Source organism: Nicotiana tomentosiformis, chromosome 1, assembly GCF_000390325.3.
Source record: "Nicotiana tomentosiformis chromosome 1, ASM39032v3, whole genome shotgun sequence".
Lineage (NCBI taxonomy): Eukaryota > Viridiplantae > Streptophyta > Magnoliopsida > Solanales > Solanaceae > Nicotiana > Nicotiana tomentosiformis.
Window position 1 is genome coordinate 4200958 of NC_090812.1, and position 72089 is coordinate 4273046.

The following is a 72089-nucleotide window of genomic DNA, read 5'->3' on the forward strand; positions in this document are numbered from 1 at the left end:
CCAATGCGCTGCTACTTTCACATGCTCATGAGCTGTCTTTTGTATTTTTTTAAAAAATTTATAAGTTTTCTTCCCATTTAAAAAACATATATATTCTATTTTTTATATTTTTCTTTGACCAGTTGATTTTTTTTATTTTCATATAATTTATTCTGTTTCTTTCTTTAAGTCACGAGTGAATGTTATTGGGATTCAAACTCAGGATTTATACTGCTTTTTATTTTTTACCTTTTTTTTAATTAGTTCTGTTTTTTTCTATTCAATGTCAGACTTCATGCTTGCCCTTCATAATATCTTTTCACAACAATAAGTTGTTAACGAACGTTATCCACTTTTTAATTATATTTCTAGAGTGAGATAAAAATCTTTGTCGTACTTTAAAAGATTACATATACTACATTTATTTTTTCTTAAATCACATTTTTGCATTCAAAAAATGTCTAAGAATTTTTGTGCAAATAAGATTTAATTTATTTGTTAGACATGTATACTAGACATCCAAATTGGGAACAAAAGAATGCTGCACAAAAAAAGATAGCAATAATTTAAAACATAATTTTGGTGCCTTTTAAGGATAATGAGCAAAGAACCTAAACAGATAAGAAATATCAATAACAATAATTATAATTTAGAACACATAAAACTCCTAATATCTACTTTCATTAGCAAATATTTAGTGGTATGGTAGATATGATTTTTTTACTCTTAACTAGAAATCTCGAATTTGAGCTCTTGAAATAGAAAATAGTCCTAGTAGGGAACGTCTACTAGTTTAATAAGCCTTACGCAATGTGATTTTGGATTAATCGAGTCGCAAAATAAATAATAAACGTCGGGCAGAAAACAAATAAATTTGCAAAAGAGAAAAAAAAGGGTGAGAACAAAAATCTTTTGAACCTTTTTCACTATAAGTTTTAGTTAAACTTTTAGGGGTAATAGTTCATATTTCTCAAAATTCCAGCTATCCTACTATTCCATTATCCTCTACCATGTATGTCTCGTACTATCGAGGCCTACAATACTTCTTTGTTTGCCCAAAAAAAGTCCTTTGGTTCCTCTCTTATCACAAATAGTAGATTCAACCATCCATCACTATCCTAAATATACCAGCTTTGATATTTTTTACCTTTAGCATGATTGATTACCCAATTAACTTCTTGACTCTATCCATAGGTAATCTGTTGATGCCTTGCCAGTTTAGCAGTTTGGTTCATAATCCTGCAGAGAACTTGCAGCTGAAGAACAGATGTGGGATGTAGTAATAAACTTAGAGTGTCCTCTATGCAAACACCGAACATCTGTTCTTCAGCTGCAAGTTCTCTGCAGGATTATGGACCAAAATGCTAAACTTGCAAGGCATCAACAGATTACCTATGGATAGAGTCAAGAAGTTAATTGGACAATCAATCATGCTAAAGGTAAAAAATGCCAAAGCTGGTATATTTAGGATGGTGATGACTCGTTGAATCTACTATTTGTGGTAAGAGAGGAACCAAAGGACTTTTTTGGGCAAACAAAGAAGTGTTGTAGGCTTCGATAGTACGGGATATACATGGTAGAGGATAATGGAATAGTAGGATAGCTGAAATTTTGAGAAATATGAATTATTACCCCTAGAATTTAAAAAATAATACTTTTTTATGAAAAACACTTCTCAAAATAAGTTGATTTTAAAAGTTTGGCCAAATATGCTATTAACCTTTTACGTATTTTTCTTCAAATAAGATATATGGTTTGCCTATTTTTATCGAATGCTAGAAAAAGACGGAATCTCTTTTTTATTTTTTAAATTTTAATAATGATATACGTCGTATAGTATCTTCATCATATAAATTTTCATTTTCCACCCAATATTGAGCTTATCTTTAGAATATTAAAAATGAATACTAGTTGGTTAAGGAAATGAAGTCACTTTCACCACCAACTTAGCTGTACTTGAAAATGATTTTCTCATTTACAACTACAGGATTGGATACAGCTGTATCCAAATTTCTAGTCATTTTCCAACCCTTCTTCTCCACTTCCTACAGGGCAAACAAAGAAATTACTAGAAAACAATGCACAAATAGGTCCCACCAATCTCAATTGTTTCTTTTGAAAAAAAAACAAAGGATTTTGACTTATATCTACCATAATTACTACGTATAAATGTTACTCAGTATTTGTTTCACTTATATCTATAGTTATACGTAATTAAATTCGAAATAATCTGATAAAAGTTATTACACTATCAATGTATATAAATTAAATTAAAATATTTATAATCTCTCTATAATGAATAAGTCCTTACATCACGACTCATGAGAGTTACTTTTTTTTATAAACAACATAATGACTAACCAACTATAAGTCGAATTACAATATAAGTTTGAATTTCAATAGCAATGGATCGCCTCTGTTTAATTAAATTTTTCCTACTCAAATGTTAACTAGGTAAAACAAAAAGAAATTGATCTTTTAGCTTAATTTTTTACTTTATAGTACTATTTGTTGCATGTGCTAAGACCCTTCCGCCTGTTTCGTTCTAAATAAATAAAACCCCATGTCTCCTTACTTTTCTCTCTCTTTCTTGTTAGATATAAAATACACATAATAGTGTTTCCACATATGCATATATAAAAAATACAGTAGGATATATATGTTTAAAAGTTGGCTCTTCTCGTGATCTGTGCACAGTCTACATGATACTAATTCTTGGGTTTTGGTGGGTTTACTTCAATCATTGCTATATATCCACCTATCTTTGAATCATTCACTTTATAATTGGGATCTACTAAATTAAGAAGAGAGAGAGATAGAGAGACAGAGACTCATTTTGGAGTTTTGGGTATTGATTTTGAAAGTGAAATTTTTTTGAATGACAAATTTATGAGGATTTTGCCAGGCTTTTGGAAGGATTTGAGTGGTAGCAGCTCAAAAAGTGGCTTTGGTTTTGCTATAAAAGAAGATAAAGCTTCATAGTAATATAAAGGTGGGTTCTTCTGGTTTGTTTTCTTCTCTTATTACAGTATTAATCTATAATCCGGTGTTTAGTTTTCATGTATTATGTGGTTTTGACTTTGGTTATGTCTTAACTTTGAGTAATTGTTAAGTTGGTTTACCTTTGTGTTCACTGTACAATTCTTGTTTGAACATGTTAAGCACAATTAATGGGTAAAAATTGTATCTTTAAAGGGTTTTTGTAATACTATTAGTTAGCTGGTTTTTCAGCAAAATGCTAGCTCAAGTGAATTTGCTATTGTTATTGGCAAACTTTTTATTGCTATATAGAATTGACTATGGTTTTTCTGAATTGTAACCTAGATATGATTGCTTGTGTAAAAGTTGAAAAGGAGTTTTAAGGCAAAGGTGGACTACAGTACATGCTCTGGAACAGCTTTAATAAACTTTTTCTAATGAAGAAAAGGCTTTTTATGAGCCTTGTTCAGCTATTTTACCTGGAAATGTCTTTCAATTTATTCTTAATCTTGATTGAAGCACATAAAACAGCATGATTCACTTATGCAAAACGGTTTCACCCTCATGGAAGAAGAAGACAGCTCAAAGATGGAACTGAATAATACAATTCACACGGATTATAATAGTCTGGCACTTTTACATATTATAGTGAAAAAGCTTCAAGAAGTGGTGCAATTTTGAGAGGGATGTAACATTTTTACAAACACTTACTATGTTGACATATATATTCGCATCGACATTTCATGGAGATGTTGATGTCCTATATCTCTAGTTCTAAAAGGATCACACTGTCTGTTTCTTCTAACATTGCACAAGTATGATAAGTAGTATCTGCTGAAAAATTGTGGACTTGATCCCTTAGGAAATGTTTGTATTACAGTATCGCTTGTGTAATAGATATATGTGCTTGATGATTACCAAACATTAAGTGTTAATACGGTACTTCCCAAACCACAGGGGATTGATATTGCTCATTTTGCATTCAACTTCTATTTACTATTTTGAAAAGTTCACCTAATAATGCTGGATCTGAAATAGCCGATTGTGGGGTTTGTCGAAACTTTCCTTTTAAAATTTGCAGCATATGCCAAGTAAATCTGTGACCTCATTAGTCGGCTGGTTGTAAAATGTTTCACAGTGTTATTCATTGAGATATCATAAAGAAATGCAACTGCTCATTCTTTTCTATTCTTCCTTGTAGTTATGAGGGTGAGTTTTAGTTTGTTTTTTCAATTTGGATGTGTATGGTTTGAACTCTGGATTAACTCAAGTTTGTGGAAAGCGTGGCCCTTCTCTTTTCTTTGTGAAAATTTCTTCATCCTATTTGATTGTAATTAAAATCTTGCGGTGCCTGGTCATATCAAAGGGTTCTATGCATTATTTCATCTTATTAGCCTTCTTAAGAAAAGGTTGAACTGGAAGCTCTTTTATTTATTTGAGTGAATAATAGGGAAACCTATTTTCTGCAATAGAATGTGAAATTTGTGATTTTCCTGTTTGGCTTTGTTAACTACTTTAAATGTCCTCGCCTGACTATCATTTGTGAACTGACAGGATTAATTAATAGACAGTGAGATCAAAGCATACTACAACATATGGCGGTGTTTTGACCAGAATGGATCCTCAGGCTTTCATTAGGCTGTCAATAGGGTCGCTGGGGTTGAGACTGTCTGGAACAACTACTTTGAACAGTACAAAATCAGGGATAAGTGCAATCTCTTCTCCCTGTGTGTGCGAGATCCGTCTTCGAGGTTTCCCTGTGCAGACATCATCTGTCCCCTATATTTCCTCACCTGAAGCTACCCCGGATATTCACAACGTTGCATCCAGCTTTTATCTTGAAGAATCTGATTTGAAAGCTTTACTGACACCTGGCTGTTTTTATGCGCCACATGCATGTCTAGAGATAGTTGTATTCACAGGACGCAAAGGTGGCCACTGTGGTGTTGGTATTAAGAGGCAGCAAGTTGGGACATTTAAGTTGGAAGTAGGTCCCGAGTGGGGTGAAGGAAAACCAGCCATTCTGTTTAATGGCTGGATAGGAATTGGCAAGAACAAGCTGGAGACTGGAAAACCTGGAGCAGAGCTTCATTTGAGAGTGAAGCTGGACCCTGATCCAAGATATGTTTTCCAGTTTGAAGATAAGACGAAACTAAGTCCTCAAATAGTCCAGCTTCAGGGAACCATCAAGCAACCTATTTTCAGTTGCGAGTTTAGTCAGGACAGGTAAAACATTGTTATGCTCTTTTACCCTTTCCTAGGGATGAGTAGCATATAAGTAGAATTGAAGGTCTACTGTTATGGTCTACTTTTTCCGGGACTCTTAACTTTTAAGTTGCTTCAGTTCTAATTCTAATAGTTGTGTGTTATGCTGAACTTTACAGGGTATCTCCGGTAGATCCATTAAATAATTTTTGGTCAAGTTCATTTGACGGTTCTGAACTAGAGGTAGAAAAAAGAGAGAGGAAGGGATGGAAGGTGAAGATACACGATCTCTCTGGGTCGGCTGTTGCAGCAGCCTTCATAACAACTCCGTTTGTGCCATCAACAGGTTGTGATTGGGTGGCCAAATCCAACCCAGGAGCTTGGTTGATTGTTCGTCCTGATATTTGCAGGCCCGAAAGTTGGCAGCCATGGGGAAAGCTTGAAGCATGGCGTGAACGTGGGATCAGAGATTCCATTTACTGTCGCTTCCATCTTCTATCGGAGGGGCAGGAATGTGGTGGTGATCTTCTCATGTCTGAGATCTTGATCAGTGCAGAGAAGGGTGGTGAGTTCTACATTGACACGGACAGACAGGTACAAGCAGCAGTGAGTCCACTGCCCAGTCCAAGAAGCAGCGGAGACTTTGCAGCACTAAGTCCTGTTGCAGGCGGTTTTGTCATGAGCTGTCGAGTGCAAGGGGAAGGGAAATGCAGCAAACCCCTAGTGCAACTTGCCATGCGACACATCACCTGTGTGGAAGATGCAGCCATTTTCATGGCGCTTGCTGCTGCAGTTGATCTAAGCATCGAGGCATGCAGGCCTTTTCGCAGAAAGCTACGGAGAAGTACTCGCCATTCCTGGTGATGTATGTATACACATAATGGGAGATATACTGATATCCAAGCCCATTCCTGTATTTCTCCTGATTGTTGTAACAACTTGATTTTTGCTGTGTAGTAACCAACTTAATCTATATTTACACTGGTTCAAGTGACCCCACGCCATCCAATGGCTGACACCCTCAGAACCCATTCTGTCTCGCCATCTGAATCAATTCTGAAAGAACAGCATCACAATTTTGGGGTTTTTTGACAAAAAAATTACTTTGCTTACATTGTTGATCAGATTGGGAAACTGACTTGCTCTTTTAGATGAGTCGATTCACATACTTCAACAAAGTATTAGGAAAGATGAAGTTCTAGATTCAAGTTTCACTGTTACACGTTAACAAATACTAATAGATTCACATAATTACAAAAACTAAATCTAAAAGGATTTTGTCGAAGGCAAAAGATGTGGGAAATTTTCCAAAGAATAAGAACTGTGGGTTAAAAGAGGATTATCACTATTCTAATAACATTTTACTATTTATTTATTATCATTATCCATGGTAAAATAATGATGAAAAATAATAAAATCTCGTTCCATTATTAGCCCGTACCATAGTGTTATATCTCTCCTAGGGATATTCGAAAATCGATTAAACCGATCGAGCCGTACCGCGCCGAACCGATTTATATGTTTCTTTAATTTAAAGAAACCGTAGGTTTTTTATAAATATATAACCACACCGATATTTAGGATAAGTTTTTTATTTTATAAAAATAAATCGAAAAATTTCAAGCCGTACCGAATAGATTTTACATGTGGAAAATATATTTATAAAGTAAGTTTGTAAAAATTGCATGGGGCGTCCTATTTGGTCGCCCCCATTTAACCTATACCCATATTTGTAAAATTATTTAACCTATACCCTAATTTTGACAACTTCAGATCCTGCGACCTATGCGCTCCTTTCTTCCTCCTCTTCTTTTCCTCTTCTTCTTCTTCTTTTCTCTCTCAAACATGTTATCCTGTAAGTTACACATGTTATCGTTTCTGAAAATTGGACAAAGCGACAAATCAAGAAGAAAGAAAGACTCGCCACTTCCTCTCAAACATTAATACATCCCAACACAAAGTACGTAAATAATAAAACAAGAGTTTATTGTCAAAACTCGAAGAAGCATCAACTGAAGTTTGGGACTGCAGGGACAAACTTCAGACATTACCAGGTTAAATTTTGTCTGAAGTTTGCAACTATCATGCCGGGAAAAATTATCTGAAGTTCAAATATAACAAGCTGATTTTGTTTGAAGTTTGCACTACAAACTGAAGAACTTCAGACTAATTTGTCTGAAGTTTGTACCCCAACACAAAGTACGTAAATAATAAAACAAGAGTTTATTGTCAAAACTCGAAGAAGCATCAACTGAAGTGTGGGACTGCAGGGCCAAACTTCAAACATTACCAAGTTAAATTTTGTCTGAAGTTTGCAACTATCGAAAAATTATCTGAAGTTCAAATATAACAAGCTGATTTTGTCTAAAGTTTGCACTACAAACTGAAGAATTTCAGACTAATTTGTCTGAAGTTTACACTACGAACTGAAGTTTTTTTGATTGCTTTTGCAAGTCAGGCCAAACTTCAGACGAAAATATCTGAAGTTTTACTTTGATAAGGTCACACTTCAGGCAAAAAATTCTGAAGTTCAAACTTCAGACATAAATTCTTGTTACTTCAGGCCCCGTATGTCTAAAGTTACCCGAAAAGTGGGTACACTTGCAATTATTTTTGTAAAGCGGGTATAAGTTAAATTGTGACCCAAAAACTAGGTATAGATGCAAATCCCTAAGTAAGTTTAAAAATAATAAAACATTAAATTTTTCTTTGGGCCTTGGAATTATGAAAACTCTTACAAGCCAACAAACAAGTAATTAAACTCAAACTGCTAATTCCTAAAACCTATTATGGTGCTTCTATTTAAACTAAGTTATTTCAAGTATCTTCATTAGCAAGACACAAAGTATTCTAACGATTATGAGTAGCAAACTACAATGGATTGAAAATGTTTCCTTTTATATAATTTAGATTTATCTTTTTGAATATTTAATCTTTTATAGACTTTATTCTTGAGTCCCAACCTGGTTAATATTTTTCCACTGGTGTGATTTATATTTTCTTTGCCTTTGCTTGGTTTCTTTTACGTTGTTGTAGAATAGTTAATGGATCTATACTCTAGCCATTTTATATTTTTTTTAATTTATCATCTTTTAAAAAGTAAAAATGTCTAGAGAGTTTTGCCAAGTCATAAAAGAACGTATCTTATTGCATTCTACCTCTAGCGGTGAATTTTACATGATATTTAAAAAAATATTGAAAACTAACCAAACCGCACCGATACCGAACAGAAACCGACATGATTGGAACAGTTTCGAAAAGTCTAATTTTAGTTATAGATAATTGAATAACCGAAAAATTGATATAGTACAAATTTTATAAAATAACCGGCCGAACCGAACCATTGACACCCCTATCTCTCCATAAAGAAACTTTCAACAGGGTATTTACTAGTATATATTGTTAAGTGAGGAAAGAATGTTTACATAAGGAACACACACACACACTAGGCTGTAACCAAAACAATCTAAGAGCGAAAGCGAGAGATTTATAGGATCTTAACATAAAACTCACGTCATTACAATGGATCATGGTACAATTAATTTTAGATAACGGACTTAGGTTCACTTTTACAATGAGGGAAATTGTCCTGATTTTACAGTCTTCCTAGAGCTTCTCTCTCTCTACAGATAATTTATACCTACAAGGCTACAACAACATTTTTACTAATGCTGATAAATGGTTATCCAAAAATTAATAACCATTCTATAGCACTACTACAATACTACCTGTCAAGGAAGTGTATAGTCTGTCAAAGTTGGTCGGCAATGGCCATTGATCTTGTGGGTACTTCCTAATGTTTTCTCTCCCATTTACCTTCCCGTCTGCCATCCCGTTCTCTCCGTTCCACAATTTGCCTAGACTTACTCCCCCGGGGACCATGCCTTTGAGACGACCCAAAGCCCATGGACGGTCCCTCAAGTGCTGATACTAAGTCTGCATCCCCAATACTTCCCGTGTCCCCCGAGTCTTTACTACCATCAAAGTTTTCTTCGTAGCTGCTACCACATTCGTCTGATCTGTCACGTGATTGCAAAATAGTTGGAAGTTGGCCAGAGAATTGCCTAGCCCCTGATAGAACCAGGGTAGGCATGGCCACCATTGATGAGCTCGTTGCAGTTTCGGGCTGTGTTATCCCCATGCTTGTTTTGGTCCCTTCATTACCTGCTTTTCCATTTTCCCTTTCACGGTATCTTTCTCGTGGCCTACTGCATTAGATTGAAAAACACATCAAGAGAGGATTCCTTGGATTTCAAAATTCAGCTGCACTGAACCACTGTATTTATCACTTGTCAAATGCGAAAGTTAATGCAATAGTGCGGCCAGGAACTGCATTCCCAGTTGACACCTAATGCTGATTGAGAGACAGACCAAGTTACTTGCTGCTTGATGTTGCAATTTTTTTTTTGTTGCTAAGCAACAGGATATTTTACTGCTTGATGTTGCAACCTTTTTGTTGCCAGGATAAAGCAGAATAGGACAAACATGATTCATTTACTCCCACTGCCACCATTTTGGTGGCTGTGATGTGAGATCTACAATAAACGGCCTCTGAATATACCATGATGTTGAGACCGTGACATCAGTTGCCACAAGCAGAAAATCCAATAATCATGAGGAACAAACACTAGAAAAGAATTGCTAGTTCAACTATCAGTCAAATTTAGTGTGTTCATAGTTCATAATACAAAATTATTTATGCAGAAGATTAGAGAATTCCCCCCCCCCCCCAAAGCCCCCCCCGCCCCCTCTCATCCTGGAACAACAAAGGGGCTCTTCCAATCTTACATGACATTAAAAAGACATGCTTGATCAATTCACATCGTCAATGTGCATAGCTAGCGTGCAGTTGCTTTAGTTATTGCCACTGGACACAGTAGGAATTCTTCTATGTCCAGAAGAAAATTCAATAGCGATGAGCAAGAAAAGCTAGAGGCTACTTCAGTACAAACTCCTTAGTCCGAAGGGACCTTGTTATTTTGTAATGATGCATAATACATAAGGCTAGCTTTTCCTACCAAAAAAAAGAAAAAAAAATAAACCTTAGAGGAAGAGAACTACTGACTCAACCATTGGAAAATGAAGTATGTTCATTGTCCATAAAAACAAAATTGTCTGCCAGAAGATTAAAGAAATCACATGCTCATCTTAGACCAAAGAAGGTAAACCATGTAATCTTATGTGACATCCAAACGACAAGTTTGACCAATTTAGAAAGCTTCAATGTGCATGGCAAGTGCTTCCAACCATTTATGTCTTGACAATTTATCCTTATCCTTAAATCACATAAACTAGACATGAGATGATGAGACGATTCCTATTGTCCAGCGGCAATAACTAAAGCAAATGTTGCAGTTGAAAATAGAAAAAAGAAGAGGGTGAGAGGCCACCGAAGGAGGGGGCAGGGTTTGGAAGGAGTCAGAGCCAAAGATTAACCTAACATAGCATGCTCATTCTCAACACAGAAATTTGTCGTCAGATGCCAAAATCATAGTTATAGTTTATCGTGAAACAAAAGTAATAGGTAACAAAATTTACCTACTGTGTGTGGATGAAAATTCTCGCCTCGATGGTCTAACTCCAGACTCAACTTGCTCAAGTTCTCGTTGCAGTTCCCTCTGCAAGAAGATCAAGTGAAATTGGCATGCAAGACTCCCACTCCATCATATGAAACTTAAATCAATCTAGCATAATCACTTATGATGAGGATACAAAATTCTCTACAAATACCGGACGGTGGCTCATGTTAACTTTTCAGATTACACGGAAATTGTTAAATTCAAGTATAACGGTGAGGGTGAAAGGTCCACACACTCTCCGCTGATGGAAGTGTGTGATTAGGCTGTTAAGGCTGGATAAGACAAACAATTCAAAGGAGAAAGCAACCAGAAATTGAGTCAATGTTTGAAATTTTAAAGGAAGAGACGAAGGAAAAGCAAGGACAAAAACTCGGGGAGAAACTTAAACAAAGTAAAAAAGATAACTTGTGCAGATTTGGAGTCTGAATTCCCCATGCATAAAAGAAAGTTATTTTTCAAAGCTGATATGATGGTGTACTACTGATTTCCATATTAAAAAATGTGTATGATCTCACTATACTCAGAAAAGTCACTCGGCATACAGGTAAATATCATCGAAACAAACAAACCCTAAACATCCACTAGGCATCATTTCCATCAGTCTAATTTGAAACACTTTAGTCAAATCCATCATATAAGCAAGGGATGACAAATAAGCTACGATCATCTTTCTTACCTGTGTTTGCCTTTCCTTCTCTAGGTCAAGGCTGAGCCGCAACTCCCTGGTTTTTGCGCGCTCAAGCTCCAGCACACGTTGTCTCTCGATTTCCTTTTCTACTTCAGCTATCTTCTCTCTGACACAGTAGCATCACATAGACATTTACAATCAACATGCAACCGTCTAATGTAAGCAAGAGATTTCAGGGAGTCCCAGGGAAAAACCTATCCAGCTCTTGTAGAAGTTCAGCTTCGCGAAGAGTTGCCTCTTCCAAGAATTTTTGACGGGCATGCCTACTGAGTAGCTTCCTTTGCCTGCGTGCTACAACCTCCTCTTTGAGTTTGGCCTTCTCTCTGGTTAGACAAGGAGAACACCGAAAAAAGATTAGTTTGGGTTCAACCTGTTTTTTTTTCCTTTGGGAAGATAAGTTTAGAATAAGCTCCCTCAGATAAAATAGTGTTTTTTTTTGCTTCAATCAATCAGTTCTACTGTCCACGGGTGGGGAAGGGGGTAGGAGATGAAAGGCAAGATGTTCTATTGAAACTTAAATTGCTATATCAGCTCAATTTAGCACAGCTGCATGGATAGAGAGAACTTACCAGAACGAATAAGTAAACAACAAGAAACTACAGTCTAATGTAAAAACAATCTTTTATCTTGAATCAAACTACAGGAGACTACCAACCCCACGCTTTATACAAGTGAATCTCAGACATTGAAAGACAGTTACCCTAAACAAATGTGATAAATTCTCCAACCACTAAAACGGGCAAAAAGGCAACAAAGAGATTCTTTCTTCTTTTTTTGTGGGGGGGGGTTTGGGGGGGAGGGGACAAAAAGGGCCAGGGATAGATAAGTAGGACACGATCACATTCAAAGAAGTGCAAGTTAATTCTCGAAGTGATGGATAAAAAAGATATATTTAGAAATTGTCAGCATGCCTAGACAAATAAGTGACACCCTGAAGTTACAAAGTGACAGTGAAATGTGGGTGTATACAGCAGCCATCATAAACTAATGATCAGCTTATGCTGAACACTCATTCAGCCAGAAGAAAGAAAAAGAAAAAACTCTTCAATTAATACAGCCATGAAATATAACTCTGATCTAATTTATATACAGTTTGTAGTTGGTGCATACAAGGATTTGATTTCCTCTTTGATTTGCTGCAAGCGGTTATCTTGCCTTGCCGAATCTGCACAACAGAATTTAGAAAGGTGAATGTCAGAAAATATGGAAGTGCCTCAATTAACAAGAAAACATGCACTGACATGATGGATAGAATTTTGTATTCCAAAAAATTTGACAACATATGCAGAAAGTATTACCAGTTAGGAAGGGAAGCTGATGCAAATCTTTAAATTCAGCCGATAATTCCTGCATTGCTTTTTCCTTCTGAAGAAGTTCCATTTCAATCTCGGCCTCCTCCAATTCCTTCAAGAATTGAAGCTACAGTCGGTAAAAAAACTCAAGTAATCATCCCAAATGTCATAAAGCCATCAAACTCCTACCAGAACCTTTTGGTCACATTCCTTTGAGAAAAAATCAAAATATGAGTTGACAGCAGACAAATCAGCTATGACCTGAAAAATTAGAAGAAGAAAAATGGATACTCAATACGGTATTCTAAATGACAATTAATGGCCAAATTAGTGAAAATATGGTTTAGAGAAATGCAAAGTAGAGGGTACTAACTAATAGTTGATTGAACTGTCTGCAGAAAGATCCCAAACCCCGAAATAAAACAACTAATAAGACAAGGGAAAGAGACATAATGAAGAGTTCAGAAACAAGAAAAAATATAAACTACCTTGTGCTCAATATTTATTATTCTACAAGAGACAAGACACTAATACGAAGAAAGGCCATGAAAGGTTATTTACTAACTTTTCTTTGCAACTTCATGTTGACTTATCCACCTCGAGTTTGAAAGGACTGTTAAGACCATAAGACTGTGTGTGCACTGAAATGTTACAAATATTGTCCCACATTGAAAAAGGTATTATATGTAATACAATCCTATGAAACATGTATCTTGTATCCTATGATTCTCTTCTCTTCTGTTAGTTTCTCCAGGAGAAAAATCAACGAAAAGACCACATCAGACATTGAACTAAAATGAATGATGCTGATGCTGATGCTAATTGCTACTTTAAAGTCAAATATCAAAAGAGCAACGTGATACGATATATGTTCTGAACAAAGTTCAAAGGTACAAGTGGAGTTCCTTTATACATGTCGTGTCAGATGAAAAGTGAGATATCTTGCTGAAATATGGATCATTAACAAGAGACAGATTGGATAAAGATTGTACCTGAAGGATTGTTTCGCGTGTATGACCAAAATCTGGATCGATTTGCTGCTGGGAATTTGAAGAGAGAGCTTCTTTCAACATCTTTAATCCATACAAGAAGTTGACATTAGATGGACATCACAAAATAACATTATCAAGCTAATAGTAAGGATTAAAAAAAAAAAAGAACAGGAATCCCATATTTTGATGTTTCTTCAACAAATTCTATATTTTGATGTTCGAAATATATCATACATAATTTACTAAGAAAATGACAAATGAAAATCAGACCCCTTATTGGTCCATTACCTCTTTAGCCTCATCCCCTTCATTTCTCAGCCTACATAAAGCTTGACAAATTCTTTTCTCAAGGCTGACAGGGACTCTTTCTGGAAAATAAATGAGACAAATGAGATGGCACAATAAGTGTGATACTGATCCAATTCAATCTTATATCTGCTTTTGGTTGTAATAGAAAAGTACAAAATGACAATACCATTTCCTCCTAATGCAAAACTTTCAACACTGCTCCAAATATTTTCAGGAATCAGTGAAATATCTTCAACTGGAGAGTACAGGCAAGCACTGGCAAAAAGTACAATCGAGAGTTGTGCTAATGGGCCTTCACATTTTGGTTGCGATAGTTTTGTCAAACACTGTAGAACTGTATCAGCTGCTGCAAGAAATGATTGCAAGTTGCGCCTTTCAGAGAATGGCACATAGTTCACAAGAAGTGCCATGGCATGGATTCTTAAACGCTGTGATGGGTCAGATGAAGCCAGCAAAGCTACTTGATCCCACGTACCAGAAACAATAGCAGATATGATCGGCTCACATGCAGAAGACTCGCTTACTGATAAGGTTACTTTATCACGAATACTAGAACATAATAAAGCAGACCCACTATGTCCATCTTGGCTTATGAGCTTCCCCAAGTGCTTAAGTGCAATAAATCGTTGTTCAGGCTCCGGATGGCAAAGCATGAAAGAGAACAGATCAATCAGAGAACCTTGACATTCATGGTAGCTATGGATGCCTCTTTCAAATAGCATAGAAATCCACTGATCACTGTGAAGCCTCCAAGTAATACTTGGGGCACCATGCAAGAAATTTTTAACTGCAGAGCATACACTGTCAATTACACTATCCAAAGAAAAGTGTTGAGGAACAGCAAGTACCGAACCAAGGATCACAGAAGCGAGCTCCCACAAATGGTTCTCTTGAAGCACTAGAATCGTTTCTGCAAGTCCTTCAAGACTGATTTTCCAACAATAAGTGAAATCAGATTCTGTCTTGAGCAGAATTCCCTCACTGCCTTCAGAAACTGGAACTTTCTCAGCAACCAAAGTTAAGCATCTTGAGTACACAAAGCTTTCTGCAGAAACAAGGGCTAGACTCTTTGCTAATTTATGGTGAATCCTAAAGCATCGTTCAATAGTTGGATTGAGCTTAGAAATGAGTGCCTCTAGGTCCTTTAAGACTATTCCAACTTCCGCAACTTTGAGCTGAGATTTTTTGTTCAAACCAGCATTATCATCCATGTTCGTTTCATTCATCTCAGTTGAACAGCAGCAGATATCCGAAAGAAAAGTTGAGTACTGTTCAGATCTATCATCACATGGTGCGGAAATATCCGTTTCAGACAACTGCGATATAGTGCAGGGAATGACACCCCAGGCTCTCAATGTCTCGAGGAGCAAAACTCTGCAATTTCCTACAATAGCCTGATATGCACAAAGATAATCATGAAATGAAGTTGTTGGCCCACAAGAAGCAAAATCAGCACAGGATATAGAAGACTGCAATAGTTCAACTTTGCGTCGGAAGGATAGATCAGGAAACACTGATGCCAAAACAAAAATTGACATTGCCCTGCATAGTCCATCCTCTCTTGGAGTGCTCTGGTTCTCATCTTTGATGATGTCAAAAAGTTCATCAAAGCATAGTGCTTCTAAATTAAGACATGAATCATCACTCACTAAGTTTTCATTGGCAGAACATTTTCCCAAAGAATATGAGATAATTGGCTTTACCAATTGTAACACTGAGCTGAGAAATGACACATCACAATATGAAGACCTACACAAGGAAACAAGAACTTGCATCAAAGTCGGTACTTCTGGTACCACTGCTTCCATATGCTCAGCTACAATGGCTTCAAGCACATAAAAGACAATTGCTTTTGCATTCTTAGCAACAAAACCTTTTGCAAACCCACTAGATTTACTACAAGAAAGTTGGTTCTCTTCTCGAACAAAAGGCAATAAACAAAAATCAGAAAACCAACATAATAAATCAGGTACAATAGCAGGAGAAAGAGATCTTAATTGCAAAGCAACAGCCTCCAATATCGATTCCCCAAAAACTCCAAACTCTTTTTGCAAACTGGGAAAAAACTGACTTATGTCGGGGTGTATAACAGAAAAAGACTGATCTCCACTCTGTGGACTACAACTTTCAGCCCCTTTCCTGGAATTGGAATTGCTACCAGATTCTTCAATTTTCTTGTCATCTTTCTTCTCCAGGTAACCTACTACAGCAAGCTCATCTGAAAATATAGACAGAAGATATGTCAACTGTGGAAGATCTGAGATAAGGAAGAGTCTCTCCTTCTGATACTGTTTAGCATTACGAGATATTGCCATCCAGCCAAGAAATCGGGCAAGGGGAGAAGTTGAAGATGAGAATGCAGGTATTTTCTGCAGCCAAGCTGAAGCAGGAACTAGATTAGCAAACCGAAAACCACTCCTGTAGTTAATTGAAAGCTCGGACACTTCATCACAACCACTTGAAGCAATTATCAATCTTTGAAGAAGGATCCAGCGACGTCGAACTGCTTGCAGCTTCCGCTCATTCAACTGGCCAGTTCCTTCTTTTAATTGATAATAAAAAGATCTCAGCTGCTGGTTTAAGTGCTCCGCAGATTTTATTATAGTGTCAACAACGAGTTCAGGGAGACAGTTCAATCTAGTTCCAGAGTGCAATAGAAACAGCAGAATTTGCAGTAGTATCTCATGTGTCGGGTGCTCCTCCTCCTGCAGACAATGAATTAAAAAGTCGCATAAAAGTGCTTGGTTTTGACGAAGTAAGGTGATAGCATCTGCTGATTTTATATCTTGCTGAGACAATTCAAGTTTTTCGTCATTCCCTTCAACATAGGGAGTCAGACATTTCCCGTCCAAGTTCTGCTGATACTTCCTGTCAAGCTCGGCTGCTTCAAGAATTATTTCAAGAACAAATTTGTCCCTTTTCCTCTCAAGATCTGCTACAATTTTGAAGTCATTGTCCTCCTCAAAAAAATTTCGAAGAACAGAAACTTCATAGTTTTTACTAGGCTTCTTAGTACTCAGTTTGTTCATAATAGATGAACTGTCCCGGGAAGACATCATAAAGAATGGATTAACGTAGCATTCTGCTGCTAAAAGCAAAGCATCTATGGCAGCATCATGACCCTCGGGAGTGATCTCACACTGAGAATGCAAGTCCATAGCTAAACGCCTAAATTCGGAAGCTTTCATCTGACAATCTCGATAACTCACAAGCTGAAAGTAATCAGCATGCAGATTAGAATACTCAACAGTATAATCACTAGCAGATAGCGCACCATTGTCAAACTGATTGTTTGTAGCCTGTTCATCAATGTGATTAATTTCCTTTTTGACATCAGAACTTAAGTCTGTGCACTTTTTCTCCAGGCTGCCAGAGACTAGTGAGATTCTATTGAGCTCTGGTGGAGCAAAGAGAAGGCTCACTTCCTCAGGCATGTCTGCTTGTGCAGTCATATCGGAATCAACTTTTGCATCCGAATCATCATGAACGCCAGATCTGGAAGAAGCTCCACCACTGCAGGGTGAAACATTCAATAATTGTGGTCCTAGCAGCTCAGCACTAGGAGATTGGCGAAGGTCAACGTCAGAAGGAAGCTGCATGTGAGGTTCCAAAACTGAGAGAAGTACACTGCATATTCATTGATTCGACATATTCAGTCCAGTCAAGCAGCATGTATATCTTGGGAAAGCTTATTATCATATGCACTAAAGTACTCAGGATACCAGATAACTCTTTCAATATGACACTTAAAACTCTTTTGAATAAAGAATCAGCTCAATGAAATAGAACAATTTGGTTTACCGACTACGGCTAGCAAAACAGCCCAATCAGATCTTGCCACAACAATCATTCCCGTTAAAGTTATTTTACTTCTAACCTAACAAAGATTTTGCAGTTGTTTGTTTCTGAATGAAGCACAGAAATCCCTTTCCAAGATAATCAACAGTATACAGACTATGTCCAGGCCAGGCACATTGGCGCCAACATTACTTAACAGTCGGTCTTTTACGAATTATAATACTAAGAATAATAATAGTCATAGGACATAGAAAAGTAGCTCTTAATTGCTTATCCAATCCTTCTTTAGAAAAAAAAAATTGACAAGGTGCTTAGCCCCAGTGTTGTGAAAAGCGAGCGCTTCCTCGCTTAAAGCGAGAAGCGAAGCGAGCCATCGAACACTTCTGTTAGCTGAAGCGTAGCAGGTTCACAAAAGCGCTCGCTTCCCATTAAAAAGCGAGAAGCGATGAAGCAATGCGAAGCGTAAGAAGCGAGCGCTTCTCTTTATAACAGGGTTGCCAACCTATTTAATTAAAAAAACTGTTCTTTTTTTAAAACATCATCGACCAGCAGCAACAGAGAAAGAAAGAGGCGACCTAGGGTTCAAGTTTTCTACACTTTTCAACTTCAAGATCATCAAGTTTGGTCCCAGGTATGTGATTTCTTCCTCCTCCTCCTCCTTTTTCTTCTTCTTTTTCTTTTTCTTTTTCTTTCACTGCTTCAGCGTCCAAATAGCAGCGAAATGCTGGCGAATTTTTTTTTTCCCTTCAGTTTTTCTTTCTCATTCTTCTCCTCTTCTTCTTCTTCATTTTCTGCACTGTTTCAGTGATAAAAAGATTGAAATGCTGCCCATTTTTTCATTTCAATTATAATGCCCTTCGTCTTATTTTCATATCCTTTATTCTTAGTTCTTATTGCCTTTTTTATGTGTTATGTAGTTGTTCTTTTAGTGGCACCAAAAGAAGATAGGAAAGACCCGGCTTGGGCTTATTCTGCAAGAGTTAGCGAGACCAACAAAATGGCAATTGGATGTCTTTTTTGTGACAAGTAATTAAACTAAAAAAAGAGGTGGAAGAGACTAACAAAATCGTTGAGGAGTACAAAGTAGAATGGAACAAGTTTGGTTGTTGCATTATGATGGATAAGTGGACGGCAAGAAATGGAAAAATGATCATCAATATCTTGGTGAATTCTCCTAAGGAAAGCTTGTTTCTTGAGTCCGTTGATGCAAGCGACTCTTCTACTGATTCAATCAAAATGTACTCCTTGTTCGAGAGTACAATAGACTCTATTGGAGCAGAAAATGTTGTTCAAGTTGTCATGGACAACGCAAGTAAAAATGTTAAAGCTGGTGATTTGATGTCTGCAGGGTACCCGCATATTTATTGGATTCCATGTGCAGCACATTGCATTAATTTGATCTTCGGTGACATTTTCAAGGAAAGACCCTTCAGTTCAGTCTTTAATCAGGTAATTAGAGTGCATTCCTATATTGTTCAAAGGCCTTTGTTATTGAATATGATGAAGAGATTCACTAAACAAAGAAGCTTGGTGAAACCTGCAAAGACGAGATTTGCTACCACTTTCTTGACTTTGCATAGGATGTATGAGCAAAAAAGCAATTTGAAGAAGTTGTTTGTTTCAGATGAGTACACTAACAGTGCCTATGGAAGGGAAGCTCGAGGGAGAGAATGTGCAGATTTTATACTTTCTACTTCATTCTGGAACAATGTGGTTCATGCATTGAAGATTGGTGGTCCTTTAGTTAAAGTGCTTCGTTTGTTGGATGGGGAGCAAAGGCCACCAATGGACTACCTTTACGAAGCAATGGATAGGGCAAAAGAGGCTATTCGAGACTCTTTTAGTGATCAAAGAAAATACAAAAGAGTCTTTGAGATCATAGATAAAAGGTGGAGCGGTCAGATTCATCGCCCTTTGCATGTAGCTGGACTTGTTTTGAACCCGGAACTGTTCTATGACAATGAAGAGAGGATTCTAGAGGATGAAGAATTATGGAAGGGATACATTGAATGTATTGAGAAGTATACCTGATTTATCCGTGCAAGATAAAATAACAGAGCAATTTAGTACTTATAGGAATGTTGAGCAACCTTTTGGAAAAAACATGGCTATTAGACAAAGAAAGATGAAGTCACCAGGTGAGCGAGTGCTTATATGTTGCTTTATAGTTAATAAGTTATTTCTTTATCAATATTATGTTTTGAATATTTGTTCTACTTCTACAGTTGAATGGTGGAAGCAATATGGCCATTCCACTCCAGAATTAAAAAAAGTTTGCCATCAAGGTTCTAAGTCTAACATGTAGCTCATCCGGGTGTGAAAGGAATTGGAGCGTGTTTGAACATGTAAGAACTAAGAAGAAAGAATTAGTATATTGAGATAATTAAATTATATCTCAATTGTCCTAATCTTACTAATTACTTATTATTTGCAGATTCATACCAAAAAGAGGAACAAACTAACCTTGAAACGTCTCAATGATCTAGTCTTCATTAAGTACAATAGAACATTGAGGCGTCGTTACAACGCTCGCAATGTAATTGATCCAATTAGTTTGGACAACATCGATGATGCTAATGAATGGCTAACAGGAGTCCCGGAAGATCATGCAAATGAAGTATTTGAGGAAACTTCTGATTTCACTTGGGGTGATGTTGCGGAGGCGCGTGAAATTGGGGAGAGGATTTATGGTTCGAGGGGGAGTACCTCAACTTCAAGATCACAGAGGAGGAAGGGAAAAGAAGCAGCTACTTTGTCCCTAGTTGATGAAAAAGAAGTTGAAGAAGATGACGAGCAATATAATAATGATAGTGGAATACAAGAATTTGACAATTTGTAGAAGAATAGGATGCTCATTTTGTGCTTTAATTGATGCTACTCTTTAGTTTTTACATTGAAGTATTGAGCATTTGCTTACAGTTACATGTGTTGTCTATACAGTATTTATTTTAATTTTTTTTTTTAAAATTCCGCTTCATTTCAAAAAAGCGAGCGCTTCGCTTCTCGCTTCTCGCTTTAAGCGAAAAGGAGCTTGTCGCTTTTCCTCGCTTCACGCTCTTCACAACACTACTTAGCACCAATCCTATTTTCAACATAGAATAACATTTCCCTATTAGTACTAATACCTGCTTTAATCAAGTACTTCATACAGGAAATCTATCTTGCTGGGAGGAATACAAGGGGGGAAATGCCAAAGTAGATTGGCAGCAGAATTGAACGAGATGCAGGATATTTTCAGAAGAAACCGAAAACCTTCATTTCACATTAAGATCATCTTTGATCATTTGAATATCTTCTATGCATAAGATTATAATATCAGGATACCATCCAGATTGATGACATCTTACTCTTTTACTGAGTATAGACTCCCCAAATGGCTTTTAACTTAAAGTTATTCCTTTCGTAAAACTAGCACCCCCTTTCAAGCACTACCTGATCTAGTCTCAGAAACTCACTTAAAGAGGGTTTAAGCCCTGAAGCTAGGTGTGAAATAAGTTCTGCAAAATAGGTCGTACGTTTTGCTATAAGCGCTAAGGCATGCACTTCATCACCCATGGGCTCTGTCCTGAAGAGAGCAACACTGTCCAATAAATATTTCACCTAATTATAACATTTTCTGTTTGTTTGTCTGCATCATTCTGGTTTGGATTTATAGTTATTATTATTAACTACATATATATTTTTTATCTCTCCCTTCAGTTACGCCTTTCTTCATTAAAGCCCGCGCTTTTATTTGCTTTTCGCCTTTGATAACATTAGTTCAATTAAGAAGTGCAATAAGCACTCCAGAACCATTAGGTCCAGAAGGGAAAAACACTAGCTTTCAAATTACATAACACCTCGAAAATGAAGCACCGGTGTTATTATTTTGCCATGGCCAATGTAAAGGAAGTTATGATGGAAAAGCCTGCAGTCAGATTTTTCTTTCTTTGGGTTGGACTGTTTCTTAAGTATATAGATAGGCAGCTCAATTGACCATATTGCAATTTCATAACTTCCAAAAAGTAGAGCAACGTATACAACAGAATACAAAAGCAATTAATGGCACCGTTACTTAAACCTAATGATCCAAGCCCCAAAAAGAAAAAAATGTATTTGAATTATGCTAAAAATCTGTCTTAAAATCAAACCGCATTGAATCAAGAGGGTCTAAGTTCTTTAATTTCGAAACAGGACATAAACTGAAGCTGTTCCCATGAAGAAACATAATGCTTTAAGAAAGACTTAAGTATCCTTCTATTACCTTGGAGCAACTGATCTGCGCCTCCACTCAGCTTCCAGAGAAGGAAGGACAGCAGACTTCTGTACAGCTGTGCGAATCACATTTAATGCAATAGCACAATTTTTCTCTTGCTTTTCAAGAAAAACTGAAGAAACGTTCCCAAAGGCTATAATGCTCTGTACAGGGGTTATTGCAGGATCAAGATAGGGTTCTAGCATCTCAACAAGAAAAAGCATTTGGTGCTTAGCATCCTGAAATAATAAAATTCCCAAATTTAAAAGCTTAAAGGAGTCAAATCGAACAGCTAAAACTTTACGGTGATTCCCTGAATAATAGTTGACAAAAGTTTTAGTCAAAAGATTACCTTATATTTGACCAAAATATCATCCATAACCCCAGATAAAGCTAAGACAATATATTTAAGGGCTGCACGTGCACGAGCAAATGAGTGGCGAGCACACTGATATACATTTTAGACAAAGGTAAGTATCAATAATAAAAGAGTACATAACGAAAATGGGCTCTCAACAGCAATAATATGGTCATATAATGGTAACAACAGTTAGAAATGATCTTCGCTAAAGATCCCATTTTTACAGCAATAGGAAAAGATAAAACCAAATCATGACCTGGAGACTGCAAGCGTCTGCTAGTCAATCAGATAAGTCAGCACAAAAATCTCAGTAAAGTAAAATGAAATAATAAAAAAAGACACACCTGGATTACAGGTAAAAGGTCCTCCAAAAGCTCAAGTGCTAAGTCAATCTGTAATAAAAGCAATCCTAGAATTTTAGAAGATTTTCCCAAGGAAGATTGCAACGGAAAACCTACATTCCACTAGAGTCTACACAGCAGAGACTAAGGCGAAAAATTTGAATAACCTTTGCTATTACTTGAGGCATCCATGGAGCTAAGACACCAGAGCAAAGATCAATGAGCACACATGCAGCCCTCCCCTGTCAATATGTGTCAAATAGATTTTCAGTAAAGAGAACCAACTTCAGAAAAAGAAAGGACAGAATTAGATACTGATGTATATTATTAGTTCAATTCATTCGTAACATCGACTATTATATGCCTTCTTTCCTAGCTCTGTATATACTTATGTAATTGCATAGGAACCACGTTGAGAACGTTAGAATTAACCAAACAGCAGAGCAAATAAACTTGGTTGATCTTGCAGGATAAATATCCAATGGATAATGAAGCAAAGGCAGAGAAAGACAAATGAAAAATGTTCAGCATTAACCAAAGTGCAGATGTTGTGTTGACAGAAGGGAACCTAAAAGGAAGTGGGGGAACCTACATTTGATGGTGAAAATGATGATAGGTAACCTGCACAAGCACGAAGCAGAGGACGATAAACTGATGAAGATGAAGTCCCAACAATCTGCACAATAGCAACAGTAATGACACTGCGATCCTAGATCAAAGAACAATCAAATGAAGTTTATGGCAACATCATGGAACAACCTGGGACAGGGCTTTCTGTACAAAAGGTTGCTTCCACAGAGATAAATCTTCATCAATTGGGTCACTACTGTTGATGCTAGGACGAAGTGCTACATGTCACAAAAAAAAACAAGAGAGAATAAAAGAAGGGAAAAGAATTAAAAGATAACTTGATGATAATGGAATAATTGGGTAAGATTCACATATTATATCTGACCAATGAGAGACTGACTCAAAAGTACCCATCACTAGAATTTCATCAGAAAAGTTGCTTTTGGAACATTAGTCAGAAGAATGATCAGAATGCAGGCCAAAAGACAGTACTGCCAAAACAGTCACAAAACAAGACACAGCGTTGCCAAAACGGTCACAGAAAGAGGAGCAGTTATGCGGAACAATCACCAAAAGGAGACTCAGTGCCGTCGTAAAAAATCACGGGAAAGAGGATTTGTGCCACTAGAGCAATTACCAAAGGCAAGAGTAAAAAATCCAAAGTCGGCCATACAGTATAAGTTTGTTTATTGGTAGAAGGAAACCACTTAAATCTCTACCAAGATTATAGAGACTCTAATACCAAGTGAAAAAAAAAAAAAAGAGAAGGAAAAAGAATGAATGGAGAAGATGCTGACAATGGAATACAAGAGACATAAATTCATAGCCTTAAGATACAATACATCTATATTTAGCTGACAAGGGACTAATTTAACATTAACTCTGGCATTCTAACTGCTAATACTTACATGCCTAATAATAAGGATGATGAATGCCCGGCATTTACTAAAATACTCAAAAAGGGTTAACATTCAACGGTGAAGCCATCTAACTTAGAAAACACTTCTGACAGAGAGGAAAAAGAACTTTCCACAAAACCCTAAGGTCTCAGGTTAATATGCACTTGTAGTATAAAGCATGTCAGTTTACTTTATAATGAGAAAGGAAAAAAGATAATCAATTTTGAGCAAATATTAAATCAAGGACACAGACTATCAAGCTATGATCGAGTAATTATGGAACCGCAAAAGCGATATACCTGGTTGCAATGCTTGAACTAGGGGCAATGCCAACCAAAAATCAGAAGTGTTATCTGCCAACTTGCTGCAGAGCAGAGGCTGTTAAAAATGAAATGTTGAATGTCAAACAAAGCAACATGTACAAGTACATCGATGAACTACGATGGTTTATCTGTAGCAGACAGCTTTGGTTGTGATTGACCTGGGATACACAAGCATACAGAACATGTAAAATCCCTTCCTCCACTAGCCCAATATCTAAAACGTTAGTGAACTTGGAGTCCCACTGATATTCTGGAATCTGAAATTCATCTCCAAACAAATCTGAGTAATCAGCAAAAGAAGCAGGGGTGCAAGGCTCAGATTGTGATCCTTCATCAGGCACTGAAGTTGTAATTTCACTACATGAAAGTGAAGCTTCAGGTGCTTTAATAGGCTCCAGAAACTTTAACAGAATCCCAGAGGCCTAGATAAAAGATAAGAATAGAAATTAGTGTAAAAGTAAAGGGTACTTGTAGAGACTTCAAAGCATGAAGTTCTGAACTCTCAATATTTTGGATACAAAAGATGGAAGAGGCACAAGGAAATATTTGCATCTAGCTGAATCTTGATTTATTTTCTTTCTGTTATGTCTTCTAACGACTCAGAGGGAAAAAATAATAGGGAAAAAGAATGTGTATTACCACTCTGCAAATATTTCCCAGGTTAGAATCCTTGTAAGCTTTCCTCAGTAAAATGAAGATTGCATCTGGACGAAAAGCTAAGTAACAAGATGTGGGAAAATTCAAGGATGACATGTTGCGTGATCTCCTCGGCTGCCACAACAAAATATACAATTAGCCAGCAACCATACCATATAAGTAAGCAATGTAAACACTTAGCAACAACTGTGCCTAAATCCTTCTGCATGTCACCAACATGGCAGTAAACCCTTGATATCTTTCCACGATGACCCAAAAACAGTAATAGATGAAACAATAGAGCACATTTAGAGACCCTCATCAACACAAGAAACATGTAACCAGATGTATGAAATAAAGCATAATATAAGTTCCTAAGCTGAGCCTGCAGAATTACAAAGGCTGGAAAAGTTCTTTATTAAATAGAGGTTAAAAGGATTAGAAATAAAATAAAAATGACTCAAAAAAAAAAAAGAATAAAGAATGAGACTTACCCAAGATAACATAAAGTTGCAACCCCTGTGTACATCAAGTATTGAGCCAGAAAGTGGATACGTAAATATGAAGGGAAACTCCCGAAACGATGCACAATAAGTCTACGTTAGGTCAAACTCCCCCCTCCCACTCTTATAAGAGGCATTTACATGTACAGGAAATAAACATTACAAGGATATAAGGGCCATCAATACAGCACACACATATACACTTGGACAGGACTGTGAATCATGTCAGAATTTGGAAGCCAGCCAAATCTCTTCTGCCTTTCTACACAACTGCCAATGACAATGAAGGCTAGCTAAGCACTCCACTCGGAAGAGAAGTGTTTTGGCAAATGAGAAGGAACACATGAAAAATCTCTATTTTACTTTTTGCTATGAAGGTAATAAACTACAATAAACACATGCTAAATTAAGAGGATGAGTTCCATTCATGTGCACAATGGGATGTCCCAAGAATCCAATGTCTCTAAGAACTGCCCTGCTTTTTCCCTACCTAATTCCCACCTCTATGAGTGGATTTTGCCGTTTAGGAGTGAGTAAAACTTTTAGACTTTCTAAGGCAGATTAGCCTCTCTTGTATTTCATCTTTTCTCTTCATCTCTTCAAACCTTATCCAATTTTTTTATGTTATCTTGTTTCTTTATATGTGAAGTAATCACATGCTCAAATTAAGAGTACAGAGGAGGACAGGATCTAAAAAAAAAAGGGCCTAAACAGGAAATGCATGACAGTTGCTTTGAGGTCTATCAACGTTATAGAATAAACAGTCATTTTGCCTAACACCAATGCAATGACAAGGAACCAATCTTTTGACAAACTTAAGTTGGAAACATGTTTTTGCTCAGGAGTCTTTGACATTGCACTCAAGCCATATACGCTACATAAAAAATTGCACAATTTTGTTAGAAAATGGACCTTGAAGCAGGTATGTTGACTACATCCTATACAATAAACCTCAGGGATGGCTCTGGCTCTAATATATATGCCAGAAAATGAACTTTGGACTTCAAAAGCTAGCTCATTAAGTGAGGATTGTCCAAGAACATATAAAGAGACTACAACTGTAACCTCAACCAATGTAGCACTCTGACCCCAGCATGCCCAAAGCAAGACATTTGGAGCATAAATAACTACTGTAGAGGCCAATATAGGACTAACCCAATATCAGGGATGGGTTTGGCTTTAGCCCTGATACCCTGTTAAGAAATGGACCTTAAACCTAACTCAATCCAAAAACTAGCTCAATTGGTAAGATTGTCCAAGGTCAGATAAGGAGCTACAACCTACACACTTAACTAGTGTGGGATTTTAATACATCCCCCATACTTAGAACTAGACATTTAGATCATATAAAATAAAATAAAAAGGACTCAACCAAACTTCTTTGTTAATATATGCTTCTCCTATAATTGTGATTAACCTCCTCCATGGTTCCTCCGCAAACATATGATGAATGTGCATGACTCGTAGCTGATATTATTCCATTTTAACTTTTTTGTTTTCCATTTTTCTCTTTTTTCTTTTTGATTCAATAAGTTTACATACATAACTACCTAATCAATAATAGTATGTGATAGTATAGATGAGACAGAGTTCATTAAAAAAACTATATGAAGATGCTTCTTTTTGCCCAATGTGATTAATGGGAATTGGTCCATCATATGTTCAACTTGTTAAAGTAAAGGTCAGTCCTGTTTTCTCACTCTATATAAAACTAGGCTAGACACTAGCAATCAGGGTAGATTGAAAGAAGCAACAGATCATCTGTGGACACTTTCCTGTCAAGAGTACAAGGCACTACTACTTCTAGTTTTCCTTTGAGAGGAGACAGCTACTTGTTATGAGGTAAAATTTCACAAACTGAATGCCATGAAAAGCAGAGGAGCGGTACCCTATGCATACCTCAAAATTCGAGGATACAGTCAAAGCTATAGCAGATTGACTGTTCCTCAAAGCTTCAGATTCTGAAATACTGCCTACTGACCTTGGCGTTTCCCTGCTTTAGCATAGAAAATAACAGTGAACAAACAAATTCTAACCTCAAGGAATGAAGCTTGTACAATATTCATATCTAGTATTAGAGAAATAAATATTCTTTCACTGAAATCAAGGTTGGGAACCATCTCAAAGAGGCTCATTAATAAAATTACCAATAGCCAATGATACCCGAAACATGTGGACAATTCACAATAAGAGAATTTTACCCAAATGAATAGGAAATCCCCTTTCAATAATTAGTAGAAGCAATATCGCAGCAAACACAGGGTTCATACAAAAAGTTAACTTTATATATCAGTAGAAGGGCTATTCAAGGTTAAGGTTTCATTCATCTGCTTCTCCCACAAACTGACTTTTTTGTCAGTTTTAATCTCCATTTTCTAGACACACACTTATATCTGCTTAGGAAAGTAAATATTCTGAACTTTATAAAAGATCAAGCAATCTGTTAAACCTCTAGCCTTTTCTTTCCCCTAAAAAATATATTTCACCAGCCTGGGCAAGAACTTGTCACCACGGTATCAATACAATTCCAGAATGTCCAGCATCACCACACTTTTCCCTTTCTATTAGCCAAGGCAACACCAATCATCATTACAAGTGAGCTTAATAGTAACTTTGTAAACCTGGCAAGAATACCTCAAAACAATAATAGTTCCTGTATCACTGAGTAATAAATTTTGAGCTGAAAAAAAGTAATGATAATTTAGTTGACCATAAAATCAGATATCTTGTTTCCTATTATGTTAATGAGTTCTTCAATGCTAGGAATGAAGTCTTAACCAATGAACGCACTCAATCAAATCAAACATCCCCAAATCCAAGAGAAGGAAATCTTTTAAGGGAAAAAATAAGATTCAATTGTCACTGTGGACAAGATGGCTAATACATCAAGTAATACTTTCGATAAAATCCAATACAGACCAATTCATGAAGAGCTATTAGAGAAATACCTTGTACAAGAAATAAGGGATACCAACCTTTCCTTTACAATTCGAAGAATTGGGTAGAGGGGACCAGCAAGCATTGCAAGAAAACGCGTAGCATATTCTGAAGCTTCTGAAAAGCTGTTAAGATCAGCCTGCACGGATATAACAGAATTCTCAATAGAACCACGTAATCCACCAAAACTATGCCACCAGCTTGCCACATTTCATATTTCAGAATAATAAAGATACTCCTATTTATATACTTAAGATTAAAGAAATACCTCTAGTTGGGGAAGGAATACTCCCAGCCGGTTTGTGATATCTTGAAGCAACTATAAAATCAAAGGTTAGATAGAACGAGCTGAAATAGTTAAAAACATGCTAGCATACATAAAAAATAAATAACATGTCAATGCTTATCAAGACAGCAATCAAAGCATTTCTATCCATAACAAAAAGGATAAGACTTGAGGAATGATGTGCCATCGCATAAATTTATCTGACCATGACAACCGGCAATGCTCACATATGCATATTACAATTAATATGTGCAAGAAAAGTAGCACTAGCAGTATCTTCTACCTGAAGATGCATATCATTATCATCCTGCTTGCTTGATATTATGTGGGGTAGCAAGTAGTTGAAGATCGGTTGAAACTCCGATTCAAGACCAGTAACCGTAATACCAATCAACTGCACAGCAGAAGAGAAGAAATCAGTAAGTGATGAAATTAGAGCCCCGAACTTAATCAGTGCCACCAGTAACAGCAAGCAACCGACAAGTTAGAAAAAAAATGAAGAAAGTAAAGCCAAGCCCAATTCTTCGCAACAATATCTTTTTCTAATTGGTAGCTCTTCGCAACAATATCTTAGTTTTCAATTTCACTTTTTGTGTCATCTAAGGTAAAGAGTAGACTAGATTATAAAAGTGAAATTTCTCGTTTTATAGAAGCTATTAACGTGATCTAGCCCAAGTTGTCTTTCTTTCTATTTCCTAGTGAGTTTCCCTTTTTCTCTTTTTCATTTCGCTATAAAAATGACAAACTTCTCCACGAAGAGCAGAACTATGTTGAAGACTTGGAGCAATTTGAAATTAAAAACAAAGCCAATAATGTTTTCCATACACTGCTGAAGCATGGGTTGGCACAAATAAAGTATGCTTGTACTAAATAAAAAACAAAGCCAATAATGTTTTCCAGACACTGCTGAAGCATGGTTAAGCAAAGATAATCTACGAGAGGCATATGAGAAATAAGAAGATTAGTTGATGTGTTGATGCTTTATTTAGTACAAGCATACTTTATTTGTGCCAAACCCAATATAGTATCTAACTTGGGAAGTTAAACTTTCTAAATATTCAATGGAACATGAAAAACGATCTAACATGATTCCTCAAACTAAAGATGGGAAAACCAACTTGAAATTGCTTATTCTGAAAATTTAATGTAAATATAGTCATTGTATGATACCGAAAGTAATTCACCTGAACAAAGAAAATTGCTATAGGGCTCCCACGCAAGCAAGATATCCGAACATAACGGCATGGAGTATAATTCATAGGGTACATCATGTCCCGTCGAGGGGCTTCACAGCGTGGGCGAACTTTTGGAAATGTCTCTGGCTATGAAGAACACACAAAAAGATAATCAAGAAAACAGGCACAGGTAATTATGTCAGGGAGAATTCATATGAGAAATATCTAAATTTTAACAGCCATTGAAGTACAACGCTGCTCGAGAACAAATAGGCTATTAATAATCAGCAAATAAAGAAAGGATAATAACATTTATGAGAACTTGAGAAAAATTATCCAACAATGAGTAGAAAAGGTTGCAGTATAAAATAATAAAATAGCAGTAAGCGGAGACATAATTACTACATTCTCCACAAATCTCAATTAGCGAGTAATAAGCAAAGTAGGCAATATTTTATAATGGAAGTGTCCGGACCAACTTGCACGCACCTCGATTAATTCCACCGAGTCAAGTAATTTTCTCATGTTCTTCCTGCACTAGGCTCCAACTTCAAGGGGACAATTAAAAACTAATAGGACCTCCATAATTTTTTTTTAAAACCAAAAAATCCTCAAGGCTTGTGGCGCATAGTTCGAAACTTGGTGTATAATGGGCTCACTTCTCTACCCTTCTCTGCTTAAATACCAGGGTCCGAACCCGTGATCTGCGTCTAACCCACACATCACGTGTTGCGCTCTTAAAACTACTAGACAAAAGCCCCAGGACCACACCTCCATATTAATTTACATGAGACAACTTGATACATCATCGAGTATACAAAATGAATTGTTTAATAATACAATGTTAAAGCTCAAGTACATATTATAATAGTCGTTAAAAGTTCGGGGTAATAAAACCTCCACACAAAAAAATTATAACCGAGAAATCCTAAAGGGCCTATGGAGCACGGTTCGAAACTCGATGGATGATGGGCTCGCTTCTCTACCCTTCTCCGCTTAAATACCAGCCTTCTTTCTTTGGCACGGCTCGAACCCTCGACATATGTCTAACCCACAATCACATGTTAAGCTCTTAAGACTACTAGACCAAAGCCCTCGGAGCACACCTCCAAACTAATTTAGATGAGACAACTAGATTATATGAGACAACTAGATACATCACGGAGGATAAGAAATGAATTATTTAATAATACATTGTTATGGCTTAAGTATATTATAATAGTCGTTAAAAGTTTGGGGTAATAGGCAACATTGGGCCATACTTAAACGAATTTTTTAAATGTACTAGGACTCTGGATACTTCCAGAAACTGTAAGGAGCATTATTAAATGCTTTTTATTATAGCTGAGAATCCCTAAGCATCAGTAGCGCACGGTTCGAAACTCAGTGCATAATAGACCTGTTGTTTTACCTTCTCCGCTTGAATATCAAACTCTTGTATGCGGCATTCAAACCCATGGCGTGCTCCTAACCCATGTATTTTTTGTACTCTTTTTTTATCGTGGTGTCCAGGCCAACTTGGCGCACCTCGACTAATTCTATGGGATATCTGCTACCTACCACCAGTACAGGTACCGGTAACTCTGTCCACCCAGGCTTGGACAGATGGAAAAGAATCACCTCGCGTTTTTAGCTCCGCTGGAATTAGCAGATTTGAACCTAAGACCTCATGATTCTCAACCCATTTCATTGACCACTAGGCCACACCTTTCGGTGCTTATTTGTTGTACTCTTACCAGTAGACCAAAATATAAAATGTTTTTCGCATTCCGCCCGAAAGAAGTAACCACAAGCAACTTCAAGGAAGCTGTTGACGGTTTTTTAAGCAAAGAAGTTATTATTTCAATGGTTTTTATTGGACCATAAACCATCCTTCAGCAAATGCCATCAACCACACACCTCCACAAGAACCACCCTCTCCTCCGTGGCGCAACCTTATGACTTATGAGTACTCAATCCTTTTAGTCCAATTCCTTTGCGCACCCGCAAAAGTGAAGACAATAGGTTTCCCTTCATACAAGGTACTAAATTAGCTTCAATTATTAAAAAGGGAATCTTTGCTTAGTTGAATGAAACAAGACAAGGTGCTTTTGGGCCTCATCACAATATTTATAGGACTTTTTTGGTGGGATACATCTTCGTTTTAACCTTTTCCTTTTTAACAGTAAACGCTACTTACATAAACTAGATCCCTTTTTTATTAAAAATAAAGACCCTTCTGATAGATCTTCTGGGAGATGATTCCTTCAGAGAGGATGCAATAATTAGTGATTCTGCAGACCGCCTTCCACCCTCCCCAATCCCTCCTGGCCGATAAATAAGAAAAAACACAAGATAAACAAGCATTATTACAAATTTTTTCTCTACGTGGAATGAGGCATAGCACATCAAGGATTAAGGATACCAAAAAGGTCAGAAACCACTACAATTCTGAGAATAGATAAGTCATATCCTCTGGAAACCCGCAGACTCATCACACAGTAACCTAATATTAAGGATATCATTTAGACCAGAAATTGAACTCCCTTATTGTAAACCCTCCATCGTAGCAACCTTCTGTAGAAGGTTGATGATTGTTAGATACTATTTTTCTGAACTAAATGGGAGGTTGGTGATAATTAAAAAATATATATAAATAGATAGTGATTGAAGCCTTTTCACACTCAATGGCAGTAATATAATGTCAATCATAGGGATTCTAAACTTCAAAAGCGTTCCTATTGTATGTATATGAAACAAGAAAAAAAAACTTCAACCAGTACAATCATTGATGCAAAGATATCTTTACACAAAACCTTGTAACGCAAGCCAGCTGAGATTTCCCATTCCAGCACAGACTTATTGTATATCCTTATATGTGAAAGCAAGCAGGGTTCCTGTATTGACAAACATGAGGAGACCATAAACTACCATCAGTTTAACTCCAAAAATTAGTTATCAATAGGAAAAAGAAATATGCAGAAGAATATAAAATGACAGCAGCAGTCAGTAGGCTCATCCTAGCTAAATCAGTTACATGCTTTCGGAAGCAAACTTCTGAAGCCAGTAGTTTAATCATCTGTTGCAGGTTAAGTTATCTAAAACCAAACAATTAACCAGCAACACTGAACAATGTAAGAGAAATATTCATTATCAATTGGTGCTTTTGTTGAGTATAAGAAGAATTAAGTTGAGATGTAGGCTTCTATTGATCAAGCATTAAAAGGATGATACTTTAAGCACAACAAAACTAGTTTACCCAATGAAAGGACTTAAATCAGTCTACTTGACAAATAAATGAAGCAAGCCCAACTTTCCCTTGAACCCAAAATTCACTACATGACAAGAAAATGAAGCAAACCCAATTTATCATAAGCTAATTAGTAACCAAATTTTACACATGAACCCAAAATCCATCACCTTAGAGAAAATTAAGTAAGCCCAATTCAACTTTAAAACCAATCTTTTTTTTTCACTTGAACCCGAATTCATCAAATGACAAGCAAAGGAAGCAGACCCAAATTCGAATTAAGCACATTAGAAGCTAAAGTTTTAAATTTTAACCGGAACAGGAAAAGGGAAAAAAACAAGAAATTGGAAGAAGTGAAAAGGGTAAATAACATACGTCGAGTTCGAGCAAGATCCATTCTTTGGTGTTAGTACCAGTGGACCAGTGATTTCTGAGGTCGGGGTCAAGTACATGGGAAGCCTTCTGTGAAGGTGATTCTCGAGACATACCCTTTACTTTAAAGGGCAAAGGCTTTACCCTCGGCTCTAACTCTACCTCCATTGCTTTCTGCTCAATAACACTCTTTGTTTACTGCTTAGATACAGAAGGAAGGAGACTGTGAATAGACTTGGAATAGTATTGAATCTTTCACTGAAAAAACTCAGTTTAATCCCAGTTCGGATATAGGGAGGACTTTTTACTAATACGTTCTTCGCTAAACCGATCAACAGAAGGGCCCCGACGGGCTAAGGAGAGGAATTTTTAATTTTTGTTTTTTCCAAGTCCTAGTTTTATGAGATTTAACTTCTTAATTTATTAAAGAAAAAAATCTTAATTTATTTTATTTTTATTTTTTTGGAGAAAGAACTTCTTCATTTATTTGACGATAAACAACTTCTTAATTTATTTGGGTTTTCTTCTTGAATTTTGTTATTATGTAAATTGATAATATATGGATTAAAAATGATGATACAATATTCCTATTACAATGTTAGGATAGAGTTACAAGCATAGTCCAATAAACAAACTGATAGTATTATTCATTTAGGGGAAGTGGGGAAGACAAAAGTTGGTCAATTATAGGTTATGCTTCTTTTTCCTTTTTCTTGTAAAAGCAGTGCATTGTTTTTAGAGTTTGTCCCAAAATTACACCATTTAGTCTTTAATCTTAACTCAATTCTGTGTAGTTCTATATTATGCTTTACAAGACCTTATAATTCACTTTTTATATTCTCACAAATAAAGAATTAAATTATCAAAATAATCACCTTTTCGGATTATGTAAATTATGCCTTTTGTGATAAAATCAAAATTTTATTGAGGCGTATTTATATAATTCTTTCACATCATGCACCTATCCACGATCTAATAAAAAGAAAAGAAACTCAAGATAATAATCTATTTAAATTAAGAGACGTTGTTTTCCTAAGTTGTTCAAGACTAATTATTAAGTAAAAAGTGATAATAATAATAATAATAATAATAATATATATATATATATATATATATATATATATATATATATATATATTATAAAAACACGAATATTCCATGCTAAGTATTGAACGATCAAAATATCCCCAAAATATTGATCGATTTTTATGCCCTTAAATATTTGTCTAATCAAGCAAGTTAAAGGTGAATATGATTTTCATTAACCACGATTTTGATTTTATTGACAACTTTGGATCGAAGTACAAGAATCCGTGTTTGTCAAGAAAACGTTTTCCTTTTTTAATTAAAAAAATCATGTTTTACATCTTTAGATAATAAAGTAATGTCTGTATAATGATTAGTTTCTTCTTCTTTTTTCCTCGATGCATGATGTTTCACGTTTGGTGATAATTGTTGTTGGTATTTTTAATATTTTGACTATATTTGTGAATCCCAAATCATAGGAAGAATACCAACAAATTGAATCGTAGATGGATTGCAAGTGCACGAGCATCATCTAATGAAATGATGAAAGTCATTACTATTATGTACTTCAAGCATCACGTATCAAAAAAATATGATATACAACGATATTTTAATATCAGTATAAGTCACATAAATGTCACAGAATCAATTACTGACATTTATTTTACACTTATTTTTCCCAATATTTAGATTAATATCGGCAAATAGTTTGTGACACTTAGTTACGACATTTATCCAATGTCAATAATTTGGGTTCTTAACCTATTTTTTGCGAAAGATATATAAATATTGTTAAATTCTTTATAGTTTTTGACTAATAATATGAATGTGAAGAATTATTTGTCATGGATAAAGATTTAATTAAATTAAAAGAAATCGATAAATTAACAACAATTTATTCACAATAACATCCATTCTTATTTCAATACTTTCAGTACATTACAAACAATTTGAATCAAATACAGAGTTACTTCACATACAGCTAATGGTTGTATGAAAATTTATCTGCCTTGTGAAATTGAAAGGATATATTATGGGAAGAAAGAGAACAAGTGTTTCAGGTCAAACCGGTTAGAAGAAGATTACATATTATGTTTTAACATTTTTAATGGTATGATAATAGGAATCTGCAACAATTCGACCGATCGTTTCGAGCATTTGCACTTCGCTCGATAGTTTAAGGGCATAAGTAGCTATGTATGATGTATTATGACTTATGCGAATCGTCGGTTTTGATTTTCAGGTTATTCTGAATCAATTTGGAAGAATGAATTTTCATGGTTTAAGCTTTAAGTTGGAAGAGTTGACCATGTTTGACTTTACTGAATTTAACCCCGGAACGGAGTTTTGATGGTTCCGTTAGGTCCGGATGACGATTTTGAACTCGGGCGCATGCCCGGATTTGCATTAAGATATTTCTAGAAGGATTCGGCACCAAATTGGCAAAAGTTAAAAATTTTAAGGTTTGGAAAGTTCATAAATTTGACCGAGAGTTGACTTTGAGGATATTGGATTCATATTGTAGTTTTGAAAATTGGAATAGTTTCGTTATGACATTTGAAACTTGTGTGCAAATTTTGGGTTAATTCCGGGTTGATTTGATATGTTTCGGCGGGAGCTTTGGAAGTTGAAAAGTTCATTAAGTTTGATTTGAGGTGCGATTCATCATTTCGATATTGCTATGCATGATTTGAGGTCTCAAGTAGGTCCGTATTATGTTATGGGACTTGTTGGTATGTTCGGACGTGGTCCCGAGGGGCTCGGGTGAGTTTCAGACGAGGTTCGGATTTGTTTGGATCATTTTTGGCTAAAGTTGATGGTGGCAGATCTGGTGTAATCACACATGCAGCTGGGTTACATAGGTGCAATGGTCGCAGAAGCAACATAGGAGTCGTAGAAGCGAGGTGCGAGTTGGTGAGGAAGACCGCTGAAGCGGAAGTAAGGGCGCATCTGTGCGTCCGCATAAGCGTAAGACTAGCCGCAGAAGCGGCGTGTGACGCCGAATCGGGAGTTGGTTGGTGCACTTGCGCCTGCGCAGAGGCGAAAAATGTCCGCAGGTGCGGAAGGGCCGGTCTTCATGGGGCTTCGCAGAGGCGAGATTTTTATCCGCAGAGGCGAGATTTTTATCCGCAGAAGCGAAGGTCGCAGATGCGACATTTTGACCGCATATGCGAAAACCGCTGGGCAGAAGCTATAAAATCGAGGTTTTGGTTCTTTTATCATATTTTGAGATGTGGGACTCGGATTGTGGCAACTTTAAAATAATTTTCATCATAAGGATTGGGGTAAGTGTTCTACACTTGGTTTTGATTACATTCCAAGAATCTATCTTCGTTTTCGGTAATTGGGTTGTGAATTTAAAGAGAAAATTGGGGGGAAGGGGGTTTGCCTAAAGTTTCATAATGTGAATTTTTGAGTTTTGAACATCGATTTGGAGTCGGAGTTGAGTGAAACTAATATGGTTGGACTCGTAATTGAATAGGTTGTCGTATTTTGTAAGTTTCATCGGGCTCCGAGGCCCGGGCCCGAGTTTTGACTGTTTGGCCAATTTTGATCTTTTGATTAAGAATTCGACCTTTACCATTTGAAATTGTTTCCTTGGGCTTTATTTGATGTATTTGAGTTGCTTTTGGCTAGTTTTGAGCCGTTCGGAGGTCAATACGCGTGATGGAATTTTTGGAGCATCGCTTGGCTTACTCGATATTGGATTTGTCTTGTTCGAGGTATGTAACACTTCTAAACTTGGTGTTCAGGGTATAAAACCCTGAATTACGTGTTATGTGATTTGTTTGGAGGTGACGCACATGCTAGGTGACAGGCGTGTGGGCGCGCACCGTAGAAATTGAGACTCAGTCGATTCCGTAGAGTTGTGTAGTCAATTAACTTGTATGTTTCTATGTTTTTGTCATGTGTTAGAGAAACTGAGTTGTGACTCATGTTAGAAATTATGCTTAGGCAAATGCTGGTATTATTGGGACCCACTGAGGTCATTTCTGCTGTCAAATTATATTTTTAAATTATAATTTCATACACAGTCGTATATATTCATTACATATCATATCTCAGTCTCTGTTATTAATTATTGATACATCACATCATCATTTTGGGCTAGTTTCATGACATAGTGAGCCCGAGAGACTAGAGAGATTGATGACTGAGTGAGGCCGAGGGCCTGATTGTGAGGTTATTGATATTATAGCACGTGAGTTGTCCATACAGCACGTGTGTTGTCCGTGCGAATCCATATATTGATACTATAGCACGTGAGTTGTCCGTCCAGCACGTGAGTTCTCCATGCAGATCCAGATTTTGATACTATAGCACGTGAGTTATCAGTGCAATACGTGAGTTATCCGTGCAGCACGTGAGTTGTCTGTGCGGATTATAGCGCTTGAGCTGAAGGAGCCCCTCCTGAGTCTGTACATACCCCCAGTGAGTGCAGGTACCTACTGAGTGCGAGTGCCGAGCGATAGGGAGGATTGAGTGACTGTGAGGACTGAGTGAATGTGAGGACTGAGTGATAGGGAGGACTGAGTGAATTGATACTCTGAGAGTATGCACATGGTCGTTCATTATGTTGTACTGCATTCGACATCCACACTTGACAGTTGACATACAAGCATAGAGATGTATTTTTTCTCATGTTGTACGGTATCACGTCATTCATGACTTCTCATACACATTGACATGTAGGCATAGAGATGTACTTTTCCTCATACCATTTGATAATGAAACATTTACCTGTTGAAAAGTTTTGGAAGGAAAATCACGATTTTGCAAACTTACTCATATTTTGTTGCTTTCGGTAGAAGATTTGGGCTTTCACTGTTATACTTGAAAAGCATGTCTATTTTCTGGAACTGTGAACGAGCTGAACATTATATTTCTGAGTTATTTCCTGTACCACTTTTATTATATTATTATGAGATGTTGTTGGCTATTGGTGTTGGACTTTTTTGACTTGTGTTCTAGCTCGTCACTACTTTCGACCTAAGGTTAAGTTTGTTACTTATTGAGTACATAGAGTTGGTTGTACTCATACTACACTTCTGCATCTTGCGTGCAGATATTGGATGTTGATGTTGCTGTGATCGAAGGGAGCTAGATTTGAAGACGTACCTGCATTTCGGTTGTAGCTGTCTCTTATTTATGATAGCATTAGATTTATAAAAATCTATTTATGTATATTTCGAACAGATGGTGTATTTATTTCATACCAACTTTGTAAATTCTAATCTTAGAAGCTCATAATTTGTACTACCAATCCTTGGGAAATGTATAAGATTCAAATATTTTCTTTTATTTATTTGTCTCATTAAATTTCATTGTAATTGGTTTATAGTCATTTGGCTTACCTGGCTGGTTGGGTTAGGTACCATTACAACTAGTTAGATTTTGGGTCGTGACAAGGTGGTATCATAGCTCTAGGTTCATAGGTTCTACAAGTCATGAGCAAGTGCCTAGTAGAGTCTTGCGAATCGGTATGATGACGTACATACCTATCTTCGAGAGGCTACAGGGTATTTAGGATAATTTTCCATCTTTCTTTCCTTATCGTGCGGAATTGATTCAGCTTGAAACATAACTCTTTGAATTCCCTCCACGCATTCGTGTGTGCATGTGAGCGCTCGGTATCGACTGGTGATTTCATGGATGGGGTGCGAGATGTGATTTCTGGGTGCTGATGATGGGCCAGTCTGGAGGACTTGAAGCCGAGTTTTGACTGTAGCTTGAGCACATGGATTTCAGCTATGTGAGCACGTGCTTTTCGAAATTTATGTGATCGGTAGCGTCCCTATGAGTGGAATTTGTGACTCGACGAGTGGTTGGATGGCTATATGATGAGCATAATGTGACTACGGAATGTGTTCAGATGGTTTGATTGTGACGAGAATAGTTTGCTTGGGATGTAAAAAGTACTATGGGGTGCTAGATTGCTATCTTGATGTGACGCATATCTTCAAGTTATGAGTGTGTTGAATGATTTTTCGTTTTGATTAATTGTGGAACGAAGTAGATTTTCATGTCTTGTTGCGAGTTTAGACTCAGGAAGATTCGGTGATGGCGTAGTAATCGTGGCTGCGAAAGGGTATAACAAGATGTCAATTTGAGGCTAAGCAGGTGGGTTATCTCATGCAGAGTAATCTACGGAGGTGTGATCCTTATAATATTGTGCAGAAAGTTTCCTTTCTCCCAGTGGTGTATACGTGTTGAGACTTGAATTTGAATTTGGTTGAGAAAGTTAACATGATCGTCATGTGGATGTACGCGAGCTTAGTGGATTATATGAGGTACTATATGGTTTGTGTTATGTGGGCTTATGAAGGATTTAGTTGAATCTTCCTGCGGTATTATGGCAATAACATAGTATGGGTATGGTGAGTTATTAGATATTCTATTCTATGGCATTGAGCTAAGTGGGGGAGTCTGCTATCAACGATTTGATTGCATGGTTACGTGTTGTATTGGTTTTGGTCTGAAGCATACTTGTGGATCGGTTATGACTTGCAGAGGTTGAGATCGAGGATGACTCAAGTAAAGGAATTTCTGAATACAGGTTATGTTACACATTATGGGTATATGAAAATCATGGAATGATTAGGTTGTTATTTGTGAAAGATGTAGTGTGCGTGGAGTAGGAAATTGCTCGGTTGCTTGAATGTGTATATTACTTCTTTAGATGTTGTTGTGCTAATGGGGCACATGTCGTTCGACCCATTTGGCCGGTGCAATTGAGATTTGATCAGAGTGGATGACTCTCGAGAAGGTTCTAATGGGATCAAGATTTATATGTAGCAATTGAGAATTTTTTGGATTTGTATATGGCTAGAATCTGATATTTAAGTTGGATGGTGTCGAGGCTTGTGGCATTTTTATATCATTAGGGATTCTACATTTCAGCATCATGAAGTTGAATGAATTGGTTTTGGATTGACAGAAGGTCTCTTTAGACTGGGTGTCTCGGTTGTGGTACTTTTGGGGTGCTTAAGAGGGAATACGGCGTATGGGCCTTAGGGTGGGTGGTTTTATTTTAGGATCTTGCGGGGTGAGTTTTGGTTAAGGATCGTGGTGTTCTGGCAATAAGAAGTGTCACCTTGAGGGTAATTCAGAAGGAACTCAGAGGAATAATACATCTTGGTATTAGGTTGGAGCAGCAAGGTAATAGATACGATTGGTTCCTTTGGGTACTTATAATGTGGTGAGTCTCTACAGGTGTTTCGTGGCAATACTCATGGGTTTGGTGACCTTCATGGCTTGGTTGAGTTAGAGAGATTCAGTTCTGATGGCTTGGTTATGTGCAAATAGGTTTCGAAGAGTTCTCGATGGTTTTTACAATGATTTGAAATTTATATTTTCTACGAGCGTGAGGAACATGTTGCGTATTGTGATTTTATCCTGGATGGGATCAAATGGAAGGTTTCTGACTGATCGGGTAGATATTCTGCTGGACTCAGAGTTGATTATGAGATTCTCGTACTTTTTATTTGATGGCATAATAGCTATGTTGTGTTGTGTGGTATTGAGGTTAGCATGTGCAAAGTCACAATCAGTTTTGAAGGGAAGATTATAAATTCTTAGACGGTACTGACGGTTTTCAATGTTTAGGTAGATGTTATAACTGCTTGGTAATTCTGGAGAAGGGTGCACATTTTAGAAGGCGTGATGTGTGTTGACTTATAGATGCTTCATTTGGTATTGCGGTACTCGCCCGGATGATCGACTGCTGATATTCAGATTTTGCTATATGGCGCGGAAGAATTATAGAAGTATTCCTCGTGGAATGATCAGGTATGAGAGAGGTGTTAGAAATTCGGGCTGTGGAGTGGGAATCAGATATGGTGATTCGTGTGTTCTATGGTTTTGGAGACTGAAAATTCTTAGAAGCAGACTGTTTCGTGGTTGTGGAATGTGAAGATGTGTCTAAAGCTAGTCAGATGATAATATGCGTTATGATTCAGTCATTGTGGACTTTTGGAGGATTATTTATCTACTTGTAGATGACTAGAGTTTATTTGGGGCCCATTGGTAGGCCCAACGAGGATGTGTATTCTACACCGGGTCGGATTGGTCGATGTTGTATTGCAACTGTTGAGAGATGTGCCATTCGGTTAGAGTTGAGCGTATTCGTGTTCTGATATGTTCTATGAGTTACCCTTCTATGCCACGAGGGGTTTGGATTTGTTGGGTATATGCACACATAATGCAGTCCTATTTGGGCCTTATAGCGGAATTTGAGCGAGATGGATATTAGGGTGTTGAATGATTGATTGCGCATTTGGTTATGTTCTCTACAGACTGTGGTATATTGTGCTATTTACTCCTTCGTGGTTATGGTCATGCACCTTGGGTACTTGATGTCAAATAGCACGCGATTGTTAGTTTTGAGCATGGTAGCTGGAGGTATTTCATACGGACCAGTGTTTGGATGGGGTCACGCATTACAGCTGGGATACGTCGGGATATGATCCTTTATTTTAGATTCGTGTATTTTGGCTCTTCTATGTATGATGGGTTTGTAGCATTGCGGTCGTGGTGGTATTTGTTGAAGTTGCGGGATGGTTCTCTCATTTGAGTCATTTTCCATTTTTGGGTACACTTGAATTATTGCGTATTGGTGCACAGATTGCACGATTTCTGGCTTAAGGTTGTGTTGGTGTGGCATATCAGTAGGGCAGTTGTATTTGATAAGATGAGGTCGTCAGACCTAGAATGAGTGCTATCATATTTGATTATAGTGTGTTTGGAGGAATAATATTAGGAGTCGGCTTAGGATTTGGCTTTGGTTCTGATTGGACGAGAGATGGCTTCATGACTTGTTGGTCGGATGAGTGGTTATTAGTTTCTGCATGTTTCTTCCATCATTGGCAGTGTACGAAGGTTTTAGAATGAGGTTTTGTTTGATATGAGGTTCATTATCGGTACTGGGTATGTTTTGAGCAACTATTGTGGTGAAAAGTTATTGCTCTAAGAATCTGAGTTATGTGGTACATCATGTGATTATATCTTGGGTTATGGCTCGATACAGCTTGTTCAGACTTCTATAGTGTGTAGGTACGAGATTTGGGTGTTGTAAGAAATTATGGATGTGGAAATTGGATTCTAAGGTTTACGGGCTAAGGATGAAGGAATGATCTTCAGTTGTGTCGCGTTGTCATGCCTATATGGAATAGGGTGACCTGGAAACACCCCCCGGGAACGCGCATGGTAAGGTTACACGGCGGTTTGATGGCTTTAGAACAACTCTTGGCACGTTCGAGGACGAACGTATGTTTAAGTGGGGGAGGATGTAACGACCCCGACTGGTCGTTTCGAGCATTTGCACTTCGCTCGGTAGTTTGAGGGCATGAGTAGCACCGTATGATGTATTATGACTTATGCGAATCGTCGGTTTTGGTTTTCAGGTTATTCGGAATCGATTTGGAAGAATGAATTTTCATGGTTTAAGCTTTAAATTGGAAGAGTTAACCAATTTTGACTTTTGTGAATTTAATCCCAGAACGGAGTTTTGATGGTTCCGTTAGGTCCGAATGGCGATTTTGGACTTGGGCATATGCCCGGATTTGCATTTGGATATTTCTAGAAGGATTTGGCACCAAATTGGCGAAAGTTAGAAATTTGAAGGTTTGGAAAGTTCATAAGTTTGACGGAGAGTTGACTTTGAGGATATCGGATTCAGATTGTGGTTCCGGGAATTGGAATAACTTCGTTATGTCATTTGGGACTTGTGTGCCAAATTTGGGTTCATTCCGGGTTGATTTGATATGTTTCGGCGCGAGTTTTTGAAATTGAAAAGTTCAAAATTCATTAAGTTCGATTTGAGGTGCGATTCGTTGTTTCGATGTTGTTGTGCATGATTTGAGGCCTCGAATAGGTCCGTATTATGTTATTGGACTTGTTGGTATGTTCAGACATTGTCCCGAGGGGCTCGGGTGAGTTTCGGACTATGTTCAGATTTGTTTGGACGATATTTTGCTAAAGTTGCTGGTGGTAAATCTAGTGTGATCGCACATGCGGCTGGGTTGCGCAGGTACGAAGGTCGCAGAAGCGACAGAGGAGTCGTCGAAGCGAGGCGAGAGATGGTGAGGAAGACCGCAGAAGCAGAAGTAATGGTGCATCTGTGCGTCCGTATAAGCATAAGAATAGCCGCAGAAGCGGTGTGTGGCGCAGAATCTGGAGTTGGTTGGCGCACCTGCGCGTGCGAAGAGGCAGAAAATGTCCGCAGGTGCAGAAGGGCCGGTCTTCATGGGTCTTCGCAGAGGCGAGATTTTTATCTGCAGAAGCGGAGGTCGCATATGCGACATTTTGACCGCATATGCGGAAACCGCTGGGCAGAAGCTATAAAATCGAGGTTTTGGTTCTTTTATCATATTTTGAGATGTGGGACTCGGATTGTGGCGACTTTTGAAGCAATTTTCATCACAAGGATTGGGATAAGTGTTCTACACTTGGTTTTGATTACATTCCACGAATCTATCTTCGTTTTCGGTAATTGGGTTGTGAATTTAAAGAGAAAATTGGGGGGAAGGGGGTTTGGGGGTTGCCTAAATTTTTACAATGTGAATTTTTGAGTTTTGAACATCGATTTGGAGTCGGAGTTGAGTGAAACTAATATGGTTGGACTCGTAATTGAATGGGTTGTCGTATTTTGTAAGTTTCATCGGGCTCCGAGGCCCTAGCCCGAGTTTTGACTGTTTGGCCATTTTTGATCTTTTGATTAAGGATTCGACCTTTACCATTTGAAATTGTTTCCTTGGGCTTTATTTGATGTATTTGAGTTGCTTTTTGCTAGTTTTGAGCCGTTCGGAGGTCAATACACGCGTGATGGAATTTTTGGAGCATCGCTTGGCTTACTCGGTATTGGATTTGTCTTGTTCGAGGTATGTAACACTTCTAAACTTGGTGTTCAGGGTATAAAACCCTGAATTACGTGTTATGTGATTTGTTTGGAGGTGACGCACATGCTAGGTGACGGGCGTGTGGGTGCGCACCATAGAAATTGAGACTCAGTCGATTATGTAGAGTTGTGTAGTCAATTAACTTGTATTTTTCCATGTATTTGTCATGTGTTAGAGAAACTGAGTTGTGACTCATGTTAGAAATCATGCTTAGGCAAATGCTGGTATTATTGGGATCCACTGAGGTCATTTCTTCTGTCGAATTATATTTTTAAATTGTAATTTCGTGCTTAGTCGTATACGTTCATTGCATATCATATCTCAGTCTCTATTGTTAATTATTGATACATCACATCATCATTTTGGGCTAGTTTCATGACATAGTGAGCCCGAGAGACTGAAGAGATTGATGACTGAGTGAGGCCGAGGGCCTGATTGTGAGGTTATTGATACTATAGCACGTGAGTTGTCCGTGCAACATGTGAGTTGTCCATGCGGACTTAGATATTGATACTATAGCACGTGATTTATCCGTGCTGCATGTGAGTTGTGCGTGCAGATCCAGATATTGATACTATAGTACGTGAGTTGTCCGTGCGAATCCAGATATCGATACTATAGCACGTGAGTTGTCCGTGCAATACGTGAGTTGTCCGTGCGGATCCAGATATCGTTACTATAGCACGTGAGTTGTCCGTGCGGATTATAGCGCTTGGGCTGAAGGAGCCCCTCCAGAGTCTATACACACCCCAAGTGAGCATAGATACCTACTGAGTGCGAGTGACGAGCGATTGAGGTTTAGAGTTTATAAAAGCACGAATGTTTTACGCTAAATGTTGAAAGACAAAAATATCCTTAAAATGTTTATCGACTTTTATACCTTTAAATATATTTGTCAAAAAGATAGTTCCATGTTGGATAAAATAGATAGTTCCATGTTGGATAAAATAGTACTATCTAATTAATTTGCCTAATATTTAAGAATCTATTACCAACTAATGATAGAATTTTTTTAAAGTTACTAATCGAATGTAAAGTTCTAATACCATACTAATTCTACTTGGACCATTACAGAGAACAATACTATAATAATAGAATTTCATGTGCTCTTAGAGTTCCAAACCTATAACAATACCATGTATGAAACATATATTGCCTCTATTCTATATAAAAAATTCATTGTATTGACGCGTGCAACACAAAATATCTATACGCGGATCTTTTTAGAGGTAATTTTCGTCTCTTTTATAGATTAGATTTGGCTCTCTAACATAAACAAAAAAAATTAAGAAGTTGATTCTTTAATTTTATGATAATATAATCCGTCCACATCCTTATGGGTTATTAAGTAAGATTTTTGTTTGTTTGTTGGAAGGGATGTTGATGTAAAGGCTGAATTAAATGATGCTCTGAATTGTGAAAATACGGTCTCTACAACTCCCATCCGAAGGAACTATTACAATATTTTTGCTCAACATCACTATAACTTACGTTCAAGGGCGTAACAGAATTATAAGTAAGTGGTATGGGTGGCTCGACTATAAGGCCAGTAAATCAATCGCTTGGGGGCGTGACTTTTTTTATGGCCCGTATTTTTTCTTAAAGATGTATAGTATATATATTATTAAAAAAAAGTGTGTACATTTAAATTTAAAAAGAATTTTTGCAGCGAAAGTACAGTAACTTTAATGTGAGGATCGTTGTAATAATTAGAAAATAGAATAATTTTTAATAAATTATTTCCTTATTTGGGTAGGGTAGCTATTTTTTTGCCTCATTTATATCCTAACAACTAATAAAGGCCCACATTATTATTTTATATTTACCTTTTTCATTCTCTCTTTTACTATTCTTATTCTCAATATTGAAAAATCTCTCAATCGGCAACTTACCGCGGCTTACAAGTTGTCTTCTTCAAAATATTAAACGTTACAACAAGTTATCATTAATTATATTAAAGCAATGCAATAATTTTCGATATCATTTATATCAACTTATCTTGCTCTATAATTTCTTACACTTTGATTTCTACTACTATCTATTGTTTCTTGTACTTCGATTATCTTATTTATCTGTGATAGCTACTGCTCCTTTTTAGATTGCTTTATCATGACTTATTCACTTTCGTTACTTTCATTTTCATACTGCATTGAATTGATTGTCCTTATCTGACCTTCTTTTTTGCCATGCTTTCTCTTGAGCCGAGGATTTTTCGAAAATAACCTCTGCACCTCCCAAGGTAGACTTAAGGTTTATGTACACTCTACCTCCACAGACCCCACTTTGTGAGTTTCCACTTGGTATGTTGTTGTTGTATATCAACTTATCAAATTCTTGAGCCGGTTTTATTATTCTACCTTTATTTTATACTTTTTTTCATTGAAAATTTGACGTTGATATTCTTACTTAGGGTCTCTCTTTGAAATTTAGCTTTAGGCCCCCAATCTTGTTAAGATGGCCCTGGTAAGTGGGACTATAATATTCGTTCTCTTCTCTTTTAACTTGATAGTATGCTCATGCGCTATTTCGTCTTCCTTTGCGAGATGGTTCCTAAACTAATTTCTTTTATTGTTGCAGTAGTAGGAGACTTAAAGATGAAGATGTAAATATATTAATTAATGGAGAAGATCTAATTTGTGGCATCATCCGAAGAGAATAGCTGATGTAGTTAGAAGGAATAATTAATCAACTAATGGTGTGTTTTTAAACAACAAAATAATGCACTCTTATCATAATTTAAAGAATTTTGAATTTTGTTAGTTATATAATTTATATTTCTTCTTTACGTAAAGATTCAAACGTATGCTTACCTCTGGCCTTCAGCTACATAAAAATAATTATACCAACAATATACTTGATTATCCTGTTAATAATTGACTAAATATTAAAATTTGGATTCAGACAATATCAACCAAACTATGTTCATTGATTATTAGCCTATTTGATCAAAAATTGAGGTGTTTGGCCAAGCTTTTAGAAGGAAAAAGGTATTTTTGAGGAGAATCAGAAGCAGTTTTTGTGAAGCAGAAAAATGTAGATTCTCTCAAAAAGCACTTTTCTCAAAAGCACTTTTGAGAAAAATACACTAAGAAGTAATTTTCAAAAGTTTGGTCAAAAACTAATTATTGCTCAAAAGTGCTATTCAAATTAATTAGCCAAACACAAACCGATTCTCACCAAAAATACTTTTTAAAAAAGCACTTCTCAAAATAAGCAGATTTTAGAAGTTTGGCCAAACAGGCTATATGTCGGAACGTGTTCAATAAACGACGAAGCACATACATATCCATACAAAGAATTCACATAGTTTTATATCTGGAATCCTTAACCGACACTATGAAATAGAAAAAAGATTGTAATTGATCGAGTCGCTACATATCACATTTTTTTCCACGTCATTTGCTTAAAAAATGATTTTTTTTTTGTATGTAATTGCTTTAAAATTTTAATTTGAAATTCTTTCATAAATATAATTGACTCAAGAATCTCGCTTTCTAATTCAAAAAAAAGAGGGGCGAAGGCAGGGGTAGATAGAGGAAGAGAAGATTTATTTGAAATGACTCAACCGGTCATTTTGACTTTTAGAACCTCGTTCCCCTAAATAAAACTCCCTATATGTGCTTTTATTAATTTATGTCTTGAGGGGATGGTTGGTTCGGTATTTGGGAGTGTTCAGGTTGAAATAGGAACACTTGGTTTCTTAAGTTGGCCTTACAATGTTAAGTTTGACTTCGGTCAATATTTTGAGAAAATGACCCCGGAATCGGGATTTGACGGTTTCAATAGCTCCGTATGGTGATTTTGGACTTAGGAGTGTATTCAGAAATTTATTTGGACGTCCGTAGTTAAATTAGGCTTGATATGGCTAAAACAAGAATTTAAATTTGAAAGTTTGACCGGGGAGTTGAATTTTTGATATCGGGGTCGGAATCCAGTTCCAAAAATTTTCATAGCTCCGTTATGTCATTTATGACTTGTGTCCAAAATTTGAGGTCAATCGAACTTGATTTGATAGGTTTCGGTACCGAATGTAGAAGTTGAAAATCTTAAGTTTTATTAAGCTTGAATTGAAGGATGATTCATGATTTTAGCATTGTTTGGTGTGATTTGAGGGTTCGACTAAGATCGTATGATGTTTTGGGACTTGTTGGTATATTTGGTTAAGGTCCCGAGGGACTCGGCCAAGTTTCGGACGTCTAACAGATCACTTTTGGCCTTTGGGAAACTGCTGATAGCTGCTGGAATTTTTCTTCTGATTTCCTTATACGCGATCGCGTAAGTTTGTATGTGATCGCATAGAGTAATTTGAGCAGAGGCGATTTTTTTTTACGCGATCGCGTGAATGGGGTTGCGATCGCGTAGGCTTAATTGGGCAACAGCAAAATTTGTTCTATGCGATCGCGTGGGCAAGTCCGCGATCGCGTAGGTTGGGCCAGTCTGTGCATCGCGATCGCGTGGCATTGTTTGCGATCGCGTAGGGGAAACTGGAGAGGAAGCTGGGCCACACGTTTGCTTTATGCGATCGCGTGAAGAGGGATGCAATCGCGTAGAGTTGGAACCTTGTGCATCGCGATCGCGTGGCATTGTTTGCTATCGCGTAGGGTTATTTTCTAGGCAGTAAAAATTTGTTCTACGCGATCGCGTGAGGATGTTCGCGATCGCGTAGAAGAAATCAGTGGGCAGAGAGTTTAAGTTCTGAAAATGGGACTTCATCCCATTTTCCATTTTTATTGATTTGGAGCTCGGATTGAGGCGATATTTGGGAGATTTTCAGAGAAAACAACGGGATAAGTGTTCTTAACTCTATATTGGTTAAATTACCCGAATCCATCACTGTTTTTATCATTTAATTGGTGAATTAAGTTGGAAAAGTTTGAAAACCCTCTTGGATAGATTTGAGGGCTGAATTGTTATCGAAATTTAGTAATTTTGGTATGGGTAGACTCGTGGTTGAGTGGGAGTTCATATTCCGTAACTTTCGCTGGATTCCGAGACGTGGGCCCCACAGACATTTTTGAATTAATTTCGAATTTTTATTGAAAAATATAGTATTTTCTTATGGAATTAATTCCTATAATTTTTAGTGATTGTATCGAATTATTTTGGCTAGATTCGAGCCAGACAGAGTTGAATAATCGTGAAAAAGTCCTTCTAGTGGATTAAATTGGAGCAAGTTGACGTAAGTCTCTTATCTAATCTTGTGAGGAGGAAATTACTCCATAGGTTTAAATTAATAATTATTGCTAATTGTGGGGGCTACGTACGCACGAGGTGATGAGAGTGCGTGTGTAGTAACTATTAATGCTAAAGTCCGGGTAGTTTAAAACTCAAATCATGAATTACTTGTGTAAATTATATCCGTTATTTAATTAAATTATTTGGTATATATTGTGAATTGTTAGGAAAAAATATTAAAAGATGAAAATCTCATGTGCTTATTTTTCTGTTTAAATTAATTAATTATTAAAAGAAATTATTCATCCTCTCGAATTGATCTTATAATAAATATACTCTCCTTCCAGAGGTACATAAGAAAATGTTCTCTTTTCTTGTAGAGCGGGCCGAACGCCTCGGCAAGATAGATGCATCTATGGATCGCGCCGCACGTCCCTCGGCAGTGTACACGACACTCTGGATCGGGCCGTACGACCTTAGCAGGAATCGTGCCTAATAAAATTTATAATTATACGATACCTTGGTATTTTAATTGCACATTGTAAATCTAGTTAATAGATTGGAAATTATTGTATTTGAAGGAATTAAATGGTTTCTGTTGTTTAAATAAATTATTGTTAACTCTGTGAATCATGTTGATTTAGATATTCTAGTTTTATTTCAATTATTATTATTAACCCATAATGAGTGTCAAAGTCGGTCATCTCGTCTCTACCTCTTCGATATTAGGCTCGATACTTAATGGGTACACGTTGTTTACGTACTCGTGCTACACTTGCTATACTTTTTGTGCAGGATCTGAGATAGGCACTAGTGGAGGCCCTATCATCGCACACACGCGTTATCCTGAGGCCTAGTGGTGAGCTGCCTTTCTGAGCTGTTCTGCAGCTACCAGTGCCTCTTCTTGTATTTGCATTCTGTCTATTTTATTTCAGACAGTGTTTGAAATTTTTGTATAATATACTAGATTCTCATACACCTGTGACACCAGGTCTTAGCACACACACTGGTAGAATTTGAATTTGTATTATTATCTCGGATTTAAATTATCAGTATCTTTTCTATTTTCATTAATATTGCTAGGAAAAATAATAAAATTATTTGGAAAATTTTTAAAGGATGATTGATATACGTTTAATTTATTAGTTGGCTTGCCTAGCTGTAGTGTTGGGCGCCATCATGACCTTTAGGTGAAATTGGGTCGTGACATTATTGAATGCTCTCGGGCATTTATTGAGGTTGTAAAATATTATGTTTCAGAAAAAAAGAGTTGTGCATCTCGGATGAACAAATAGGCATTCTTCAACTAAAAAGTAGTCAAATCGCAAAACTCCTTACTACAATCCTCCTTCTATGCCACACACGAACGTAGAAACTAGCTATTATAAAAACATGAATATAATGTCGATAGACCAAAATAGCCTTAAAATATTGATCAAAATATAATTTATTTAGGGTAAAATTGTCATCACAATTAATTAGCTTTGTAATTTGTTTAGGTTTCTTTTGTTAGTCTGTGTATATTTACTTAGATTTTGTTTTACGTTTATTTAGAATAAAAATTAAGTCATTATGAAATCCAATTTAGAATATAACAATAAAACAGAAAACATATTTTAAAAAAACACATATATACGGTATTATTTAGGATCTTAAAAGTTAAAACCAAAAATTATTTTTTCAAACCAAACACTATTGTGATATTGTTACAAATAGAATTTTATTTATGGGTGAATATCTATATTTTAGAGAGATTTTAGGTTTTTTTTACTTGGTGGCTAAGTCACTTTTTTCCTATATATAGAAGGTTCTATTCCATTGTAATTCATCCTAAATCAATAAGAATTCTCTCTCTCTACTTTTCTCTGTAATGCTCTTCTTCTTCTTCTTTTATTGTTTTATAACACATTATCAGCACGAGACTCTATAATTTCTGGATAAGACTCTGTAATGCTCTTCTTCTTCTCTATAATGATTGTCAATTGTTCCATGAACTTCCTTCATGATTAAATTCTGGATTTAAAGTAAGTATTTTACTTTATTTTTCTTTTTTGAATTCTTGAAATTCTATAATTTGATTTTAAATACAAGCAAAGACAATAAATTTTGATTATAACTCTAATGGAGTTAGTGAGAAATTATAACCACCCGAAGTGGTAAAATTTCTATGTCTTGCCATGATCAAATTCATGTATGATTATGAGCACAAGAAGTTGAAACTCGTCCCATTGAATTTGCTTCATTCTCATTTCCTTAAGAGAATGTGGTAGCATTATGTAATAAATCTGAAAGAAGACAAAATTATTATCGGGATGGTATCAATGGATGTGGACGTGGTGATAGACGAAATTATAATCGTCATAATTGTGGTAATGAGAACAATAAGGATTCTCAAAATAATCTTTCAGAATGTGAAAATAATATTTGTCATCAATTTGACATGAGATTTTTTAAAACACATAGATGATTATGGTCCATTCATGATGTGAATGTGACAACATGTGATTTATGAATACATATTCATTCTTGAAAGAATTTGAACGTACTAGTGATAGTGAATATACCACACTCACCTCTAAAATGAGGTTTGAGATGAAATAAGAAAATAATTTCATTATTATGGCATGAATGGTCATTGATCACGTACCTATTGTGATTATACCAAAATATTATGGCAATGTGATTATTACAGGTCAAAAGTAATAGAAGCAACATATCTTGCCTATAATGATTTTGACCATGACCATAATTGTATAACTTTTTCCTTGAAAGAGATATTCACTATATGGATGCTGTTGAATATATGGTAGTACAAAATTAATTGAAAGCTCTAGAAGAGCCAATTATACTACTTTGGAGAAATAAAATTAATTATCAATAAGGTATGGTGCGGTAGTAAGTCTCAAAGAAACTTATTGAGTTTCTAAAGTATTCGCAAAAGCGATTGGTTATATTGAGACTATAAATAAAGGAAAGATTTAATATCTTATATTATTATAACTTGTAGCGGGTGATATGTATGTGAAAAGCTACCCGCTTTATTCTTCAGTTTGTACTACACAAATAAAAGAATACCACAATAAAGTAGAAGTTTATTGATATAAAAACCCATATCATAATAAACTTGGAGTTTATTCATAATTGCACACGTCATGGTGTAAACCTGAAGTTTATCAATATTGATAATTTCTCCAATTGGCTTCACCATTAATTTAAGTATGATGTACAAAAATAAAAGAGAATTCACATGGGTAAATATTAAAGAACTAGAAAGTTCTTTTCGAATTCTCTTATGTTACTTGTTCTCGCGATTATTATACCAACTAAAATTGGGATTGAATTCCTTGAATTATGAAATTTATCAAAGGTGAATATGGGCCCATTCACCTGCCATGTAAACCTTATAAAGATGCATCTATGAGATGGTTACATGTGTGTTTGTTATTAACCCGCAACCTGGTGTTTATGAGGTAATTTGCTCAATAATTTAATTTATAGCATAATTTTCAGATTTTCTATTCAAAACAGTTCATCTTGATAAGTTGGTTTACATCACAGTTGGTTTAGCAAAATAATTTATTGAGTGCCTCCACTTAATAGCTAAATTATTGTTTATGAGAACAAAGTTATCTATATAAGTTTGATATAAGTTATACACGAAAGTATATTACATTCTCCCCTCACAACTGGTTCATGGTCAGGAACCAAATAATTCCATTTTATTATTATTGATGTGCGGTGTATATTTTGATTAATACTGTAACGCACAAAGATGAGTTCCCAAAGTTGAGGAAGCAAGTTAGTTTTTCTAACATGAGGGGGAGAGATGATAAACATTTGAGAAAAAGTTACGTGAAATGAATTATCATTTCTACATCTAGATCCTCGAATAAAACAACATGAGCTTGAAGTTCATAAAAAAATAATTCATCCTCAATATATTGCAAAGCATGCCAGACGCATTTGCTGACCCAAAGAAAGTAACTATATTCTCACTATAAATGCTCATATTAGAATAAGTCCTAGAAGGACAAAATCTATGGTACGCTTAAAAAGCATAGACAAATCGGTTTCAAATAAAATTTTTGATAAAGAAGATGAGCAAATGATCAAAATGATCATAATAAAGAGATAAATGCTTTAGAAGAGTAAATGACATAATATTTCAAAAAACCTCAGGAGAGGTTCAAGTACCTAAAATGAATGAAGAGATCTCTATGTTATGTCTCTATGAAAAATATATTGGAACCGATATATAATGTTCATCGACGACATATATGATAACGCTAAATATATAAGAGGATCTTAAGTCTGGAGAAACAATGAATTGGTTTCATATGAAAGACATGTAGTTTTGAACATGTAGTTCAAACACTTGAAAGTATAAAGTCAATGGTGTGTGCAATCACTTTTATCTATTTTATATGTTGTGATGACCCGATATGTTATTTTTTAATTTTAGCTTTCATTTATTTATTCAGAGACCTCGAATAGCTCCATTCAGCCTTCCTCGATTTGCGTGTGCAATCCGTATCTTTTTCCGAAAAAATTTATGTGAAAAAAATAAAACCAAAGAAAATATGAAATTTTGCCTTTAAAACTTATTTGAGTTGACTTCGGTCAATGCTTTGAGCAAACAGATTTGGATCAGTGTTTTTACGGTTCCGGTGGGTCAGTATCGTGATTTGGGACTTGGGCGTATGCCCGAAATCAAATTTGAAAGTCCCTAGCTGGAATTATCGCCATTTGACGGAAACTAGAAGGTTAAAGGTTTAAAGAATTCTTAAATTTGGCCATAATTGTATTTTTATTGATACCGGGTCACGATTTGGATTTCGAGAGTTCGATCAGCTTCGTTAAAATATTTATGACTTATGTACAAAATTTGAAGTTATTCCGAGGTGCGTAGGCACATTTTACATTAGTTTTTGAAAAACTAAAATAAAATAAAAGGTTTGATTTTATAAGACTTGAATTTCTAAAGTTTGACCGGAGTTTGACTTTTGAGAAAACAACTCCGGAATAGAATTTTGATGATGTCAATAGCTTCGTATGGTGATTTTGGACTTAGGAGTGTGTCTAGACATTTATTTGGAAGTTCGTAATTGATTAGGTTTGAAATGAAAAAAATAGGAAGTTAAGTTTGGAAGTTTGACCGGGGGGTTGACTTTTTGATATCGGGATTGAAATCCGATTCTATAATTGGAATAGCTCCGTTATGCCATTTATGACTTGTGTGCAAAATTTGAGGTCAATCGGACTTGATTTGATAGGTTTCGGGATCAAATGTAAAAGTTGAAATTTTTTAGTTTCATTAGGCTTGAATTGGGGTGTGAATCGTGTTTTAACGAAGTTTGATGTGATTTGAGGCCTCGAATAAGTTTGTATGTTGTTTTAGGACTTGTTGGTATATTTGGTTGGGGTCCCGGGGGCCTCGGGTGTGTTTCGAATCATTTTGAGCTACTTTGGATGCTGATTGTCTGATATCTGGTGTTGTTCTTCGCGTTCGCGTAGAAAGATTTGGCTTCTGGGAATTTGTTCTTCATTTTCGCGAAGAGACTCTCGCGTTCGCGAAGAAGGAAATCTCTGTTGCAGTGGTATGAATTTGGAGACTCATATCTCACAATCTATAAGGAATGTGGAGATGATCCAAAAATGAAAGTTGTAGCCCTTTGTGTCTAGGTTTCAGAAAGGTAAACCATTTATCATTTGGAATTGTGTACAAAACGTTATGGTGGATACACTACAGGCTATCTGGGAAGAGTTTAAAAATCTCTGTTGCACAGGGCTGACTTTGGAAGCTTATATCTCGCAGTCTATAAGGAATGAAGAGATGAGCAACAAATGAAAGTTATAGTCCCTACAGTATAGTTTTCAGAAAGTTAAACCATTTATCATTCGGAGTTTTGTATAAAATGTAATGACCATTATACTAGAGGCTGTCTGAGAAGAGTTTGAAAATGGCTGTTGGAGAATTTGTTCATCGCGAACGCGAGGGAAGAAGCGCGAACACGAAGAACAAGCCCCTGGGCAGCAGAATATAGTCCAAATTCGTCTCATTCTTCCATTTTTGGACCAAGGAAGCTCGGGTGAGGCGATATTTCGAGAGTTTTTCAAGAAAAACATTGGGGGTAAGAATTCCTAACTTGATTTTGGTTAAATTACATAAATCTATTATTGTTTTCATCACTAAATTAGTGAATTGGGTTGAAAATGGTAGAAATCCTCTAGACTTTAATTTAATATTTGAAGGGCGATCCGTTATCGGAATTCGATAATTTTGGTATGGTTGAACTCGTATCGGAATGGGTGTTCGAATTTCATAAAAATTCTGTCGGGTTCCGAGGGGTGGGCCCCGTGTTGACTTTTTAGAATAAAATTTTAAGTTGGTGTTCTATTATCCAGAATTATTTTTGATGAATTTTAATGAATTTATACAATTAATTTGGATAGATTTGAGCTATCCGGAGGTCAATTTAAGCAAGAAGGCGATTTTAAAATATTGGCATAACTTCAAACAGGTAAGTATCTTGCCTAAACTTGAGTGGGGGAATTACCCCTTAGGCATTGAGTCTTATGTGGAAATTGTGTGATTGGAAGCCATGTACGCGAGGTGATGAGTACGTACTCAGGCTTATATGTGCAAATTTTATTGGTTTAAAGTTTTAGGCATTTTTATGTATTAAATTGGATAATTGTTGGAATTTAGTAAATCCTTGAATTGTCACGCCTCATTCCTTATTTGTCGAGTTTATATTTTATATGATAATTTGGTGTTATTGTCACTAGGATTTTTATGTGAATTCCGTGTGTTTGTTGATTTGATATTTTTATTGGAATTAAATTCATGATGGAATCCTTATCTGCAAATATTTATTAAATAAGTTTAAATTGAAGAGTTAATATAATTATCAAGAATTTGGATTAATGAAGCCGTTTCCCTATACTGAGTATTTTTCACCTTTGTTGATTGTTTTGAGGTTTAATATACGTTGTGTGGAGTCCTGGGCTATTTGTTGAGAAATATATTGATTCTGCTACATATTGGAAATTTGGTTGTGGTCAGTGGCAAATTGTGAAATGAATTGTTGTACTGTGTTGTGGTTTAAACACTCTCCTTGATGTTATTTATGCTTCCTACCTTACTTGTTAATGATATACATGTGCTTGGTAAGGAAGAGTGTAAAGTACGAAGGGTGATGCCGTGCCATTTGAGAGTGTAAAGCTATATGATTAAGAGCTGAGATTTGTATGGGATGGTGTTGGGACTTGCGGTATTCCCGCGTCCTTAATAATTCTACATTTCAGTATTAGTGGGGTTATGGAAACAAATTTAGAATACTCGGGGTGCTCCAGTTAGTTCTTTTAATGCACCACCGGCACGGGGTTCCTATAATGGTTATTCCAATTATCCGGCACAGACTCAGTATGAGCAGCCGAACCCGCAGAGGGGTTGTTATCAGTGTGGTGATACTAGGCACATCATGAGAGATTGTCCCAGACTTGGGAGAGGCGGATTTCATCAGAATACTCAGGCTACATGCTCTATTCTAGTTACTACCCCACTTGCACAGTCAGTTAGGGATGGAGGACATGCGGGTAGAGGGCATCCTAGAGGTGGAGTCCTGGGCCGTTGATATATTTTCTATGGTATAACTGAGGTCGCTACATCAGATGGTGTCGTTACAAGTATGATCTCGATTTATTATAAAGGAGTAATTTCCTTAACTTGATTCGGTTCTGAGTATCGAAGCAAGTCCTCCTATTATGCTCCACTTATGAGTGAGCTTCATGATTCTATAATCTACTTATGTGTTTACTCCTGTGGGGGGAGATTCTATGGAGATAGCCATGTCTATCATTTTATGTTAGTCACCAAAAAGAGTTGTGAGGCTGAAAGTGACTTTCTGTTACTCATTACGGTGAGTTTGATGTAGTTTCCAGATAACTGACTACAATTTGTAAATTATATGCGCTACCGGTATGGGGGTTCGTTATGTGTTGTGACCTTGTTTAACGGAAAATGTTTTGACGAAGAAAATGGAAGGATTTTGATTGGCACGATGTGCATATTAGTTGTGATTCAGAGCTGAGGACGGGATCCTCGCATTTTAATATGATTTGATATGTTTAAACCGGGCAACAAGCCGTGGTGGAAGTTATATCAGGATGAGACCTTTGTGGTTAAATTCATGTGTTTTAAATTCTCCCTTTGTGAAATTTAATTTGTAATGTTGTACTAATGAGGAGTCATGCATGTTAGGCTTATTTGATAATTCTTGTATGTGTTTTTCTATGCACAATTAGCCATATTCGTGTTGTAATTATTGAGTTTTAGCCTACGATGTGAGTGCCCAGATGGCGTTAAATGTGACTCGTTAATTCGGATAAATAATTATGAGATCTTTATGCCTCGTGTCTCGTTGTTAGTAAGGTGAAGGTTTGAAACGAGATTTTTGTTAACATGAGGTTAATTGACGATGTTGTAATTGATTATGAACAACTATTAAGACTAGAGATGTGGTTATGAGCATACGTATAATGTGTGCGAAGGCACGATTTGCTACCGCCGGTTGAGGCTAATACCGTGCGTTGATATGAAAATCGGACTTCTTGAAAATATTTGGAGTGTAAGAAATTTGGTTTTAAAGTTATAAATGTGGATAAAAGAAATAATCTCTATTGAGATGGTGTGGTCAGACGTATGTCGATTGCGGTGATGTAGAATGACTCGCGAGTATATGTGTAAGAGAAATATCAGCAATTTGATAACCTCAGAATAATTCTTACCACGTTCGAGGACGAACGCTTGTTTTAAAGGTGGAGAATGTGATGACCCGATATGTCATTTTTAATTTTAACTTTCATTTATGTATTCCGAGACCTCGAATAGCTCCATTCAGTCTTTCTCGACTTGCGTGCGCAATCCGTATCTTTTTCGAGAAAATTTTATGTATAAAAAAAAATAAAACCAAACAAAATATGAAATTTGCCTTTAAAACTCATTTGAGTTGACTTCGGTCAATATTTTGAGCAAACAGATTCAGATCAGTATTTTGACGATTCCGGTGAGTCCGTATCGTGATTTGAGATTTGGGCGTATGCCCGAAATCAAATTTGGAAGTCCATAGCTGGAGTTACCGCCATTTGGCGGAAACTAGAAGTTTAAAGAATTCTTAAATTTGGCCATAATTGGATTTTTGTTGATACGAGATCACGATTTGGATTCCAAGAGTTTGATCAGTTTCGTAAAAATATTTATGACTTATGTATAAAATTTGAAGTTATTTCGAGGTGCGTAGGCACGTTTTTCGTTAGTTTTTGAAAAACTAAACTAAAATAAAAGGTTTGATTTTATAAAGCTTGAATTTCTAAAGTTTGATCGGAGTTTGACTTTTGAGCAAATGACTCCGGAATGGAATTTTGATGATGTCAATAGTTTCGTATGGTGATTTTGGACTTAGGAGTGTGTCCGGACATTTATTTGGAAGTTCGTAATTGATTAGGTTTGAAATGAAGAAAATAGGAAGTTAAGTTTGGAAGTTTGACCGGGGAGTTAACTTTTTGATATCGGGATCGAAATTTGATTCTGGAAATTGGTATAGCTCTGTTATGCTATTTATGTCTTGTGTGCAAAATTTGAGGTCAATCAGACTTGATTTGATAGGTTTCAGGATCGAATGTAGAAGTTGGAATATCTTAGCTTCATTAGGCTTGAATTGGGGTGTGAATCGTGCTTTTAGTGAAGTTTGATGTGATTTGAGGCCTCGACTAAGTTCGTATGATGTTTTAGGCCTTGTTGGTATATTTAGTTGGGGTCCCGGGGACCTCGGGTGTGTTTCAGATCATTTTGGGCTACTTTGGATGATGATTGTCTGATATCTAGTGTTGTTTTTCGCGTTCGCGAGGAGCCTCTCGCGTTCACGAAGAAGGATTTGGCTTTTGGGATTTTGTTCTTCGCGTTCGCGAAGAAGGAAATATCTGTTGCACTGGTATGACTTTGGAGACTCATATCTCGCAATCTACAAGGAATGTGGAGATGATTCAAACATGAAAGTTGTAGCTCTTTGTGTCTAGTTTTCAGAAAGGTAAACCATTTATCATTTGGAATTGTGTGCAAAACGTTACGGTAGATACACTACAGGCTGTCTGGGAAGAGTTTGAAAATCTCTGTTGCACAAGGCTGACTTTGAAAGCTTATATCTCGCAATCTATAAGGAATAAAGAGATGAGCAACAAATAAAAGTTATAGCCCATATAGTCTAGTTTTCAGAAAGTTAAACCATTCATCATTTGGAGTTTTGTATAAAATGTTATGACCATTATACTAGAGGCTATCTCAGAAGAGTTTGAAAATGGCTGTTGGAGAATTTGTTCATCGCGAATGCGAGGGAAGGGTTGCGAACGCGAAGAACAAACCCCTGGGCAGTAGAATAAAGTCCAAATTCGTCTCATTCTTCTATATTTGGACCAAGGAAGCTTGGGTGAGGCGATATTTTGAAAGTTTTTCAAGGAAAACATTGGGGTAAGAATTCCTAACTTGATTTTGGTTAAATTACATGAATCTATTGTTGTTTTTATCACTAAATTAGTGAATTAGTTTGAAAATGGTAGAAATCCTCTAGACTTCAATTTAAGATTTGAAGGGCGATCCGTTATCGGAATTTGATAATTTTGATATGGTTGAACTCGTATCGGAATGGGTGTTCGAATTTCATAAAAATTCTGTCGGGTTCCGAGGGGCGGGCCCCGCGTTGACTTTTTAGAAATTTTTTTTAAGTTAGTGTTCTATTATCCGAAATTGTTTCCGATGAATTTTAATGAATTTATACAATTAATTTGGATAGATTTGAGCTGTCCGGAGGTTAATTCAAACAAGAAGGTGATTTTGAAATATCGGCATAACTTCAAAAAGGTAAGTATCTTGCCTAACCTTGAGTGGGGGAATTACCCCTTAGGCATTGAGTCTTATGTGGAAATTGTGTGATTGGAAGCCGTGTACGCGAGGTGACGAGTACGTACTCGGGCTTATATGTGCAAATTTTATTGGTTTAAAGTTTTAGGCATTTTTATGTATTAAATTGGATAATTGTTGGCATTTAGTGAATCCTTGAATTGTCACGCCTCATTCCTTATTTGTCGAGTTTATATTTTATATGATAATTTGGTGTTATTGTCACTTGGATTTTTATATGAATTCCGTGTGTTTGTTGATTTGATATTTTTCTTGGAATTAAATTCATGATGGAATCCTTATCTGCAAATATTTATTAAATAAGTTTAAATTGAAGAATTAATATAATTATCAAGAATTTGGATTAGTGAAGGCGTTGCCCTATACTGAGTATTTTGTTTACCTCTGTTGACTGTTTTGAGGTTTTATATACGTTATATGGAGCCTTGGGCTATTTTTTGAGAAATTTATTGATTCTGCTACATATTGGAAATTTGGTTGTGGTCAGTGTCAAATTGTGAAATGGATTGTTGTATTGTGTTGTGGTTTAAACACTCTCCTTGATGTTATTTAAGCTTCATACCTTGCTTGTTAATGATATACATGTGCTTGGTAAGGAAGAGTATAAAGCACGAAGGGTGATGCCGTGCCATTTGAGAGTATAAAGCACGAATGGTAATGCCGTGCCATTTGAGAGTGTAAAGTACGAAGGGTGATGCCGTGCCATTTGAATTATATTATCATGTGAGGGAGAGTGTAAAGCACGAAAGGTGATGTCGTACCATTTGAGAGTGTAAAGCACGAAAGGTGATGCCGTGCCATTATTTTTATATTATCATATGTTCATGGCACAAAGGGTGTTTTCGTGCAGGCAAGGACGAGAGACATACATTATATTGTGATATCTTCTTGTTGTGTATACATTCATGCCTTTATCTTGAGCTGTTATTGTGCACATATATTTTTTGTGTGACTTGTTGTTGTGGTTGCTGACTGTGTGCCTCCCACTTTACTTCTTTTATTGTTATTGGCATTTCTTCCACCTAGTTGGTACTGTTATATGTATGCACGGTGAGAAAAAGATAAATGCACGAAGGGTGTTGCCGTGCCAATTGATTTGATTTACATATATACATTGGGTGAGAATGAGACAAGTGCACGAATGTATTGTCGTGTATTTATTTGAAGGAATTATATTTGAAAGAGATTTATTTTAAAGAATTATATTTGAAGATATTTATTTGAAGGAATTATATTTGAAAGAGATTTATTTAAAAGAATTATATTTGAAAGATATTTATTTGAATGGACTATATTCGAAATATATTTATTGAAAAGTATTATATCCTGAAGATTATTTGAAAAGCATATAGGCGAAAGATTGATATTTGAAGGACTTGATTAATTGGTTGTACTTGTATTCATTATTTGTTGAGCAATATTAATGGTGTTCTTGTTGTCTTGCTGTTTATATCACTGGTTGATTAGTGTTGCCATCATTGTTATTTGTTTCATATTATTTTTGTATACTATATTGCACAGGTTATTAGACTAGTGAGTGTCTTGACTGTACCTCGTCACTACTCCACTGAAGTTAGTCTTGATACTTACTGGGTACCGACTGTGGTGTACTTATACTACACTTCTGCATATTTTTGTATAGAGCCAGGTATTGGAGGTATCGAACTCGGACAAAGTTAGAGTGTGATTGCAAGGACTTAAGGTAGAGCTGCTTGATCGTCACAGTCCCTTGGAGTCTTTCTATTTTTATTGTACTGTTAATTTCTTATTCGAACAGTATTGTATATTCGATACTCGAGATCGTTCCATGTATTCAGTTAGAGTCTGTGGCTCAGTATTACCAGTCTTGGGAGGTTGTATTAAATTATATGATTTAAAAAAATGGCTTGAATTGTTATTAAAAATCGGCTTACCTAGTCTTAGAGACTAAGTGCCATCACGACGCCTGTAGTGAGATTTTGGGTCGTGATATATGTCTAGCATGACATGAAAACTTGATATGCATCTAAAGTCTATTTATATGGCTTATATGACTTATATGACTTAATTTTTATGACAATCTCTGAAGGGTTTAAATTGCTTAAAGCATATACAATTCTTAGTCCTGAAGTTCCATATCCTAAGTGCAATTTGTGCACATATTTAGCTTGCTATAACTATAAGCATGATAATATGATAGCAAGAATCTCTATGGAGATATTGAAAAGGCCATTCCACGGCATTTTATGAAGACATTACATATCTCTCAAGAATGATGATTTCAATGTGCAACATATTCATTCAAGCTAATATGGCTGATTTGTTTATCAAATCTCTACCAACGATCTTTTGAAGATGGTACACAAAATTGGAATGCGAAGGCTCAAAAATGTGAATTGATGCTCTCATCAGGGGAAATTAATACGCGTTGTACTCTTTTTTCCTTACAAGGTTTTGTCTCACTGGGTTTTCCTTGCAAGGTTTTTAATGATGCAACCAAAAAGGCGTATTTCTAAACATGTGTACTCTTTTTCCTTCACTAGAATTTTTTACCACTGCGTTTTATTTTAGTTAAGTTTTTAACGAGGCACATTATTTGTTGAATAAACATTCAAGGGGCGGGGGTGTTATAAATAAAATTTTATTTATGGTGAATATCTATATTTTAGAGAGATTTTAAGGTTTTTTACTTGATGACTAAGTCACTTTTTCCCTTTAAATAGAGAGTTCTATTCCATTGTAATTCATCCCAAATTAATAAAACTTCTCTCTCTACTTTTCTCTGTAATCCTCCTCTTCTTCTTTTATTGTTTTATAAAATATATCCATTTATTGAATTGGCCTAACATTCTTTTATTTTGAGTAGGTTATCTGAATATGGTTGATCACGCCCAACTCTAGTCCTAAAAAGGATAAGCGGTCGCTGCAAATATAATCCGATCTAAGAGTCCAGAGTCGAACCCCACAGAGAACTAAGGCTTAGCTATAGTTGTTTAATATCACTAAGAAGACAAGTTTGAACAATTTTCTATATTATAAAGATTGAGATTTATATTTCTAATGAATTAACTAGCAAATACTAGAAAGCGATAAAATTATCAACTAACGAGACAAAGGGTTGGAGACTAAATTAAGGAGGTCTAGAGTTATGATTTACCTAATTGTCGGAATCCTTCCAGCTTTGTTCCCAACAATTTCGCCGATGTATTCTCTACTGATCGTGAGCACTTTAGGTGCCGTAATTCTCTCTCTCTCGAGCAACTACAATAATTTATTAGACATATTCTCTCGAACTACGCTAGTTGGCTTTATCGAACCGCTCACTATGACCACGTCAAGGTTTTGTTATTTCTAAACCTACCTTTAAACCCACTGTATTGATTTCTCACATACGTTAGGAGTGACGTTGTTCAACAACCACCTAAATATATATCTTTTCTCAAGCAACACATAATAAATAGGCACAGTCAATCGATGGCCATTCAATCAATTAAAATAAACATGTAGTTGAACAAATAGATAAATTCAAAGGCTAAATTATATTAAAACATAACAAGAATTCATCCTACAAAAGGTTCCATCAAAACCCTAGATAACAAATTAGCTATTCATAATAGTATGCATAACTACAATACTAGAATTCATAACCAATAATAGAAATAGGAAAAAGAAAGTGAGAAACTTGTATAAGAATTCTCCGCCTTGCTCTTAGTGTGTTCTTGCCTCCTTAGGTCGAATCCCCAGTCTCCCTAGCCTCCTTAGGTCTAAATTATGTAAAAAATATATCAAAAGTATGTCCAAGGTCATCAAAATACTGTTTTCCATGTATATATACCAAGTAGAGTCGGCCCCAAACAATTATACCTTCTCCTACGCAAAAAAGGACACTTTTCCAGGTCAGGACGTCCGCGGCCGCGGATTCAACCGCGGATTTTACCCAGTGTTCTGCCTCACATCTGCGGCCAGATCCGCGGCCGCGGATTCAACCATGGTTTTTACCCTGTTCTGTTTGGAATTTGGAAAATTATAAAACATAAAAGTTGTATCTCTTTGAATTAGCTTTCCAACCATATATTGTGGAGCTCAAATAGAGTTTTGAGCAAAAGGTTATGTGTATTTTACTAGACAGTGCGCAATATGCCTACTCGATTCTTCGTTCGTTCTTAACTATCATCCGTTGATCCTCGAACACGATCCCGGCTTAATTTCTTGGGCTTTTACTCAGACTTCAAAGCTCCAAATCACTTTAATTCATTCCATAACATCTACATAGCTCGGAATCACTCCTACAAGGCATAAAATACACAATTAATGCAAAATACTAGCGATTAAAGCTCAAACTCAATTAAAGTGCAGTAAATTAGAGTGTAATAAGCGACTAAAATACGCAATTGTAGCCTATCATCAACACTCCACACTTAAACCATTGCTCGTCCTCGAGCAATCAAACTACACTTTATATAGACACGACCTTTTTTAAACAGTTCTCCTAACTCTTCACACCAAGAATACTTAAAATAGACAAAGCACAAAAGCGTAACATCTTCACCTCAAGATTTGACTTACAAGTACCACGCATTATTCACAACTCACCCACTTACTCTAACATAGAGGTCATTGACATTACCTTTTATTCATGAATTAAGTGCCCTCACACAACAAAAGAGAGTAGTTCCACACAATAAAATTTAAGAACACTTAGGAACTCAAGATAGAAAGAATTCGCTCACTCTCAGAAATAACATTCATAATATTCATATGCCACAAAAGATGTACCATAGGCTTGCCCATAGTGTACTACTCTACTAATCGAGCTTATTCAGTCTAGGATCAAGTAGGACTTTATTTGGTTGTAATGTAGGCTGTGGGACGGGTAGGATACATTTAGATATAAGAGTGACTACACCTTCCTAAGCATTTTAATACATATACTTTAACATTCAAACCCCATACTTATGTCAAACCAAACTCCACCTTCACATAAATGTATATTACTCCATACTTATTTAAGCACAATAACATCAAGAGTCAGCACTTATCAAGGAATATTTTTTTTCCCACATCAATACAACTATTTTTTCCTTTTCTTTCTTTTTTTCAATTCAAGTGGCTCTTATTTTTTCAAAATAGTGCACCTTTCTCCTTATTTCATTAGTTCCACCCAAAAGCCAAATCATCCACCCCACACTTTAACTTTCACACAGTTCATAATAATTCAAGTGCTCATGAGAGGTTAGAAGGTTCAAATAGATGGTTAATTCAAACAAATGGGTAAGGCTTGTAATGTGGTTGCCAAAGAAACAGGATTACAGGCTCAAAGGGGTTAACTACGATACATAATATTTAGGCGGGTAAAATATATATATAGCTCAACAAAGAAACGCCTATATCACTTTCAAGACTGAACAAAACTACTATTTCGCTTTGCAAACACACGGGGCAAGTTCTATGCATCAAATGTAATGCACAGAATAATACCCAAACCTCACACACACATGACACATAACTCAAGACACTCTAGTTAAAGCAGTTAAGCAAATTTAAAATCATACAATTTAAGGGACTTATACAAGAGTCAAGAACTGAGCCTAAGCGTCACAACCAAAGTACTCACTATTCTTAAGGCATAACAAAGGCAAGAGATATTGTTTCAACTCAAAACACAACACAATAGCTCCTATTACTAAAAAAATAAAACTATCTACACCCGGTTCAAACAAAACCCTTGGAAAAGAACCGCGACACAAAGAAAAACCAAGGAGGAATTACTACACTACCTACAAAAAAAATCTTTTTGTCTTTTTTCTTTCGACTTAAATCCCTCAAGAAAAATATCTAATAGATCCATTGTCGGGAAAAGTCCAATCTTTTCTCTTTTTGTAATAAAAATAAAAATTATTCAATTAAACTAACACAACTAAAATAGCATGGAAAGTCACCCAAACAATTTCCTCACCCCATACTTAAAATTGTGCATTGTCCCCAATGCACACCCATACATACAAGAGGGTAAAAGAAACTCCATGGAAGGCCAAAGGCCGACACACTAGCATCTCATGGGGTACTCAGACTTCTCCCAGGCCTGGTCCTTCGTGCGGGTACCTCACACTTAGTTCCAACCATCTGGTTTGCTGTTGCATTCTTCCAATGGCTTTGTGTTCCATGCTCCTAAAAAATCAAAAATCGAATAATACTATAATAAAAAAATAAATAAACAAAATAAAATAATTAAAAATAAATAAAAAATAAAGCTGGGATTGTCTCCCAACAAGCGCTTGATTTAACGTCGCGGCATGACGAAAACTACTTTTTGTCTCCACCTTGAACTTATGAATGGACCCCAAGTTTTGATTCTGCTCTATGATCATGCTCTTGGGGCGATACAAATTATTGCGAGCCAAAAATTAAATGAATTCTCATCCACTTTTTGGCTCTCCACCGAGGAGTGTCACCTTGTCTAGACGGCCTTGAAAATTTCAAAATATAAGGCTCATCTACCTCTTCCCTGGACTGCTTTTTATGCTCGTAAAGATCCATTACCATTTCACCGTCTGAACATAATGTAGAGAAGTGTTTGGAATGAGGTCCAACGTGCTCAAATACATGAACTTCAAGATTTTCGACATCCTCAACACCAATCACGCTAGAGTCAACTAAATTTATATCCTCAACTTCCTTGGTTGACTCTAGTATCTCTTCTACAAAATCGACATCCTCAAAATCTAGTTCAATTGATTGTTGGTGTTCTACTCTGTCCTCCTCCCTTAGCACCTCAATTTTTGCATCTAATACAAGCTCCTTTTGGCTACGATCCACAATATCAGCCGGTTGAGCATTAAATGCTTCAACTAATTGACACACTTGTGCCTCCAGGTTGCGAATAGCAGCATCTTGCCTTTTTATGTGAAGTTGTTTCTCATTATTTTGCTCCACAAGACACTTTAGCATATCCTTGATCTCTTTCAGGTCATCATCCCTGGTGTTCTTTGTTCCTATTAACTTCACAAGAAAAAGAAGAACCATCATAGTAAGGGGTTCGGGGAAGATGAAAAGTATAAGCACAACCATGAAAGTGACCATCTTGACCACCACACATATCACACACATTTCACACATAAGATTGAGTTGGTGCACATAACTTGCTCTCGAAAATATTTTGATAATTTTGCAATGGGTGGCTTCCTCTATAATATGCATAAGGAGGATCAAAAGTAGAATTACCAACATCAAAACTCTCATAATTCCAAGATGCCATGTCTCTCAAGTCAAAAATAAAAATTTTAAAAATAATCAGATACAAGAAAACAAAAATAAAAGTTCAAACTTGCAACCTAGAAATATGTACACCTACAGCTACACCGTTAGTTTCCGGCAACGGCACCAAAATTTGATCACGCCCAACTCTAGTCCTAAAAAGGATAAGCGGTCGCTGCAAATATAATCTGGTCTAAGAGTCCGGAGTCGAATCCCACAGAGAACTAAGGCTTAGCTATAACTGTTTAATATCACTAAGAAGACAAGTTTGAACAATTTTCTAAATTATAAAGATTGAGATTTATATTTCTACGAATTAACTAGCAAATACTAGAAAACGGTAAAATTATCAACTAACGAGACAAAGGGTTGGAGACTAAATTAAGGAGGTCTAGAGTTATGATTTGCCTAATTGTCGGAATCCTTCCAGCTATGTTCCCAACAATTTCGCCGATGTATTCTCTACTGATCGTGAGCACTTTAGGTGCCGTAATTCTCTCTCTCGAGCAACTACAATAATTTACTAGACATATTCTCTCAAACTACGCTAGTTGGCTTCATCGAACCGCTCACTATGACCACGTCAAGGCTTTATTATTTTTAAACCTACCTTTAAACCCACTGTATTGATTTCTCACATACGTTAGGAGTGACGTTATTCAACAACCACCTAAATATGTATCCTTTCTTAAGCAACACATAATAAATAGGCACAGTCAATCGATGGCCATTCAATCAACTGAAATAAATACGTAGTTGAACAAATAGATAAATTCAAAGGCTAAATTATATTAAAACATAACAAAAATTTATCCTACAAAAGGTTCCATCAAAACCCTAGATAATAAATTAGTTATTCATAATAGTATGCATAACTACAATACTAAAATTCATAACCAATAATAGAAATAGAAAAAAGGAAGTGAGAAACTTATAGAAGAATTCTCCGCCTTACTCCTAGTGTGTTCTTGCCTCTTTAGGTCGAATCCCCAGTCTCCTTAGCCTCTTCAGGTCTAAATTGTGTCAAAAATATATCAAAAGTATGTCCAAGGTCCTCAAAATACTGTTTTTTCATGTATATATACCAAGTAGAGTCGGGCCCAAATAATTATACCTTCTCCTACGCGAAAAGGACACTTTTCCAGGTCAGGACGTCCGCGGCCGCGGATTTAACCGCGGATTTTACCCAGTGTTCTGCCTCACATCTGCGGCCAGATCCGCGGCCGCGGATTCGACCGCGGTTTTCACCCTGTTTTGTTTGGAATTTGGAAAATTATAAAACATGAAAGTTGTATCCCTTTGAATTAGCTTTCCAACCATATATTGTGGAGCTCAAATGGATTCTGAGCGAAAGGTTATGTGCATTTTACTAGACAGTGCACAATATGCCTACTCGATTCTTCGTTCGTTCTTAACTATCATCCGTTGATCCTCGAACACGATCCCGGCTTAATTTCTTGGGCTTTTACTCAGATTTCAAAGCTTCAAATCACTTGAATTTATTCCATAACATCTACATAGCTCGGAATCACTCCTACAAGGCATAAAACACAGAATTAGTGCAAAATACTAGCGATTAAAGCTCAAACTCAATTAAAGTGCAGTAAATTAGAGTGTAATAAGCGACTAAAATACGCAATTGTAGCCTATTATCAATGGTTCCTTATCAAAAAGTGCCAACTTTCATATAAATCACAAGAGAAATAACCATAGGCCAGATACAAGATATCCAAGTAAGAATTTACAAGCATCAATTAATATAACTTTTTGACATATACTCATCCGAGATCCAGAGAAGTTCTACTTCTCATATATAGCCTATTTGTATTTGCTTTTCTAAAGCTTCTTTCTTTTTCTATTTTTGATAAGTTGATTCTTACATTGTTCTCACCACTGGCTTGAAAAATATAACTTTGAGTTTTTGTTTCCAGAGGACTCATTAATGTAATAGTCCATCTTTTTATGGCCATATGCATCTTAGTGTATGTTAGTTCTTATATTTATTTATCTGCCTTTTAACCCAATTAACTTTAGGAAACAGATTAAATAAATCGGGCAATAAAGGATCACTTATGTTAATCGAATCTGCGCCATGGTTCTATATTTTACTATAGAAGTACGAATTTCAAACAAATATTGATCCATGAAAATATTCTCGAAATATTAATGAACTTTTATACCCTTAAAAAAATAAAATTATTATTATGGATAGTAAATATTAGATAAAGTTGTAAAATTAAGAACTTTGACTTCAATTAGAATTTCATCAACAATTTCGTAATGGAATGTGATTGAAGAATCCATGTTTGAATAGAAACTTTTTGTTAAATGGGTCACAACTTAAAAAGGGTAGCTTTGATAATTAAAAAAAGCTCCTCATCGCTTGTGAAGGAAAAAAAAGAAGCCGGAGAGTGAATTTGAGTCGGCAACTCGCTTCAAGAGAATTTAAAAGGTCACTATTCCTGATTTTTAATTTTTGGTTATTTATAATTTTATCGGTTTGTCATTAATTTTTTAAGTTTCAAATTATATTGCATTTTAGTAAGTAATTAAGTATATAACCGCATTCGCCCATTTTGTATGTTCATAATTTTTTAGAATTTCTAGCGTTTTGTTCCCGTATCATTTCTACTTTTCACCTCCTTTTGATGAAATCTCTTTTAAATTACCATGTGAAGCTCATCATTGTATTGCAATTGTCTACATTAACCTTGGATGTGTGAAGGAAAATAAATGTATGAGAAAGATCAGTAGTTTTATTTAAAAAATAATGTATTAAGACCAATCTGCTTAGAGTGAAATCTTTATATCATATGTGAGAAAAAGGAAAAATAGAAGTAAAAAAGAATGGTGATAAACAAATTAGAACAATCTGAATGATAACATGTGCCGATAAACTCCAACACTAACATTGTTGACATATTCCAATTAAAGATCATAGGTTTCTCCTTCATCTTGTAGTTCTTATAAAACCAGCAACAAGGAGCAAGTTAATATGGTTCAATCTTATATGCAGTAACGGATCCAGAATTTTAAAGTTATGGGTGTTCGCCGATAAAGACTCCAAAAAAAGAGAAAAAATATCACGACCCAAATTAACCTCCGTAATGTGTCGTGATGGCACCTAGTCTTTACGACTAGGTAAGCCTAACATTTGCGGAAAATATAAAGAAAACACAATATTTTTAAGATAAACAGTATATTTTAAATAGCCAAGAGTAGTACCACTCGGCATACACAAAATAATTTTCCAAGACCCGGAATATCACTAAGTCACAAGCTGCTATAATCTATGTAGCTCTATACAAAAGTCTGAAGATAATAAGAAAAATCTCTAGACGAGGGAGTAGAAGGGGATTCCGAAGATCTGCGGACGCAAGCAGAGGTACCTTGAAGTCTACTAGAATCGGCAGCACGTACTAACCCTGAGGCTGATAGCTTGCACCTGGATCTGCACACGAAAATATGTGCAGGGAAGGGCATGAGTACACCACAATGGTACCCAGTAAGTGCCAAGCCTAACCTCGTTCGAGTAGTGACGAGGTCAGGTCAAGGCCCTACCAGAGTAAATATAATAAATTAAATAGTAAAAGATATAAGTAGAATTTACGGTAACACAGTTAAAGAAATTCGCAAAATTTTAACAGTTAAGGGAGCCCTCGACTCAAAACAAGGTAAACACAGTGAAAAATCTCTCGGGATACCGTCCCGTAGTTTCAAATGAATATGCAGTACAAGGGGATCTCCCGGAAGACGTCCGTAGTCCCAAAGTAAATATGCAGTATAGGGGGATCTCCCGAATTACGTCTGTAGTCCCAATTTAAATATGCAATACAGGGGGATCTCCCGGAATACGTCCCTAGTCCCAATTTAAATATGCAATACAGGGGGATCTCCCGGAATACGTCCGTAGTCTCAATTTAAATATGCAATGCAAGATGAAATGACAGGTATGGCATCGAGTTATACAGTTTATACTGGACATAGATAAGGCAAATAAGGATTTAACTAAATACGACGCACATAATGTCAATTAGGCAGTTAAAACACATAAGCATACTTTTCTAGTCTAAACCACACAATTAAACATATTAGTA

General features: G+C 36.3%; 2 protein-coding genes across 7 annotated transcripts; one reads left to right on the top strand and one right to left on the bottom strand.

Moving 5' to 3' along the window:
* The first annotated feature begins 2560 nt into the window (after positions 1-2560).
* LOC104111412 (uncharacterized) lies at positions 2561-6157 on the top strand. 2 transcript variants are annotated; one of them, XM_009621106.4, is made up of 3 exons: positions 2561-2971; positions 4513-5184; positions 5343-6157. In XM_009621106.4, exons 2-3 carry the CDS (start codon positions 4574-4576, stop codon positions 6025-6027), a joined length of 1296 nt encoding a protein of 431 aa, XP_009619401.1. In that variant the 5' UTR covers positions 2561-2971; positions 4513-4573; the 3' UTR covers positions 6028-6157. The 2 variants fall into 2 exon arrangements, with proteins under 2 accessions (XP_009619401.1, XP_070032614.1); XM_070176513.1 differs by lacking the exon at positions 2561-2971 and adding an exon at positions 3304-3773.
* Positions 6158-8630: 2473 nt separating this feature from the next.
* LOC104111413 (uncharacterized) lies at positions 8631-34034 on the bottom strand. 5 transcript variants are annotated; one of them, XM_009621110.4, is made up of 26 exons: positions 33691-34034; positions 32882-32962; positions 30096-30233; positions 29195-29305; positions 28894-28944; positions 28664-28764; positions 27588-27681; positions 25189-25320; positions 24708-24971; positions 24526-24604; positions 23517-23605; positions 23350-23433; positions 22925-22999; positions 22761-22808; positions 22408-22503; positions 22065-22294; positions 14190-17650; positions 14003-14082; positions 13715-13795; positions 12918-12983; positions 12729-12834; positions 12541-12595; positions 11625-11753; positions 11419-11536; positions 10702-10781; positions 8631-9371 (listed from the first exon to the last, which is right to left on the bottom strand). In XM_009621110.4, exons 1-26 carry the CDS (start codon positions 33853-33855, stop codon positions 8957-8959), a joined length of 6429 nt encoding a protein of 2142 aa, XP_009619405.1. In that variant the 5' UTR covers positions 33856-34034; the 3' UTR covers positions 8631-8956. The 5 variants fall into 5 exon arrangements, with proteins under 5 accessions (XP_009619405.1, XP_009619404.1, XP_009619403.1 ...); XM_009621109.4 differs by having other exon boundaries at positions 8631-9368; positions 12912-12983; XM_009621108.4 differs by having other exon boundaries at positions 12912-12983; positions 33691-34033.
* Between the last annotated feature and the right edge of the window lie 38055 nt (positions 34035-72089).

What these genes read in the sequence shown, in the direction of transcription:
- LOC104111412 (XM_009621106.4), top strand. Translation starts at nt 4,574, where the DNA reads ATGGATCCTCAGGCTTTCATTAGGCTGTCAATAGGGTCGCTGGGGTTG. An exon ending in TGCGAGTTTAGTCAGGACAG is followed by an intron (nt 5,185 to 5,342) that starts GTAAAACATTGT and finishes TGAACTTTACAG; the next exon opens with GGTATCTCCGGTAGATCCAT.
- LOC104111413 (XM_009621108.4), bottom strand. Translation starts at nt 33,855, where the DNA reads ATGGAGGTAGAGTTAGAGCCGAGGGTAAAGCCTTTGCCCTTTAAAGTA. An exon ending in CTTCGAATTGTAAAGGAAAG is followed by an intron (nt 27,682 to 28,663) that starts GTTGGTATCCCT and finishes ATGCTAAAGCAG; the next exon opens with GGAAACGCCAAGGTCAGTAG. An exon ending in AGAAGGAAAGGCAAACACAG is followed by an intron (nt 10,782 to 11,418) that starts GTAAGAAAGATG and finishes ATCTTCTTGCAG; the next exon opens with AGGGAACTGCAACGAGAACT.